This window comes from Mirounga angustirostris, unplaced genomic scaffold (assembly GCF_029215605.1).
Source record: "Mirounga angustirostris isolate CCGP_5_RB_7025 unplaced genomic scaffold, mMirAng1.0.hap1 SCAF_15, whole genome shotgun sequence".
NCBI classification, from domain to species: domain Eukaryota; kingdom Metazoa; phylum Chordata; class Mammalia; order Carnivora; family Phocidae; genus Mirounga; species Mirounga angustirostris.
This window is the reverse complement of record NW_026991723.1, coordinates 72,410,016-72,482,104: the sequence shown is the minus strand read 5'-3', so window position 1 is coordinate 72,482,104 and position 72,089 is coordinate 72,410,016. Positions and strand designations below refer to the sequence as shown.

Genomic DNA, 72,089 nt, shown 5'->3' with positions numbered 1-72,089 from the left:
ATAATCTTTTAAAAAAATAATTCTGGGGGTGTCTGGGTGGCTCAGTCAGTTAAGCGTCTGCCTTCGACTCAGGTCATGATCCCAGAGTCCTCGGATTGAGCCCCACGTCAGGCTCCCTGGTCAGTGGGGACCTGCTTCTCCCTCCACCCCTCCCCCCTCTTGTGCTCTCTCTCCCACTCTCTCACTCTCAAATAAATAAAATCTTAAATTAAAAAAATTTTTTAATAAATTTTTTTTTAATTCTGAATCTGAATGACAATTCTCTTAGGTTCAGTACATTCAAAATATTTTTTTTAAGGTTTTATTTATTTATTTTAGAGAGACAGAGAGAGAGAGCATAAGCAGGGGGAGCGGCAGGCAGAGGGAGAGGGAGAAGCAGGCTCCCCGCCAAGCAGGGAGCCCGATGCAGGGCTCAATCCCAGGACCCTGAGATCATGACCTGAGCCGAAGGCAGATGCTTAACCAACTGAGCCACCCAGGCGCCCCCATTCAAAATATTTTTTACCTCTGGCTAGAATTTGAAACTAGATAAACTAGTATCTAGTAGAATTAAATGTAAATATATTTAAAGTCTATTCCACAGCACTATTTAGAGGGCCAGTATGAGAACTGTCTGTTATATAAGGAGGGCTGAGCTCAGGCTGTTAATCATTTTCAAATTCACACCTTGAATGTTCCTTTCTGTCAAAAAAGATTTTCTGTATCAACTGCCACATACCTCAATTGTCAATCTATTATTCTTCCTATAAGCCATTATCATACTTTGGAGCTTCTAACCTAAAGAGGGTAAAACTTTATAGGACATACAGAAACTTTATAGGTCACAGATAGCTCTGAAGACGACAGCCTACAACTCTTGATGTATCTCATTTTGAGTACTTCAAGACATCTTTTAAGAATTTTTGATTCTCCCTCCAGTTTTTGTTTTTTGGACTAATTTTATAGAAATGTTCTGCTTTTGGCCTGAGATCTTTGACTTTCATTTCAGCCTCCCAATCTTGGCAGATGCCTTTTGAAATGTATTTCTTCAAATACGATTCTTCTCCTTGCTCCAACTAGATTACATGTAGTTTTGAAACTAACTGCCACACTGAGATCAGATTCTGACAGATCTCCAGCATCATTACCTATACAGAGCCCTTTGCCCAGGCTGACTGTACTCCTCCTGGTTAAAGTATACAGCCAGATCTTTGAGTGTCATTGAAATCTACTATTTGAATGTCATGGGTCCAATAACTATCCTTCCTTATCTTAGTGAAGGTCACACTCCATAGAATGCAGATATCCCTATTCAAACATTTCACCCAGATCATCCACCAGGGTCACCATCTTCTCACTGGTCCCTAAATGTGTGACTTACTTCATTGAGTCTTGAGCTCCTCTAATAGGATAGTCAACTAATGCTCCAGCAACCAGCCACTCCAAAATCTATACCTTGTGTCTGACCTCTCTACTGCAACCAGGGCCCTCTAATAAGTCCTCAAATTAATTCCTGCAGAAGGTTTCAGGATCAAGTCTGACTTCTCTTAAGATGGTTTTCTTTTCCTTGAGGTCACCATAAATTTATGACCCTGTTTTTAAAGACAAGAAAGGTTGGCCACCTCCTTGTTACAGCATTTAATCAGCCAGAATCTTTACTCTTGGGTTTATAGCTTTCTCTCCAGAATGAAGAAAATTATTTTAGGTTGAGACATGAATACACTTTGGAAGGTGTTCAAGGTTGGCACAAATTGGAGAGTTAGTTCTCAATAGTCTAAATCAAAATCCTACTCTCCAGTAACCTACAAAGTTTAGAATCAACCTAGTAAGAACACAAGGATACGAGGACTATTAGCAAAAAAGGAAAGACAAGAGACTGGGACCCAATTGAGAGCTACAGGTACATACTTATTTTAAAACCATTATACTTATTTTTTCTTCTACCCATCTTGGAACTCAGGTAGTCCCACAGTTTTTTTTCATCTTCAGTGCTTCCCCATGGCTAATAAGTAAGTTAAAATTTCCTTAGCATGCAACAAGACCTCCATAACTAGTCCACTCTCACCTAGCAACATCTCATCACGTGCCCCCCTTCTGCCCCATAGCGAACATCAGATAGTAATTTCTGCAATTTGGTGTGTTCTTCCAATACAGCACACTCTTTCATACCTATGTCTTTAAACATATAATTCTCTCTACCTCAAATGCCCATCCCTTTCTTCCAACCTCATGAGCTTCCATTAATCCTTTAGGACACAAACATTACTGCTTCAGATTTAGACCACTCTTATTACACGTGACCTATTTATTATAGCACTTATCACATTGCAAATATCAGTTTTTTCTTTTCCTTGAATGAGAACTACTGGAAGATAGGTAGGGTGACTGACACATTAATCTCTGTATATCCAAGGCCTACCACAGTGCCTGGCATTCAGTAAATGTCAATTTAAAAATGAGTACAATTTTGTAAAGGCTCTCCCTCACTATAAACAGCCCTTGAGCAATACAGATCTCTCTCTCACCAGGAATGCTGGATGGGTGATTATTTCACAACAACTTTGGCTTAGCAGAAATGACTGCTTGATTTCACAGCTTATGAAGACATGCTACTGTGGCTAAAACGGCTTAAACCTTAAAACAGTTTAATGTCTTACCTTTCAATAAGGTAGTACTTTTTCTTTCAGCAATTTTGTGGATCTTAAGGTCCCAGGGTCAGGAGATTCCAACTTCTTTCCAAAACCAAAACCTTTATACTTGTTTCTTCCTCCTCTCTGTCCTGAGCCTTGACAAGCAGGGCAATAAGCTCCTTGTTTCTAATGTCTACAGGAAAAAATGGTGCTTCTGCTGGTGTCCACTCCACTCCCAATCCTCTTGGGCACATGCAGGAGGACTGGAACATAACCACCAATATCTAGATCAAAAGTGAACAAGAGGAAACCCACAAACAAAGAAAGCACTGAATCCTTCCTTCTCTTATGAAAATGATCATTCTCCCCCCTCCCCAGAGGCAAAAATATATTACATTCTTGCCCTTGAAAGAAATAATGAATTGTTTGATCTCAATATACATAATTGCAATAATTTGATATTGCAGCCACGTTTACATTAAAGATTTTCAGTTACACAGCTTGATAGGAGAAACCATTTTAGGATGTTAAAGGCCAGGAATCAATAATATATGAAAATGTAATAATATTTTGTTCACTTTTTTTCTTTTTTAAAATTCTTTAAATTCAATTTAGTTAGCATATACTGTATTATTAGTTTCAGGGTAGAATTTAGTGATTCATCAGTTGCATATAACACCCAGTGCTCATTACATCGAGTGCCCTCCTTAATGCCCATCACCCAGTTACCCCTTACCCCCACCCACCTCTCCTCTAGCAACCCTCAGTTTGTTTCCTATCGTTAAGAGTCTCTTATAATTTGCCTCCCTTTGTTTTTATCTTATTTTCCCTTCCCTTCCCCTATGTTCATGTTTTGTTTCTTAAATTCCACATATAAGTGAAATCATACAGTATTTGTCTTTCTCTGACTGACTTATTTTGCTTAGCATAATACCCTCTAGTTCCATCCACGTCGTTGCAAATGGCAAGATTTCATTCTTTTTGATGGCTGAGTAATATTCCAGTGGATATATAGACCACATCTTCTTTATCCAGTCATCAGCTGATGGACATTTGGGCTCTTTCCATAATTTGGCTATTGTTGATAATGCTGCTATAAACATTGGGGCGCATGTGCCCCTTTGAATCACTATGTTTGTATCCTTTGGATAGATACCTAGTACTGTAATCACTAAGTCATAGGGTAGCTCTATTTTTAACTTGTCACAGAACCTCCATGCTGTTTTCCAGAGTCGCTGCACCAGTTTGCATTCCCACCAGCAGTATAAAAGGGTTCCCCTTTCTCCACATCCTTGCCAACATCTGTTGTTTCCTGAGTTGTTGTGGAAGATGGTACCTCATTGTGGTTTTGATTTGTATTTCCCTGATGCCAAGTGATGTTGAGTATTTTTTCATGTGTCTATTGGTCATTTGTATGTGTTCTTTGGAGAAATGTCTGTTCATGTCTTCTGCTCATTTCTCGACTGGATTTTTTATTCTTTGGGTATTGAGTTTGGTAAGTTCTTTATAGATTTTGGATATTGGCCCTTTACCTGATAAGACATTTGCAAGTGTCTTCTCCCATTCCATAGGTTGACTATTTCTTTTGCTGTGCAAAAGCTTTTTATCTTGATGAAGTCCCAATAGTTCATTTTTTGCTTTGTTTCTCTTGCCTTTGGAGATTTGTCTAGTAAGAAGTTGCCATGGCCAAGGTCAAAGAGGTTGCTGCCTGCGTTCTCCTCTAGGATTTTGATGGATTACTGTCTCATATTTAGGTCTTTCATCCATTTCGAGTTTATTTTTCTGTATGGTGTAAGAAAATGGTCCAGTTTCATTCTTTTGCATGTGGCTGTCCAATTTTCCCAGCACCATTTGTTGAAGAAACTTTTTTCCATTGGATATTCTTTCCTGCTTTGTTGAAAATTAGTTGACCATAGAGTTGAGGGTACATTTCTCGGTTCTCTATTCTGTTCTACTGATCTATGTGTCTGTTTTTGTGTCAGTACCATGCTGTCTTGATGATTATAGCTTTGTAATACAGCTTGAAGTCTGGAATGTGATGCCACCAGCTTTAGTTTTCTTTTTCAACATTCCTTTGTCTATTCGGAGTCTTTTTTGGTTCCATACAAATTTAGGATTATTTGTTCCAGCTCTGTGAAAAAAGTTGGTGGTATTTTGATAGGGATTGCATTGAATGTATAGATTGCTCTAGGTAGCATAGATATTTTAACAATATTTGTTCTTCCAATCCATGAGCATGGAACATTTTTCCATTTCTTTGTGTCTTCCTCAATTTCTTTCATGAGTATTCTCTAGTTGTCTGAGTACAGATCCTTTGCCCTTTTGGTTAGGTTTATTCCTAGGTATCTTACGGTTTTTGGTGCAATTGTAAATGGGATCGATTCCTTGATCTTTCTTCTGTCTCATTGTTAGTGTATAGAAATGCAACCCGATTTCTGTGCACTGATTTTATATCCTGCCACATTGCTGAATTCCTGTATGAGTTCTAGCAATTTTGGGGTGGAGTCTTTTGGGTTTTCCACATAGAGTATCATGTCATCTGGGAAAAGTGAGAGTTTGACTTCTTTGCTGATTTGGATGCCTTCTATTTCTTTTTGTTGCCTGATTGCTGAGGCTAGGACTTCTAGTACTATGTTGGACAACAGAAGTGATAGTGGATATCCCTGCCGTGTTCCTGACCTTAAGGGAAAAGCTCTGTTTTTCCGCATTGAGAATGATATTCGCTGTGGGCTTTTTGTAGATAGCTTTTATGATATTGAGGTATGTTCCCTCTAACCCTACACTGTTAAGTTTTAATCAAGAAAGGATGCTATACTTTGTCAAATGCTCTTTCTACATCTATTGAGAGGATCATATGGTTCTTGTTCTTTCTTTTATTAATGTAGTGTATCACACTGATTGATTTGCAGATGTTGAACCACCCTTGGAGCCCAGGAATAAATCCCACTTGGTCATGATGAATCATACTTTTAATGTACTGTTGGATCCTAATGGCTAGTATCTTGGTGAGAAATTTTGCATCCATGTTCCTCAGGGATATTGGTCTGTAGTTCTCCTTTTTGGTGGGGTCTTTGTCTAGTTTGGGGATCAAGGTAATACTGGCCTCACAGAAAGAGTTTAGAAGTTTTCCTTCCATGTCTATTTTTTGAAACAGCTTCAGAAGAATAGGTTATTATTTCTTCTTTAAATGTTTGGTAGAGGGGCGCCTGGGTGGCTCAGTCGTTAAGCGTCTGCCTTCGGCTCAGGTTGTGATCCCAGGGTCCTGGGATCGAGCCCCACATCGGGCTCCCTGCTCTGCGAGGAAGCCTGCTTCTCCCTCTCCTACTCCCCCTGCTTGTGTTCCCTCTCTCGTTATGTCTCTCTCTGTCAAATAAATAAAAAAAAATCTTTAAAAAAAAAAAAATGTTTGGTAGAATTCCCCTGGGAAGACATCTGGCTCTGAACTCTTGTTTGTTGGGAGATTTTTTATTATTGCTTCAATTTTCTTGGTGGTTATGGTTCTGTTCAGGTTTTCTATTTCTGTTTCAGTTTTGGTAGTTTATATGTTTCTAGGAAAGCAATAATTTCTTCCAGATCACCGAATTTGTTGGCATATAGTCGCTCATATACATGTTCTTATAATTGTTTGTATTTCTTTGGTGTTGGTTGTGATCTCTCCTCCTTTCTTTTTTCTTTTTGATTAAGTCTGGCTACTGGTTTATCAATCTTATTCTTTCAGAGAACCAGCTCCTAGTTTCATTGGTCTGTTCTACAGGTTTTGATTTCTATATCATTGATTTCTGCTCTAATCTTTATTATTTCTCTTCTGCTAGATTTAGGCTTTATTTGCTGCTTGTTTTTTGGTTTTTTGTTTGTTTGTTTGTTTGTTTAAGATTTTAGAGAGAAAGTAGGTAGTAGGAGAAGGGGCAGAGGAAGAGGGAGAGAAGCAGACTCCCTGCTGAGTGGTAGCCCTGATGCTGTGCTTGATCCCAGGACTCTGGGATCACAACCTGAGCTGAAATCAAGAGTCAGTTGCTTAACTGACTTAGCCACCCAGGCACCCTATTTGCTGTTCTTTTTCTAGCTCCTTTAGGTGTAAGGTTAGGTTGTGTATTTGAGACTTTTCTTGTTTCTTGAGAAAGGCCTGTGTTGCTATATACTGCCCTCTTAGGACCACCTTTGCTGCATCCCAAAGGTTCTGAACTGTTGTGTTTTCACTTTCATTTGCTTCCACGTATTTTTAAAAATTCTTCTTTAATTTCCTGGTTGACAAATTCACTCCTTTTTTTTTTTTTCTTTAAGATTTTATTTATTTATTTGAGGGACAGACAGAGATAGAGCATGAGCGGGGAGCAGAGGGAGAAGCAGGCTCCCTGCAGGGAGCCTGATGCAGGGCTCGATCCCAGGACCTCAGGATCATGACCTGAGCCGAAGGCAGACACTTAACCAACTGAGCCATGCAGGCGCCACCGCCCCCCCATTCATTCTTTAGTAGGATGCTCTTTAACCTCCATGTATTTGTGGTCCTTCCAAATTTGTTCTTGTGCTTGACTTCAAGTTTTAAAGCATGGTGGTCTGAAAATATGCATGGTACAATCTTAATCTTTTTGTACTGGTTGAGACCTGATTTGTGGCCCAGTATGTGATCTATTCTGGAAGATGTTCCATGTGCACTCAAGAAGAATGTGTATTCTGTTGCTTTAGGATGAAATGCTCTGAATATATCTGTTAAATACATCTGGTCATTCAAAACTCTTGTTTCCTTGTTGATCTTCTGCTTAATTGATCTGTCAGTTGCTGTGAGTGGGGTATTAAAGTCCTCTATTATTACTGTATTATCAATGAGTTTCTTTAATTTTGTTATTAATTGGTTTATATATTTGGCTGCTTCCAAGTTAGGGGCATAAATATGTACAACTGTTAATTTCTTGTTGGATAGACCCTTTTATTATGATATAGTGCCCTTATTCATCTCTCATTATAGTCTTTGGTTTAAAATCTAGTTTGTCTGACATAAGGATGGCTACTCCAGCTTTCTTTTGATGTCCACTGGCATGATAAATGGTTCTCTACCCCTTCACTTTCACTCTGGAGGTCTTTTGGTTTAAATTGAGTCTCTTGTAAACAGCACCTTTTTTTTTTTTTTATCCATTCTGATACCCTATGTCTTTTGATTGGAGCATTTAGTCCATTTACATTATTGAAAGATATGAATTTAGTACCGTTGTATTACCTGTAAAGTCATTTTCCTGTAGATTGTCTCTGTTCCTTTCTAATCTTTGTTACTTTTGGGCTCTCTCTTCACTCAAAGGATCCCCTTTAATATTTCTTGCAGGGCTGGTTTACTATTCACAATTCCTTTAGTTTTTGTTTGTCCTGGAAACTCTTTACCTCTCCTTCTAATCTGAATGTCAGCCTTACAGGATAAAGTATTCTTAGCTGCATATTTTTCCCATTTAGCACATTGAGTATATCATGCCAGTCTTTCTGGCCTGCCAGGTCTCTGTGGACAGGTCTGTTGCCAGCCTTGTTTCTACCCTTGCAGATTAAGGACCTCTTGCCCCAAGCTACTTTCAGAATTTTCTCTTTATCTTTGAAATTTGCAACGTTCACTATTATATGTTGAGGTGCTGACCTATTTTTATTGCTTGGGGGGGGTTCCTCTGTGCCTCCTGGACTTAAATGCCTGTTTCCTTCCCCAGGTTAGGGAAGTTCTCAGCTATAATTTGTTCAAATAAACCTTCTGCCCCTCTCTCCCACTCTTCATCTTCTGAGACCCCTACTATCTGGATATTATTTCACTTTATGGAATCTCTGGGTTCTCTAAGTCTCCCTGTATGATCCAGTAGTTTTCTTTCTTTTCAGCTTATTTTCCATCATTTTATCTTCTATATCACTGACTCTTTCTTCTGCCTCATTCATCCTTGTTTTTATAGACTCCATTTGGGACTGCATCTTGGTAATAGCATTTTTAATTTCAGCCTGACTAGATTTTAGTTCTTTTATTTCTACAGTAAAGGATTCTCTAGTGTCTTCTATGCTTTTTTCAAGCCCACTAGTATCTTCATAATCATTGTTTTAAATTTTAGTTCAGATATCTTACTTTTATTCATACTGATTAAATCCCTGGCAGTGAGTACTACCTCCTGTTCTTTGTTTTGGGGTGAATTTCTCAGTCTCATCATTTTGTCCAGAAAAGAATAGAAGAAAGAAAGAAAAACAACAATAACAACAACAACAACAGGAAAGAACACAAAACATATCAGAAATAAAAACAAAAAAACAAGAAACAAACAAACAAAAACCACAAAACACTAGATCCTGAGTGTGTTTTGGTCTGCTTGTTAAAGGAAACTAGATCCCAAAATAAGAAAGAAAATTTATATATATATATGTATACACATATATATATACAAAAATAAAATAAAATACAATGAAAAGAATAATATATATAATGTATATATAAAAATAAAAATTAAAAAAATTGAAATAAGAAAATAACTGAAAAAATAATACTGAAAGACTAAAGAATAAAAAACCCCCACAAATGCTATATACTGTTTTCCTCAAGAGCATAAGCTCTGTAGCCGTCTATGATCAGTAAATTTGGTGCGAGCCAGTTGTTCCTACTCGCCTTCTGGGGGAGGGGCCTGTTGCACTGATTCTCAAGTGCCCTCACCCTAATGGAAATGTGCCTCCCTTGCCAGGGGGCTGCACTCAGTGTAAGCCACTCTGGGTTCCACCATGTGGCACTGTTTTGCTCCGTGGCTTACAGCACTGACAGGTGGGAAGAAAATGGCTGCACCCTGCTCTCTAGTCCTGGAGCTGAAAGTTCACACCAGTGAGCCCTCACAGAAAAGCAGTCAGTCACTTTTGTCTCCCCAGTTTCTGTCTGAACTCTGTTCACCTGGCCTGTGGCCAAGCATTTTTATCCCAGGCACGCAACTGAGTTTCAAAACTCCAAATTTTATTGTTTCCTGCTGAATAGACCTGTGCTGTTCCTCTCACCATGCTTCTGCCTTTTGCTTGACACCTGCCAGAAGAGCAGTCGCACAACCGTGCAGCAGTTCCCGGGTTTATGGCAACCCAGAGCAGAAAGTCAGCACCTAAACTGGCTGTTTTCAGCTGGGTTCCCCACTCTTGTACCTGAGAAATCTGCCACACTCAGGCACCCCCATTCTTCTTGTGACCGTGGGGATCCTGAGACCAAGGTGTCCCACCTGGGATTCTGCCCTGCTTTGCCACCTGAGCACCTTTAAGCCAGGGGCTACCACACTGTAGCAGACTTCTAAAAGTTCCGATTTTGTGTTCCACTGCTTATAATACTTTGCAGTAGCTTTCTTAAGCAAGCTCCCTTCCCTCCATCATATCCTCTGATATATCACCCCAGATTCAAGTTTCCCCACTTTCTACCTTGCAAAAAGTGATTGCTTTTCTATTTGTAGAACTGCAGCATTTCTTTTCTCAGATTTCCAATTGATTTTGCAGGTGTTCAGAATGATTTGATAACTATCTAGCTGTATTTGAGGCACCAAACTTAGGGTTCCCTACTCCTCCACTATCTTAATTCTATTTTGTTCATTCTTAAAAATATGTATTAATCCCATTGGGGCGCCTGAGTGGCACAGTCAGTTGAGCAGCCAGCTCTTGATTTTGGCTCAGGTCATGATCTCGGGATCATGGGACTTGTCCCCCTGTTGGGCTCCACACTCAGCGTGGAGTCTGCTTGGGACTCTTCCTCACTCTCCCTCTCTCAAAAAAAAAAAAAAAAAAAAAATATATATATATATATATATATATAATATATGTGTGTGTGTATATATATATTATTGTGTGTGTATATATTTACATATATATATATATAAACCCCATTTTAAAAGAAATACACATATACAAATGATCCTTTAAAAAAAAATAACATCTGTTTCCCTAAATTTTTTTCCAGGCCATTACATCCTATTAAAGAGGAATAAAATTAACTGCTATCAGTTTTATTTCTCTTGTTCCCTGCCCCTAGTCACTAGTGCATATGAGAATATGTTTTCTCTTCTGTCTACATGTGGCCTCAACAACTTCCTTGATTTGCAGTATCACCTAATTACTAGTGACACTCAGATCTGCTTTTCCTGTGTCCTATTTTCAAATATCTCCTAAGTATTTCCTAAATGTAACATAAATATCTCAAAGTAAACATGCTCAAAACCCAAATCTGTCCCTCCATGTTTCAGTTAATAGTAGAGTATCATCATCTACTTGGTTACTTGAGCTTTTAGAAACCTTAGTTATTTCCAATTCTAGCAAATAATTATGCAGAGCATTAAGCCTTGTGCTGGACTCAACGGAGGATAAAAAGAAAAGATAATATCCTGGTCTCAAAAACTCTCCCATCTAGAAGAATCTAGCAAGCAAGAAAAATGCAATTTGATGTGCTAGGTAAGAAAGGACTGACTAACTCTGCCTGAGATCACTGGTAATGGGATCCACAGCAGAGAAGAAATGAGTACTGGATCTTGAAAAGCAAGTACGATGTAGTAAAACTTGTTTCAGACAAAGGTTAACAGCAAGTGTTAAGGTACAGAAGCATCAGTGAATAGGACGGATTCATTGAAGCTTGAGCACTAGGGTAATTTAGGAAGAAAGGTATAGTAAATGTGGCTAGGAAGACTGATTTGGATAAGAACTGTAGAGGGACCTTATATGCCATGCTAAAGTGCTAGAGTGTTATTGTCCGTGCTATTCAAAAATGAAATGTTTTAAAGCATGAGAACAATAGCACTGAGTAGGTGTGTTTATTTTTGAAAGTTAACTCTGACAATATTGTAAAGAATAGAATGAGGGAGGAGCGCCTGGGTGGCTCAGTAGTTAAGCAGCGCCTTTGGCTCAGGTCATGATTCCCGAGCCCTGCATCGGGCTCCCTGCTCCGCGGGAGGTCTGCTGCTCCCTCTCCCACTCCCCATGCTTGTGTTCCCTCTCTCGCTGTGTCTCTCTCTGTCAAATAAATAAATAAAATCTTTAAAAAAAAAAAAAAAGAATAGAATGAGGGAGAAAGAGATTTTAGAGACTAAAAAGTAGAATAAATAAGATTTAATGATCAAGGGAGTTTAAGAACCAATCATGTTGAGGATTAATAGTGAAGTTTCTAATTATAGTTACTGTGTGGACCATGTTACTCTGTGCCCCAAAGCACATGTATATAATCTCTTAAGATTCTCATGAGAGGGGTGCCTGGGTGGCACAGTCAGGTAAGTGTCCAACTCTTGGTTTTGGCTCAGGTCACGATCTCAGGGTGGTGAGATCAGCCCCACGTCACGCTCTGTGCTCAGCGCGGAGGCTGCTTCTCTCCTCTGTTATGCTTTTTTTTTTTTAATTTTTTTTTTTTTTTTAAAGATTTTATTTATTTATTTGACACAGAGAGACACAGGGAGAGAGGGAACACAAGCAGGGGGAGTGGGAGAGGGAGAAGCAGGCTTCCCACCCAGCAGAGAGCCCGATGTGGGGCTCAATCCCAGGATCCTGGGATCATGAGCTGAGCCAAAGGTAGACACTTAACAACTGAGCCACCCAGGCACCCCACTCCTCTGTTATGCTTTAACAAACATAACAAGATTGATTTCCGAAATGTTTAATTTTGGGTAACTGTACTACAAATGAGACACAACTGAAAATACGAACTTAGAGACCACACAGATTTTAGAATTGTCACAGATGTGGTTGAGTTTCATCAGGAAGAGCTTAGAAAACAAAAAGAAAAGAGTACCCAAGGGACAGAACTCTAAGGAAAAGCAATGTTTAAGGTGTAGGCAGAAGAAGATTATAAAGACTGAAAAGACATGACTAGAAAGATAGGGAGAAACAGGAGAGAATAACACTGAAGGAGTCAAGGGAGAGCAGCTTAAAGAGCTACATGATCAACAATATCAAATGCCACAGATAGTGCCAGGAGGGAGAAATGAAGAGCAGTATTCAAATCTGACACTTAGAACACCATTGTTCACGTTAAGAACAATTCCATTACGTGTGCTGATGCACGTCAGTCTACAACAGCTTGAAAGAAAAGGAGATGAAGTGAAGATAGCAAACAGTAAAAAAAGAAGATAAATGTGACCTTAGCTTTAAAAGAAGCAAAATTAAGCAAAAGGAATGTGAAATACATCAACTAAGAAGTTTTCAAGTTACCAAAGAGGGAATTGAGATTCCAGAAAATGGTGGAAATGAATTCAGACAAGAACCTTCCAGCCTTCCCCAACCCATTCTCAATATTGTTCCCAGAGTTTTCTTTCTGAAAGAAACATCAGATTGTTATTTCTCCACTTTAAAACCTCTGGTCACTATTCAATACATAAAGTTCAAATTCCTGAACACAGATTAAAGGGTTGTTCATCACCCGATCCCAACTGTGTTCCAGTCTCCTGAAACATTCTCCCCACCATGCACCTGACAGGCTTCTAACCTAGAAGCAGTAGATCCTCTAATATCTGTGAAAAATGCAGTAACGGTCTTTGTGCTGTGAATATCTCAAAATGTTCTTTTATCTATGATAAATCCACACAGGCTAAATTAAAATCTCAAGCGCTCAGTTTCTGGCCAGAATTGTATCAACTCAGTAGTTTTTATGTTAATCAGAAGCTCTGACTGGTTATTGATGACATCATGTGTCATCACAGAACTAAAACTGAACATATTTGGTGTACAGTCAACCTTTGCCCTAAGTAGGGAATAACAGCTGAAATTACGGTATCAGTAAAAAATAAAGAGCACTTATGGGTTCACAGCAGAAATAGCAGCTGTGGTAAAGTACCACACCTTTCTTCTAGGCCCATGGGAGAAATCACTATCAAACATCTTATCTTTCCGACTAAACCCAGACAAGTCCTCAAAACCTTGGCAAGTGTTTCAGGGAGTCATGACCAATCAGAGTTGACATGTGAAAGGAAAACTATCTGCCATCAAGCTTACTTAATTTCGCTGTTTATCAGCATCACAACTGTAATAGAAATTTACATGTTTTTTATTATTTTTATGGATACCCAATTATTATGATGACTGATCAATCTGGATAGATGCTGAAAAAGAAAAACAATAGTACTAAGAAGTGCAGTTAATTGTTTTTTCCCCAAAACAAAGAGTCATTGGGAGAAATATAACAAAAATGATCACTGGTGGAGAAAACACTATAATACCTCACGAAACTACATCTCGTTCCTGGACAAGTCTTGCACATTCATGACTCCATGTTTTTGTTGATCAAGTTTTCCCTCTACCAGAAATGTCCCTTCACTGTCAACCTTTGGTGACTGTTATAGATCCAGACCAAAGAGTACATTCTTCTCCAATCCCTGAAGAAGAAATAATTGTACCCTCTCAGTGCTGTAATATAATCTACACATATCTTTATTATATAACTTAAATAAATAATAACCGAACAATAAGTACCTGTCTTCTTGTTATGGTAAAAGCTTACAGGCAAGAACTGTGCCTTCTTCATTGGTTTCCTCCCCCAACGCCCACCTCAGTACAGGTTACAGAAAGGATTGAGTAGAATAAACTAGGAAAGAACAATGAACAGTAACATAAAAGGGCAGGGCATTCAGAATCCCCCCTTATGCCAAATTCTTCATAAGTGCTAAAGCCCTGCTACATCAATCAGGCTGATAAAAAGAAACTGAAGTGTTGTGTGACTTCCCTGCCAAGACAAGGCTAGAATAGTAAAAGGCTCTCACTACCTATTACCTTATCAGATACCCTTCATGCCAGTAGCACTGCCAAGACCTTTTCTGTTCTTCTTTTGTGATTTTTGCAAAATACTGTCAAAGTCTATTTTCCCATGTTCTAAGTGCATTCTTTCCACCTGGTCCATCATCTGTTTATTTCTAGGCCATCCTTATTTCATCTACTTCATCCAACTCAATCTATATTCAAAAAGGATTAATGTTCTCACTTTAAAAAACAGAATTTCTCCTTAAAAATAGAAGTGCAATTTTTCTCTCGTGGGAATTTTTCATTCATAGTCATCCAATCTACTTTATCTGTACCACTTTTTAAAACTACATTTAGGGTAAAATGCCAAAGCAGGCTTCACATAACAATGTCAAAATGTCAGAAATCCACTGAATCTATCTCCAGATACCAGTTTTTCATTTAACAAACATTCATTATCTGATGTGCCAGACACTGGGCTAGGTGCCATGGATATACAAACAAAAAGGCAAGGAGATGGTTTAGTGGAGAGGGGAGGGCTACTCAGTATTTACAGTTCAGTGTGATAAGTGCTATATCCACGTAAAAAGATCCAATGTTGACACAGCAAGTAGAGTCCATTGACTTACTTGACTTCCAAAGTCCATGAATTCCCTGAATCCCCAGTAGTCAAATACACTAAATACGATTTCATTGTCTTGACTTTGCTTATATTATGAAACAAAAATAAAGCAGTGTGTGAAATCATAATGGTTTGAAGTCCTGCTGAGAACTGCAATTTTAAGTTATTTGAAACTATGAACTAAGCACGACTTGATGAAAGCATCTGACCAGTGCCTTTACCTTCCATTATTACCCATCCTTCTTTTTCTGGTTTTCCTCAATCTCTCTATGCACAGGTAGAATCTGTGTTGCTAAAATAACAATGATCAAGTGTGATAGTATCTTCTTCTCTTACCAACTGTATTTAAATCATGTTAGTGTACTTTTTAACAACCACCATAGAAAAAAAAACCCTCTCTCTCAAAGAGGCATGTATTTGACCAATACAACCTCAGAGTCATAAATCCACTATATTTCTCGAATATAAATTCCCATTTTGGTAATGTACATATTATCAACATTCAGAGATCCTTGGTTATTAGGAGTTTTGATGAGTACCACTATAAGGTTATAATGAAGATATAATATAGCTTCTTATATAACATACATTAAAAATATTAAGAGACCTTGAACAAACTAATAAGAGAAATAAAAAGGTTATCAAAAAATTATGGGGGGAGGGGGTGCCAGGGTGGTGCAGTTGGTTGAGCCTCATACTCTTTGGCTCAGGTTGTGATCTCAGGGTGGCGAAATTGAGCCCTTCGTTGGGCTATGCGCTTAGTGTGCAGTCTGCTTGAGATTCTCGCTCTCTCTCTTTTTGCCCCTCCCCCATCACTCGTGTGCGTGCGAGTGTGATCTCACTCTCTAAAATAAATAAATAAATCTTCTAAAAAATTACGGGGGGAGAAAAAACTCCTACTCCAGTGAATTTACAACTAAATTATTTCAGATTTCAAGAAAGGAACAATTTCTGTTAGATACACTGTTCCAGAAATGGAATCTACCTGCGTATTTTACAAAACAAATGTAAAATCAGCTGCTTCTTCCATATGCCAGCAATAATTGCATGTGGCTGTGAAGGATGACATAGTCTTCCTGAGTCCCTCCCTCCTTTTTTGCTGGCTCTGTAAATAAGTACACCTTTCACAGGGTTTACTATTATTCTTTATGGAGAAAGATATAACATATAACAAAAATAGCAAACAGAAATGAAGTGGTCCCAGGTAGGCATCTGCTACCTCCATGAGATGATTTGTGGAATTCTATATAGGCTTCTGTATCTCCTCTTTATTCCAGAGCCATTGGAACTCATCAACTTCTCCCACTATAATATCTGACTAGCCACATGGACCTCTTGCCCTCATTCTAGCCTGCAGATATAATTCGAGTAAAGTAGTGGTTAAAACCTCATTGCCTCAAGGGGATAATTTGGAAGGCTGAGGCTGTCCAAACTGGATGACTCCAGTTCATTAGATCTCTGCATTACCCAGATATGATACTCTCTGGCAGCTTACTCAGTTTTCCATTATAACAGAAATAAAATCTGACCATCCTGTTTGTTTTTAATAATTTCCACATACAGCAAATCAAAGTCCTTTTCCTTATTTCAGGAGAGAGCATCTGCAATGAAGTCTGAAAAAGAAAGTTTCTGGAGGTGTTCCACTTAGAAGTCCATTTCTATAATTTTAAAACAGCTCTCATGGAGCTCAGTTAGGTCTGGTTTTCAAGGGCCCAAACCATCCCCAGACATCCCTTTCCTCTGACAGTAACACTGAATGAGGCTGAGGAAACTACAGCACATTCTCTTACTCCCTCATCCATCGGTGTAACTCCAATTTTTGTTTCCTACTTGGGAGACATTTGTAGTACCGCAAACCTCTTGTTGGAATCAAGATTAAAAGTGTTACTTTCTCCAGACATACCAGTTTTTAACAGCCCAAAAGTGGACAAATTATTTTATCAAGCTTTTTTCGCTAACAAATCAGCACTAAATTTTAGGGGCAGAAACTTTTAGAGTCAACCATTACAGATTCATCAAATCAGCCTCCAAATTTGTCTCTTCAAGAAAATGGCAAGAATAGAGTCTTGCGCTTCCTCCCAGCAAGAATTTCTCTACTGTCTCTCTTCGTTCATGTCTTACTAACATGTTCACCACTCTCATGCCAAACCTACCCATCTCTAACCCCAACAGAAGGCAGCAATTGCCAGTGTTTCTGCTGCCCTCTCTTCTGGAAGTTCTCCATCCTCCCAGTGCTTCCTTATGTGTCACCAGAGCCTTCTGGCTGCTTGTCTGGAGCACTATCTTTCTTCACTGCAGAAAAACAAAGATTGGGACTTTAGATGCTGGGTTGCCCTGGATGGAGAAGTTCTTTCCCATTTTTCTGAAGTCTTTCCTCAATCACTCTATATCCTAAATAATAAGCAACTAACCCTCTGGTGTCTGCACTTTCCCCAGCCCCCACCCACTCTTCAGCCAACTGCCAATAAGAATTACAGTCTCACCAATGCTAGGGAGAATACAGTGGACTTGTCATATTCATTAATAGGACTGCATATTATATATACTGCTCTGGAAAGCATGAACGAAGAGCCTTTAGCTCCTTGATTCAGTATTTTCAGTTCTGGAAAGCTATTCTGAACAAATAATCCATGGTTAAATTATGGCATACCCACTCAAAGTAGTCATTAAAAACACTACATAGCAACATGGAAAACTTCGCCTCCAAAGGGGGGGGGGGAGGCCATAAAGAAACACCTTACAACTACAACTGCTGTTACATTAGCGTGATGGGGCCCTTGAAGCAGTTAACACTTCCGTCAAATATGATTTATACTCTGTGATTCCTTACATGGTTTGATTTTTTGCAGTAGCAGAAGAAAACAGGAACAGGAACAGGCTAAATCTCCCCATCCCCAAAGGACTCAATAAAACCTTTGTCAAATGACTACATCCATATTCACAAAATTTTTCCTGACAGAACTTCTGAATCTTGAACCCCAAGTCATTAAGCATGTATTTGCAGGTCCTGTATAGGGGATTTCTCACATTTATTCAATTCTCATTGAGGACTGAACCCTGTGAGGAGGTATCATGGCTTTAATTTTGCATATGAAGAAACAGCTACTGTGACATATTAAGTCACTATCCAAGGTCATACTGGGGTGTAGGAGCCAAGAGTCAAATATCCGGTCTTCTGACTGGCTTGTTCATTGTTCTTCTTAGTGTTTTTCTAAGTCCTTAAACCCAAGCTAAATGTCAAATTTATTTTTATTTTTTTTAAGATTTTATTTATTTATTTAGAGAGAGAGAGCAGGGTGAGGGCAGAGGGAGAGAGAGAATCCCAAGTAGACTCCCCACTGAGAAAGAGCCGGATCTCACGACCCTGAGATCAGGCATGACCCAAGCCAAAATCAAGAGTCCGACGCTCAACCCACTGAGCCACCCAGACGCCCCTAAATGTCACATTTAATACCATCCCCAGAAATCTAGTTTTTGTCATGTCAAATTGGCGCCATCACAGTCATTCAATATTGGAGACCTTTCCTGTGTTCTATCACAGATCTTGGTAATAATAATCACCCTGCTTTCCAAGTGTGAGCTGCACGTTTTTAAAGTGCTTTCTCTAAATTGTAAGATGCCCAAAGCTTTGCATAACAAAAACTGTCACAAGAAGGAGAGGGCTAGCTGTCCTCCAAGACCCGAGGGGGTTCCCATCTTTGTCAATGAGCCGCGTGCGGGTTCTTGAGCAAGGCCACGTAGGAAATCACGAACATCCTAGGGGTCGTGACGGTGGCCGCGCTCGGAGCCGGGGTCACCGAGAACCCTCTCCGCCGGCCAGGAGTCCTCGCTGCCCATCCGCGTCCCCAGACCTCACCTTAAGAGTCTCGTAGGCGGTCGCCACTAGCAGGAAGGCCTCTTCGGCGCTCTGCGGCGTCCGTCCGGAGCCCTCGTCGCCAGGCTCAGGCCGGTAGCGGTCGGGGTGGTAGCGCCGGGCCAGCTGGCGGTAGGCCCGCGCGATCTCCGCCTTGCCCGCCGTGCGGCTCACGCCCAGCACCTCGTAGCAGTCGCGCGTGCCGCAGTAGAGCCCCTCCACCAGGGCCGCCGCGGACCGCGCTAGCAGCAGCGCCAGCAGCAGGGGCGGCAGCAGCACCAAGCAGCACCGGCCGGCAACGCCGGCTCCCCAGCGCCGAGCGAGCGGCGCAGCCATCCCGGCCTCGGCCGCTGCTCCACCACCCCGGCCACTCTCCCGCACTCCGCCGTGAGCGGGGCTCGGCCTCCGGGACCTAGCTCCACGTCAGCAGGCGGCGCCTCCGCGCAGGCGCACAGGGCGCGACGGCAACAACCACTTCCTTCACGATCGTTGCTAGGGGAGAAGGACGCCTCAGCCGCCTGGCCGCTTCCGGTGTGTCACTGCCTTCCTAGCCCCAGCTGCTGGAGGATTTGTTCTTAGTCGGATCTAAAGGATGTCCCAGTGTCTGAGGCACACGTAACCAGTGTGTGCAGAGCGCGTTACCGCCCACCGTGGCCGTCACGCGCGACCATTACTTTTGCCGTCTGGTTCTCTTGCCGTCTGGTTATCCATGTGAAGAAGATGTGTGCACAGAATTTTAAAGCCGAGTCCTCAGCCCCGGACGCCTTCCTTTCACTAACCCCATGCTGTCTTTCCAAAAGGAAGATGAATTTAGAGGTTCTAGGCGCTGTCTTCTGCCTGTTAGGGACCCTCACAGTTCATGACCATCTGGTTCGGGGTTTCTCAACCTCCACACTGTTAACATTTTGGACCTTATAATTATTTGCTAAATAAGAGCTGGACTATGCATTGTAAGATGTTTAGCAGCATTCCTCCACACACTAGGTACCAGTAGTACCACCACTCCAGTCGTGACAGTCAAAAATGTCTCCAGATTTTGCTAAATGTGTGTGGGGTGCAGGGTTGCCAGAACAAACAGTTCACTCACTTAAATTCGAATTTCTGACAGCAACAAATAATTTTTTGGTATAATTATGTCCCAAATATTGCATGGGACTCTACAACAGCATGAAGAATTTTGCCTCAAAAAAATGTGCTTCTATCATTCATTCAGTACGTATTTATTGAGTCTCTAATATAAGCTAGCACTGTTGGAGGCTCTGAGGACATAGTGGTGAGTAAGGTAGACAAGATTCTTTTTTTTTTTTTTTAAGATTTTATTCATCCATTTATTTGACAGAGAGCACAAGCAGGCGGAGGGGCAGGCAGAGGGAGAGGGAGAAGCAGACCCCCCGCTGAGCAGGGAGCGGGATGCAGGGCTCCATCCCAGGACCCCAGGATCGTGACCCAAGCCGAAGGCAGACGCTCAATCAGTTGAGCGTCCGTATTTGAAACATTTGATGATTCTCATTGAACCTTGCTTCCCATGAGGCTCTTCAGATATACAGGCTTCCCGGTCCATGCAGAGCCCCCATAGACAAGATGTTGATTTCAGGGAATATATATTCTTTTTTTTTTTTTTAAGATTTTTATTTATTTATTTGACAGAGAGAGACACAGCAAGAGAGGGAACACAAGCAGGGGGAGTGGGAGAGGGAGAAGCAGGCCTCCCGCAGAGCAGGGAGCCCGATGCTGGGCTTGATCCCAGGACCCTGGGATCATGACCTGAGCCGAAGGCAGACACTCAATGACTGAGCCACCCAGGCGCCCCTCAGGGAATATATATTCTAGTGCAGGATGACAGACAATAAATAAGCAAATAAACTTTAAGATATAATAAATTCCTTTAAGAAAATGAAACAAGGGAAAGATATATATGACATATAGTTTACATATATAGATATAGACAGAGCAAGAGAATTAATGCAAACACATAGGAGAGTCACCAAGCTGAAATTATTAGAGTCAGGGTCAATCGTTAGAGTCAATTCCAGGACATCTAAACTGACTCAAAGGACAAATAGAAGATGACTTGAGGGGTGTGAGGGAGTTTTGGGATAAGAGAGTTGTGAAGTAAGTACCAAGAAGGGAAAAGAGGCAGAGGCAAGAAAAGAACATGAAGCTTTTCAAGAAATAAAAGTCTATGTGCCTGGGAGTGGGGATGAGTGGAGGGTATGAAACTGGAAGAAGCCAGATTGTGAGAGGTCATTTTCTTTCATGTTGAAGAAGTTGCTCTGTATCCTAAGAGCAATGGAGAGCCAGTGTGGAAATTTAAGTAGTAAAGTGATACCTTCAAATTTGCACATCAGAACAATTCTCTACTAAGAGAATGAGTTGGGAGATGTCAGGACCACCATTATGAGACAGTTTTAAGAGTCCAAGTAAGAGATGCTACCTGTTTCAAGGTAGTAGCACTGAGAATGGAGAAAGCATAGTGAAAAGTTGAGACACATTTGTGAAGCAAAATGAGAAGTTTGGGGTCATCAGTTCGGAGGAGTGAAGGAGAGGAATAAATCATGATAATGCCCAGGTTTCTGGATTGAGCAACCAGGTGCCATCTCTAAAATAAGGATCACAGAAGGAAAGTAGGCTTATGGTATAAGAAGATGCACCCATTTGAGACATGTTGTGTTTGAGATCACAGCTACGTCCACATCAGAGTGTGTCATATCCATATTTGAAACATTTGATGATTCTCATTGAACCTTGCCTCTCATGAGGTTCTTCAGATATACAGACTTCCCAGCCACTTCCTCCACGCAAGCTCTTCTTATAGAAGCTCACTGATACTTGTTCAGGGCTCAGCTTCCCAGGTGGAATAAGTTCCCATGCTACCTTGAGTTAAAGGAAATTTTCTACACTACAAATTTGATCATGTTGCTCTCACCCAACTTTACCCTTAGATTAGAGTTCAAATACTTTAACAGGCTTTCAGGATTCTGTGTCAGTCTAGGGTCTCACATGCTCTGCTTTTGCTCATACTGATCTCTCTGCCTAAAATACCATTCCTCCCCTGCTGCAGTATCCTTCAACCCCTATATCCTGTAGGACCTAGCCCAAGTTCTCTCCTATTGGGACACTTCCCTTGTCAGGTCATAGTCCCACAGCTGATTTAGAGCTTTGTAGTCAAGATAAAACTAGCAACGGGAAGGCTCACTTCAAAGCAGACGGGACTTTAATCTGTGGCCATTATTAATGTACTGCCTCTGAGCTGCAAATTCACCATTCTTTGCCCTGGGGAACAGTACTCTGCAGACTGCATTTCCCCCCTTGCCCGGGGGCTGAATGTTAAACTCTGCCTGTAGAGGGTGCTTGAGACACACTGCAAGGCTGGGAAAGAAAAGGGACTTTTTTTCTTTTCCCCCTCAAACAGATCAATGTGCAGTGTTCCCTGTTCGGTGCTGGTTTCTTTGTCGCCACATTGGTGATGGCTCCTATTTTAGGTTGAATTGTCTCCCCAAAAAGACATGTTCAAGTCCTAACCTCTGGTACCTGTGAATGTGGCCTTTTTTGGAAATAGAGGCTTTGCAGATGTAATTACTTAAAATGAAGTCACACTGGATACAGTGGGTTCTAATCCAATGACTCATGCCCTTATAAGAGAAAACAGGGCGCCTGGGTGGCTCAGTCAGTTAAGCGTCTGCCTTTGGCTCAGGTCATGATCCCAGGGTCCTGGGATTGAGGCCCGCATCGGGCTCTCTGCCGGGCGGGAAGCCTGCTTCTTCCTCTCCCACTCCCCCTGCTTGTGTTCCCTCTCTCACTGTCTCTCTGTCAAATAAATAAATAAATAATTTAAAAAATTAAAAAATAATAATAAATTAAAAAAAAAAAGAGGAGTAAACAGCCGTACATACAGGGAAAATGACTGTGCGAAGACAGAGGCAGAAATTGGAGGTGTGCTACCGCAAGCCTGGGAATGCCAAGGATTGCCAGCAACTGCCAGAAGCTAAGAGAAAGGCCTGGAAAGATTCTCTCCTCAGAGGCCCCAGAAGGAACCAACCTGCCAATACCTTGCTTTCAGAATCATAACCTTGATGACAACTGTATTTAGGATTCTGGTAATTGAGATTGATCTCTACAGCATTTCTAAGTTTTAAAGATTTTTTTTTTATTTGACAGACACAGCAAGAGAAGGAACACAAGCAGGGGAAGTGGGAGAGGGAGAGCAGGCTTCCTGATGAGCAGGGAGCCCAATGTGGGGCTCGATCCTAGAACCCTGGGATCACGACCTGAGCTGAAGGCAGAAGCTCAACAACTGAGCCACCTAGGTGCCCGAGCATTTCTAAGTTTTGATAAACAATATCGGAAGGTCATATGGAACACAATTGATTTTATAGTGTCAACACGATCTTGAGACTTCCATAAACTTAGCTTTATTTCATTTGATGTTAACTTGTTACATTTGGAATAAGTATACAAACTTATTCTAAAATATAAGTCTCTATTAATAGTAACATTTGAAATTTTGCAAGTACAAGCACAATTAATTCACACACATGGCAGGAAGTCCCAAAATTAAAATCTTTCTCTTCAAAGTGAACGAAGAGGGGCGCCTGGGTGGCTCAGTTGGTTAAGCGACTGCCTTCGGCTCAGGTCATTATCCTGGAGTCCCTGGATCGAGTCCCGCATCAGGCTCCCTGCTCGGCAGGGAGTCTGCTTCTCCCTCTGACCCTCCTCCCTCTCATGCTCTCTGTCTCTCATTCTCTCTGTCTCAAAAAAAAACAAAAAAAAAAAACAAAAAAAAACAGTGAACGAAGAAATGCCTTAATTCACATATATTTAAAAAATGAGGGACGCCTGGGTGGCTCAGTTGTTGGGTGTCTGCCTTTGGCTCAGGTCATGATCCCAGAGTCCTGGGATCGAGCCAATCGGGCTCCCTGCTCGGCGGGAAGCCTGCTTCTCCCTCTCCCACTCCCCCTGCTTGTGTTCCCTCTCTCCCCGTGTCTCTCTCTGTCAAATAAATAAATGGAATCTTAAAAAAAAAAAAAAAAGAAATTACAGTTTAATGGGGCACTTGGGTGGCTCAGTTGGTTAAGCATCAACTCTTTATGTCAGCTCAGGTCTTGATCTCAGGGTCATGAGTTCAAGCCCTGCCTTAATTCACATATATTTTAAAAATGAAATTATAGTTTAAAAAGCTTATTCAACTGGAGTACGGTGGTGACTTTAAAGATAAACACCAGAGGAGGGATCCATGAAAGAAATAATTGATAAGCTAGACTTCATTAAAATTAAAAATTTCTGGGGCACCTGGCTGGCTCAGTCAGTAGAGCATGTGACTCTTAGTCTTGGGGTTGTGAGTTCGAGCCCCACGTTGGGTATAAAGATTACTTTTAAAAAATTAAAACTCTGTGGTGCCTGGATGGCTCAGTAGGTTAAGTGTCTGCCTTCGGCTCAGGTCATGATCCCAGGGTCCTGGGATTGAGCCCTGCATCGGGCTCCCTGCTCAGCGGGGAGCCTGCTTCTCCCTCTGCCTCTGCTGCTCCCCCTGCTTGTGCTCTCTCACTCTGTTGCTCTCTCTCAAATAAATGAATAAATAAAATCTTTTTTTTTTAAGATTTTATTTATTTATTTGAGAGAGGCAGAGACAGCGACGAGAGCACAAGCAGGGAAGCTGCATGCTATATGGCTCCGACTATGTAACATTCTGGAAAAGGCAAAACTATGGAGACAATAAAAAGATTAGTGGTTGCCAGGGGTTAGAGGGAGGGAAGAAAAGGCAGAACACAGAGAATTTTTAAGGCAGTAAAAATACTCTATATGACACTATAATGACAGATCCATGTCATTATACATTTGTCCAAACAAATAAAACGTACAACACCAAGAATGAACACTAATATAAACTATGGATTTGGAGTGATTGTGATGTGTCAGTGTAGGTTCATTAATTATAGCAAATGTACCTGTCACCCTGGTGGGGCATGTTGATAATAGGGGAAGCTGTACATGTGTGGGGCAAGGGGTATATGGGAAATCTCTGTACCTTCCCCGCAGTCTTGCTGTGAACCTAAAACTGTTATAAAAAAAAAAAGTCTGTAAAAAAACCACTAAGGCCATGCCTTGTAATTCTTTGTATTCTTATAGTATCTTTATGTAACTAGCATTCAATAAATATTTTCCAACTGATGAACAAATTGACTCACCTACCAGGTGAATAATCTGGGTAAAATAATTTGGAGTTGATTGGCTTTTTCTATGTATCCAGTGGTGAGACAGTAAAGATAAGAAACTACTCCAACCGTGGATTTTAGCCTAGTGGGTCTACACTGTCCAACTAGAGCAGTGGGTGTCATGATTCATACTCTGAGCTGACATTTGTACCGCTGTGCTGGGTGACTACTGATCCGTCTAACCAAAAGTCAGGCCAGTGAGAATGTATCTACAAGGAAACAACAGATGTTGGCGGGGATGCGGACAAAGGGGAACCCTCCTACACTGCTGGTGGCAATGCAAGCTGGTGCAACCACTCTGGAAAACAGTATGGAGGTTCCACAAAAAGTTGATAATAGAGCTACCCTATGACCCAGCAATTGTACTACTGGGTATTTACCCCAAAAATACAAATGATCTGAAGGGGCACGTGCACCCCAATGTTTATAGCAACAATGTCCACAATAGCCAAACTATGGAAAGAGCCCAGATGTCCATTGACAGATGAATGGATAAAGAAGATGTGGTGTGTGTGTGTGTGTGTATATATATATATATATATATATATATATATATATATATATAAAATATTCCATTGGTGTGTATATATATATATAATATTCCATTCCATATATATAATATTCCATTCCATATATATGTATATAATATTCCATTCCATATATATATAATATTCCATTCCATATATATATATAATATTCCATTCCATATATACATATATATATACACACCACATCTTCTTTATCCATTCATCTGTCAGTGGACATCTGGGCTCTTTCCATAGTTTGGCAATTGTAGACATTGTTGCTATAAATATATATATATGGAATGGAATATTATGGAATGGAATGGAATATTATGCAGCCATAAAAAATGAAATCTTGCCATTTACAACGACATGGATGGAACTAGAGGGTATTATGCTAAGCGAAATAAGTCAATCAGAGAAAGACAAGTATCATATGATCTCACTGATACGTGGAATTTGAGAAACAAGACAGAGGATCATAGGTGAAGAGAGGAAAAAATGAAACAAGATTAAACCAGAGAGGGAGACAAACCATAAGAGACTCTTAATCTCAATAAACAAACTGAGGGTTGCTGGAGTGGAGGGGGATGGGAGGAATGGGGTGGCTGGGTGATGGACATTAGGGAGGGTATGTGCTATGGTGAGAGCTGTGAATTGTGTAAGACTGATGAATCACAGACCTGTGCTCCTGAAACAAATAATACATTATATGTTAATAAAAAGAGAAAAAAAGGAAATGTTGATAAATTTCCAAAAAAAAAAAAAGAATGTATCTACAATCTCCATTTACCTGAAATCAGAGAAAATCTGACTATAACTTCTGGCTATAAGACTTTTAAAAGGTCTTTCCATTCAAATCAAGCATACTTTTTTCATACTTACTTTGACTTGCTTGGTTCAAAAGTTGATTTGAATTACGTAAATAAAAGTTACACCTACATACCCACAAATCAATAAATGGTTGAAAAACAACCATTCCATATACAACTTGGGATATTATACTATTTTAAAGTTCTCCATACTTATAAGGCAAGGAATAGGTACTACAAGATCTTTTTTAAAAAATTAAAGAATATTATAAAACTAGGAAGGAAAAAAAAAGCTAATTCAAAACCAGCATTGCTTTTGATCTTCTTTAAGTCATATCTACTAACCCAGAGTCTGGTGGTGTGAACAAGGTGGTTTATGGAGTTGGAACACCACCAATTTCATTGCCAAACTCATTTTATTAGGAGGGGGGCGGAGGGAGAGGGAGAGAGAGAATCTTAAGCGGGCTCCACGCCCAGCACAGAGCCCAACCTGGGGCTCAATCTCACAACCCTGAGATCATGACCTGGGCCCAAATCAAGAGTTGGATGCTTAACTGAGTGAACCACCCAGGCACCCCTGCCAAACTCATTTTTAAATTTTGTCAGAATTCTATGAATATAACCTCTCGTCTGCTTTCTTGATATATGCCTACTTTTTAAAAAGAGGTAATATGTTTCTTCCCATCTCTTCTATCAGCCATCCACTTGAAGGATGGGAGAGGGGAAGTTTCTGACTGTATTAGTTCTTGTTGTTTCTCACATCCATTTGCCTTTTAACTGTTCAGCCCACTCAGTCACTTCTGTGGAGAAATTCATTTTGCAATTCTCCCCTCATCCAGCATTCTTATTTAAGACAAGAAGAAAAATCACACAACTCGCACAACTCTCATACCCCACTCCTACTGGGTTTATATCCTGGACCCGCTAGGTCATCAGGTACACAGAAGTCAGTTTTTTATTTGTTGACCACCAGAGAGCCACAGATAAAATCTTGTTGAGCAGAAATTCTGGAGAGAACTCCTCCTGGCCCTATACCTCTGATTGCTTCCAATGGGTAGACAGAGACTATGCCAGTTCCAAATTGTCCACCAGAGGTTGCTACCCATTTCTGCACAGTCTATTATAGATGTCTGATGGCTGAATTCCACAATTTACAATGGCTTCAATTTTTCTTAGCCTTCCCTCAGAATTCTTGAATGAAGCACTTTTTAAAACCAAAGGTCTAAGAAGGGAAAATAAACCTGATTGGTTGCATAGACAAAAGAGGAGAGCTAAACATAGCTCCAGTGCCCACTCCCCTGGCGTGCTCCATAACGGGATGGCAGTTACAAGGATTTTGCACCAACCATGTAATTTAAACACTGGCATTTGGCTCTGTTTTCAAAAGAAGGAAAAACATTTGCAAAGAAAGATCTCCGATATGTAAACGTATATCTATTTACTTTTTGCCTAAATAATGTGTGAAATTAGGTAAAGAGTCATTTCAGAAATATTCTCTATGATCCGGTTTTACACGGGAAGTTTAAGGACATACGCATCTACTAATTAGCATAATACCCATTCAGATCTGTCTGGCTCCTGAGTGTGGGCAGGTGATATAAATTTGAGAGCCTTTTGTCTACAAATGGTTTTTGTCTTTTTATTTGTTATGGAAAGCATTCTAGTTGATACAGAAGAGGTTGATTATGCAGGAGAAAAGAAATAATCCAAGTAGCCTAAGAAAGTTAGAAGAGATACAGTCCATGTTCATTAACCTTTAGTAGGAGGAGAGAGCTTCCCCCATCATCAGAGGAAGAAAAGGGAAGATGAGTACAGATGCAGAGAAGTTTGTAACTTTGACCATGAAAAGACAAGGTCTCTGATCTAATGGTTTCTATTTTCTCAGTGAAGCCTAAGGTAAGATTATCTCTTGAGAGCTGAGGTTTGAGAACAGAAGTAAAAGTGTAAAACTGTTATCACACTGTGTGAGAAAGCAGGTTTATTGGGGAATGACTGGGATTACAGGGTGGGGTTGAGTGTGCCAATATGTTGTTTGTGATCATTCAAGTAAAACCAGTCAGTCTGGTTGTACAGTTTTCTCCATTAATGTTCAGCTGCTCATGAGAAGGCGTGGAAAAGGCAAGCGTTGATTTTATTCAGGGTTAGTATTATGCCAAGGTGACTGATAAAGGAAGAGAGAAGCAAGAAACTGAAGGCATTTGCCAGGCAGTAATTATAATGAAGCACCTTGGAATCTTATGTGAACTGAATTGGACTAAAATTCATACCCACTATGATAATGGTAATGAAAGGCCAGCAAGTCAAAAGCAGGGAAAGAAGAGCACAGCAATAAAAGATCTATAGGCTATGAAAATTGAGTCTCCTAGATGTCCTGCTTGGTGGCCTGCATTTCGTTTAGGAATGGGTCAGCCATCAGGATGTCAGTAGTACTGAGTGGGCTGAGGAAGTGACAGGGACAAAACTCTATTGTTGCTATGAAATTGGGTGTTTGGGAGGAAGATGCTGGGAATTGTGCATCACATGCTAGGATGCTGAGGAAGGGGTCAATTGAGATATTGGAGGGAGTTCAGAAATGCCAATCTCTTAAAACACTGCAGCTTTATCACTTGGTCACTGATCAGTGGTTTGGATAATGGCCAAATAGATTTAGATTCCATGGCTCATTAATAGTATCCTTCAAACCAGGAGATAAGATGGGGACCATAATTGTATGTGGGAGAGGCTAGATGGTGCCATGGTTGTGCAATAAGGTAATTATGAATTGAATCCTTTAAATATTCATTTAGGGGCGCCTGGGTGGCTCACTTGTTAAGCGTCTGCCTTCGGCTCAGGTCATGATCCCGGGGTCCTGGGATCGAGCCCCACATCGGGCTCCCTGCTCGGTGGGAAGCCTGCTTCTCCCTCTCCCACTCCCCCTGCTTGTGTTCCCTCTCTCGCTGTGTCTCTCTCTGTCAAATAAATAAATAAAATCTTAAAAAATATATATTCATTTAGAGATTGGAGTGAAAAATGAAATTACTTCTTAATCACTTTTGGTTGCCAAATTGTGCTTCTTTATACATGACTGCATGCTTTTGTACTTTATAATTGTCAAGAACTGTGAAGGGGCGGAGATTTTTACCTTTCTTTGCAAAGTACCAAGTTAGCCTGCCACAGTTTCACAGATGCTGGCAGAAAACAGACTCCTGGGTCAGAAACACAGGACTTTATCATTCATGACACAGCAGGCAGCACAAGGTTCATGTCCACATTGGCTCCCCACCTGTACCCCCCAGCCCACAGTGGGTAACATAGGGGAGCCCAGGTGAATGCTGTGCATGAAGTGGATTTGCATCACAGCTGAGGAACTCTGAGCTTAGGGAACCCAAATCTTTTATAATAGACACTCGCACCAAGGGGAGACATTATACTAGACAGAAAACAAACTTGCCCTCTGTTCTGGAGGGAGACCTTATGTCTTCCCAGGCTGTTTGCCGTACAAATACCCTGGAGAAAATAGTCCAGAACACAAGTGGTCAGTGCCCCTGCTCACAAGCATGAAGAAACAAGGAGAATTGTCTCCTGACAAAAATAATAGTAGTTACATTTATATAGTGCTTACTGTGCGTTAGGAACCCTTCTAAGCACTTTAGTGCTTTATATACATTATGTCACTTAATCCTCACAACAATTTTATGAGGTTATCCCTCCTTTCACAAATGAGAAAATGGAATTTTGTAATAATACAGAAGGTAGAGAGTCTGTAATGATTTAGATCACCAGAGACTCTGACCTCCTAAGGCCTGAAAGGGGCATGATGTTTGATGTTTGTTTGTTTGCTTGTTTGTTTGTTTGTTTGTTTGTTTTTAAAGTAGGCTCCACCCCCAGCATGGAGTCCAAGGCAGCACCTGAACTCACTACCCTCGGATCGGAACCTGAGCTGAGATCAAGAGTCAGCCACCTAACCTCCTGATCCACCCAGGTGCCCCAACATGATGTTTACTTTTAATAAGCCCACAGGTGATTCTGATAGACACCAAAGCTTGAGAATCAAGGATAAGCATCATGCCTGGCTGGCTGGAGTATGAGACTCTTGATCTCAGGGTTGTGAGTTCAAGGCCCAGGTTGGGTGTAGAGATTACTTAAAAATAAAATAAAGATAAGCATCATCTTTCTTTTTTTATAAATATTTTATTTATTTGACACAGAGGGAGAGAGAAAGAGAGGAAGAGAGAGGGCACAAGCAGGGGGAATGGCAGGCAGGGGAGAAGCAGACTCCCCACTGAGCAGGGAGCCCAATGTGGGGCTTGATTCCAGGACCCTGGGATCATGACCTGAGCCGAAGGCAGCCGCTTAACAACTGAGCCACCTGGGCGCCCCAAGCATCATCTAATTCCCTTAAATATTTAGCAAAACTTTCTATTCCTTTCTAAATTTATGCCTACTTAATAAAGCCAACAGTTTTTTTCCTTTTACTTAAAATACAGGATTTTTGAGTTCTTGCTGTATAAGGAAGACTTAGAACCAAAAGAAATGAAACCAATTTCTTTCCAATGAAGATGTTTAGAGAAAGTACAGACTTTAAAAGGACTGGCTCATTAAATTTAAAATACAACATGTATTTAAAAGAAAAGAAAAGGAAAAAATTGCCAACATTTCCAAGTTCTTGGTGGAAAAACATACTTTCTCCCATGATTACGATAGCCACAAATGTCGCAAATCCATAAAAGATCAGTATTGAAAATGTCAGGGATGGAATTATGTTAGTAAGTAAATGACTTACAGGAAAAATTCAAGTTTCATTCATTTTGGGGACTAGAAGTATGCAGGGTAAAAAAAAAAGTATGTAGGGTGATGACCCTGTTTTTCTTTTTGTTTACATTTCGGAGTGCGAAGCTTTCTCTACAGGACTGAGAGATGTGATATGCATATTTACCAGGAGAGGGTGTCATTTGCTTCCATATACCTTTGGGAGTGTGCATGTCCTTTTTCCAATTTTTATTAATTTAAACCATTTGTCTAAAATTCCTTTGAAATTTACTTTCTCTTTCAAAGTCCATGTACTTTCATATCTGTTTTTTTAAAACAATAATTATATATGTTAATTAGACTGAGCAGTCTTCTATCAGGAGACAGAGGGCACACCCACCCAAAGGGCAGTATGCAGGGGAAAGGGAAAAACCAATGGTGCCTGTGAAGACACCCTCCTACTTTAGCCTGAAGGGGTCAGGGGACAGAGGTATGCCCAGAGGCTGCCTGAAGGAGGTATGCTTTTTTTTTTTTTTAATGTTTTTATTTTTATTTATTCATGAAAGTCAGAGAGAGAGAGAGAGGCAGAGGCAGAGGGAGAAGCAGGCTCCCCGCCTAGCAGGGAGCCCGATGCGGGACTCGATCCCAGGACCCTGGGATCATGACCTGAGCCGAAGGCAGACGCTCAACCATCTGAGCCACCCAGGCGCCCCCAGGAGGTATGCTTTTTAACAAGGCCAATCCAAAGTAACCTGACAGGGAGAATCAACACCAGACCCACCAAAACCAAGCAGAAGTTTGAGGGAAGGGGGTATGATTTGTGAAAAACAGGGTGGAGAGTGGATCTGGAAGGCAAATGGAGAAAATCAAATAGAGTTGCACCTGTCTCTCCTTGAACGTTAGTGTTTTCAATTGCTTGTTCCTATCGCAGAGCACTTTGGTCCCTATATTAATAATTATAACCCTTACTTGTATAGTCCTTTGAGGTTGGAAATTGTTTTCAAGTACACTATGTCACAGTTCTGTCAGGTACATAAACATGTATCATCCTGTGATACAAATGAAGCAATTTAAAAGAAGCAAATTAAGAAGGTAGGGGTGGTTAAAAAAAAAACCTTTTGGTTAGGGTTAACCAAATAATAACCAATGAATTCCTTATTCATTCCCCTAAATGAGTTTCTTTCACAGAAAATTGCCAAGTCAGAGAGGCTGCTAACTTGACCAGAACGGCAGGGTGGCAGTAAATTTACCTTCCTTTCATTCCGCAAATGCCTAGTCACAAAAATACTACACCTACTTGTATTATTTTTAATGTTATAATAAGAAAAAACCAAATTGTTACTGTATAATTCATGAGTTCTATATCACCAGTAACTTTGACTTGAATAGCAACAACATTGTAAAAATAATTTGCCCTCACCCAAAATTCTTTTGGTTTAAAGCAAACAAAAGAAGCTTTGAGTCAGATTTTATTCTATGATAATGAGAACCTAAAACAGATTTGAAATGTCTCTGAATCCAGGGGAGCCTGGGTGGCTCAGTCAGTTAAGCATCTGCCTTCGGCTCAGGTCATGATCCCAGGGTCCTGGGATTGGGTCCCACAGGGGCCTGCTTCTCCCTCGGCCCCTCCCCCCGCTCATGCTCTCTCTCTCTCTCCCCTCCCTCTCAAATAAATAAATAAAAATATTTTTTTAAATCTCAAAATAAATAAATAGATATCCCCCAGTGCACACTGTGCAAGAACATTTACAAAAAAGATAAACTATACATTAAACACATCACAACAGTTGTCTATAGTAGCAGGAAGAGAAGAGTAGGGAATGGGGCTTTTTTTTAAGCACATAAATTATTGACGGAGAATTTTTGGCAGACCAGTGGTGATAATACACCATAAATTATGAGTTTGAAGAACTCAACCCTCTGGCCCTGAGATCCAAAATCAAATATGAACAATGAAGAAACCATGACACCTTTCTTAGCAGGGTGACAGAAAGCTTTTGCCACAGTCCAGCTCCATGGACACAAGACAACCTATGTCCCTCTTTTGTCCCTCTTTTTTTTTTTAAATATTTTATTTATTTATTTGACAGAGAGAGAGAGAGATAGTGAGATCAGGAACACAAGCAGGGGGAATACGAGAAGGAGAACCAGGCTTCCCGCTGAACAGGGAGCCCAATGCGGGACTCGATCCCATGACCCTGGGATCATGACCTGAGTCGAAGGCAGACGCTTAACGACTGAGCCACCCAGGTGCCCCTTATATCCCTCTTTTTAATCTGAGATATTTGGCCCACATGATGACATCCAATTGCAACATTTCCTTTTCTATTTGGGGCACAGAGAATTTGTGGTTTTCTCTACTATCTAATGGAAATACTGCAAAGTAACCAAAGTAACAAGCAGGTACAATTAATGGCAGAGAGCCAGATATAAAGACTTTGAAAAAGATTTCATGCTTGGTATATCTAGAGGCAGACCGTGCTGATTGCCTGTCCAATATCCACTTTCCCCTTCATCTTTCCTACATACATATCCCAATTTTGTTCACGGTAGCAGGGTGCCCAGTTAAAGAACTCTGCTTTCTAGACCCCTCTGCAGATGGAGACACAATTCTGGTCAATAAGATATAGGCAGAAATCTAATGGGTCGGGCTTTTAGGAAAGTTATTGTTTTCCTGGTTAAAATGAAGAGGGACAGGGGCACCTGGGTGGCTCAGTCGTTAAGCGTCTGCCTTCGGCTCAGGTCATGATCCCAGGGTCCTGGGATCGAGCCCCACATTGGGCTCCCTGCTCGGCGGGAAGCCTGCTTCTCCCTCTCCCACTCCCCCTGCTTGTGTTCCCTCTCTCGCTGTCTCTCTCTGTGAAATAAATAAATAAAATCTTTAAAAAAATAAAATAAAAAAATAAAATGAAGAGGAACAAACTTAATAGACATGCATCTTTTTTTTGTAAGCTTTAAGCCCAGTGTGGGGCTTAAACTCACAACCCCAAGATCAAGAGTCACGTGCTCTACCAACTGAGCCAGCCGGGCACCCCTAGACATGTATCTTTTGTCCTTTGTCTTTCTTCCTGCCTGGAAAGTGGAGATGCTACCCAGTGGTACAATAAACATTTTGTAACCGTGGAAGAAAGCCTTTCACTACAGATGGCAGCAGAAGAGAAAAGGTGTCTGGTTTCTTCCTGAGCAGTGTCCTGAGATGGAGCTCTGTGTTGAGTCCTGCATCAGGCTCTATGCTCAGTGGGGAGCCTGCTTCTCCCTCTCCCTCTGCCCCTCCCTCCTGCTCATGCTCTCTCTCCCACGAGCTCTCTCTCTCTCAAATAAATAAATAAAATCTTAAAAAAAAAAGATGTGACCATGCCGGGTCACTCAGGATCTCTTTCCCAGGCAGTCATTGTGACTCAGGCTTAATGACTGAAAGGAACTGTCATGATGATAAAGCTCAATCTTGGCTGTTGCATCATCACACAGAGTCAGTTAGAATATGGATTAGAGGATCAAGGAAGAAGATTTTTCCTTTACTTAGCTCTAAGCCAAAATCTTATTCAATTCAGTGCTCTGACCTTAGGTTTCAAAGAGCTCTGATCTAGCAAGTTGAGGGAACACTTCACTTAAAACAATACAATCATGCAAGTAATAAGATAATGTATCTCGTCAAATAATTCAGATAATACAGATGTGTACAGCGTTAAAAGCAAGTCATTGTTATCTGTTTGGTGGAAATTACTTCTGATGCTTTTCTATGGCAATGTACTTTAAAAATAGACCTTCTTTCCTTTCTTTTCTACAACTTCCATTGCATTGATCTGGTGAGATAATGCTTGTGAAATAATTATAGAACTGGATAGAATATTATTCTCATAATTGAAAGAATCCTTTAGGGGCGCCTGGGTGGCTCAGTCGTTAAGCGTCTGCCTTCGGCTCAGGTCATGATCCCAGGGTCCTGGGATCAAGCCCCGCATCGGGCTCCCTGCTCAGCAGGAAGCCTGCTTCTCCCTCTCCCACTTCTCTGCTTGTGTTCCCTCTCTCACTGTCTCTCTCTCTGTCAAATAAATAAATAAAATCTTTAAAAAAAAAAAAGAAAGAAAGAAAGAATCCTTTAATACATGTAAGATACTACATTTGGAGAGAGAATGATTATGCCTCTTCCCACAGCACAGTGAAATGTGGCCGGTGCAGCACCAACTAGGAGTCCTTAGTACCTAATTTCTAAGCCTCACAACAGTCCAGGGAAGCAAATATTACTATTATCTTCCTCAGAGCCTAAGGGATCTGAAGTTCAAGAGGTGAAATCAATTAGACAAGATCACAGAGTTGTCAGTAGGAGGGTTGAGATTTGAATCCAAGTTAACATTCTCCAAAGCCCTGCACTTTTCACTGTTCCATTTTATCTCCCAATATAGGTGAGATGGGTTCCTCTTGTAGGTAAGAACAAATTTAGGAAAGGTCACACTTATGGGACCTCTGTAAACAACTATTAGTAATGTTATTTTGGACAAATATACTGTATGTCTTGGAATGTCACTCTCTCATCCTGGTTTCCCCTCTTAGTCCCTCTTCCTACCCTCCTATGCACTTGGTTAGTGTCTGATATAATTCTTTTTTAAAAAAATATTTTATTTATTTGAGAGAGAGAGCATAAGCAGAGGGAAGAGGCAGAGGGAGAAGGAGAAGCAGGCTCCCTGCTGAGCAGGGACCGATGTAGGGCTGGATCCCAGGACCCTGGGATCATGACCTGAGCTGAAGGCAGTTGGCTTAACCAACTGAGCCATCCAGATGCCCAGAGAAATGACCTTTAAAGAGGTAATTGAAGTTAAATGAGGTCATGAATAGGTGAGCTCTAATCGACATGATTGTATTTGGAGACAGTCTTCAAAAAGATGACTAATTCAATGGAGACTGTTAGGTGGGGCTTAAAGAAGAGAGATAATACCAGGGATGTGCGTGCACAAAGAAAACCACGTGAGGACACAGAAAGAAGGTGGCCATCAGCAAGCCAAGAAGCTTGGGCTCAGGAGAAGCCAAACTTGCCAACACTTTAATCTGGACTTCCAGCCTCCATAACCATGAGAAACTTAAAATTTCTGTTGTTTAAGCTACCCAACCTATGGTATTTTGTTATGGCAGCTATAACAATCCAATATACGTTCTCAGAGACACCCAGATTTTTTTCAACTCTTCTGTTGAAAGCTTTTCAAGCCACCAAACAAACCAGCTTTCCTGCAAAACTGACAATACTATACAGCTTACATCTGATTATTACTTAATGCTATTTTATGTTGAAAGCTGAGAAGTCTGTCTCTTGGAGTTCTGAATCTTTCACTCAGTGCCTTGTAAATTGAAAGCCTAGCAAAGAGAAGACCGGAATCCTACCCCTGATGACACATGATTGGTTTAGGTAACCCAGGCCCAAGCTTTTCAGTCTTTAATTGGCCACTGATTGGTTTAGAGACATTTCAACCAATGAGAGGTAGAGGAGTCTTGCTAGGAATTTTGTGACATGGATATTTTTCTTTGCTTTAGGTTAGTAGAGCTACGGCTGCCATTGTGTCAGCATGAGGGAAGCAAGCCTTGTATGTAAGGATGAAATATGCCAGATCTTGATTCAGACCAACCCTGAAGCCCATCCTACTTCTGGACTTTCCAGTCACATGAACCAGTAAATGTCTTATTTTTTAAGCCAATATGAGTCTTATGTAACTTGGAAAAAAAAAAACAACATTCTAAATGATACAGGTAGGTACAAGCGTATAAATCTTAATAAAGTCAGATCTCATCCCTTGGGGGGCATAAATTCATATTTGCACTGATCAGATTGGCAAAAAGTGAATACAACAATAATAATACCAGTTTTGATGTTGTCTTTAGGTAACAAAAAACTCAACTACATTGATGGTAGGAATGTAAATTGCTGCTATATTTTTAGATATTTTTAGAAATTACTGGTAATATATTAGGCTTATTAGTGCCAGGCTGGATCAGAACTCAGTGGGGAGTCTGCTTGAGATTCTGTCTCTCCCTCCTTCAGCCCCTGCCCCGTGCGCGTGCACGCTCGCGCGCTTTCTCTCTCTCAAATAAATAAATAAAAAGTAGAAAACTCTGAGCTCTGCTCAGGGACCTTGCATTTGTCTCCTTCCTGCCTGAGCGGCTGGTTCTCCCAAACACCATCTTTGCACCCAGTTCCTAGTTAGGAAGCTGGTGCAGGTATAGTTACGCGCACGCGCGCCCGCGCCCGCGCCCGCGCAGCTCCGCCCCTGGGAGGAGGGGGAACTCCACCCTCTCCTGGACGGCCTTAAATGCAGGCGGTGGGAACTGCCGCACAGCCCCAACCACAATCTCTGTCTAGGTAGTGGAACCTGCGGGTTGGGGTAAGTAAACATCTCCGTCCCACTCTTTTTTCCTGTTGAGTCCCTAGAATTCCCTATTGTAGAACGTTTGCGCGTTGCTCCCCCGTCTCCTCTTGCTTAATAACTTCTGAGTCTTGCACTACGAGGAAAGTGAAAGCCAGATGTCCCGATCGATGCCTACCGGACCCTGCTTGTTCTTGGAGAGTTCGGGGATATGCTGGAAGGAAGGGCATGGCCTGTCTGCCTTCGGGTGCACGGCATAGCTGCATTAGCCGGGGCGGCGGCTGGCCAGGAAACTTTCAGGACTGCAAAACTGGAACAAGTGTGGTAGGAGATGAAAGACAGGGGTCGGAATTCGGTTAGACACGGGTGTGTGCAGGGAGAGGAGATGGGAGCCAGGGGCAAGTGTGCCTGGGGGCACTGCACCCGGACATCTTTTGGTGGGTGGGACTCTCCCTGAACTTCGGTTGCCCGAGGCCATGTCCTTTGGTGGGGTGGGGAGCTTCTGGACTTCCAGCGAGGTCGAAATTCGCACTTGGCTGCCTTTTTGGGAAAAGAGACAAGTAGAAAAACCGGGCTGCGGATCCGACCGTCGGGAACGCTCCATTTGCAATGCAAAAGTGTCCAGGGCACTGCTGTTACCCCCAACTGGGGTCGCCTCTCGATGGGTGTCCAGTCAAAAGACACAACCAAGCCAAAGCATAAGAAAAGGAAGGGTTTTACTTGCAAGAGTAAAGGAGAACACCAGGGATATTTCCCAACGTAGTGTCACCCCGAAAAACAAAATTGGGGAAGTTTTAAGCTAAGGGTACGTGCATATTCATGAGGGGGTTCGCAAAAGAAAGTTCAGTATGGAACTGGGGCAAAGGTCATCCGAAATCAACAGAGTCCAGGTCCTAGTTGATTGAAGTCTTGAGAGCCAGCAAGGGTCGGCATCATCAGCTCCCTGACCAGTTCCCCCGGGGTTTGAGTGCTCAAACAGCCCAAGAACGTTCGTGAGATCAGTCTTTGCTTTTGAAACAGCGCTGGGAGTTTTACCATTGATTTATTGCCTCTGATTTGGTTGGGCTATTATCGGCCCCGTCAAAGCGATTAGTTTTTGCATTCCCTTTGTTTCCTTAAAATCCTGAACTGCGGAGGTTCTTGCATTCCTTTGTAATTTTAACACCTCCTAGAGGAAGTTCTGCAGGAAGGGAGCGAGGGCAAGTCGAGTCAGTAGGGCATAGGTCACAAGAATAGCTGACGGCCTAAAATGACTTCTCCTGTGGCCGGAAAGCTATGTGTCCGTTTTCTTTTTCGGGGGACCCCTAACTCTTTTCTGCTTACACTGCTGTGGGACCGTTGAAATTGCCAGCGACTGCAGACCCGTCCGCTGGAGGTACACACGTGGGGAAGGAGCGGCTCCCTCGTGATGCAGGGGAGATCTGTCCAAGAAAATGTCCTGATCCCAAAGCTCAGGGCTGTCTGAATCATCTATTTTGGTTTCCTGGGGAGGCAAGTTTAAACCCTGGATTTCCCATTTAGTGCCAAAGTCAACTCGCCACTGAGCTGAGCAGTAGCGCCACGCCGGGGCGTTCAGGAGGCTGAGACTGTTTGCCTTAGAAAGTTGTTAAATCCGTCTGAAAGGTGTGCGTGCACTTCTATGCGGTTCTTTATGTTTGACGCTCTCTCAGGATTCGCTTTATGTGAGATGAGGAACGGAATATTCACACACCACGGAGCTGTCCAGTGCCCTTGTGAAACCCCAGCGGTGGCTGGGAAGAATTTCGATGTCGGTTTTAATATTTTTCCTTGTCTTAGAGATTTCTGAGGAAGCCTCAGTTTCCTCATTTGTACCCTGTACACTGGCGATGATAATAATGCCTATCTTAAAATTTATGAGGGTAAAATGAGATAGTGCATATGAAGTGCTTAGCACAGGAATAGAAAGGTAGTAAATATCCAATAAATGTGTTGGCGTTAAATGATCATGAAGAGAAGTAGATGGTGAGTGGACCCTGCTGCCTGGCTTCCTCGCGGGGGCTAGGAAGTCATAATAATCCAGTCACGTCATGGCAGTTGACTACATGTTTACTGTGTTCCAGAAACTTCAGGATGGTTCATGCTAAGAGCTGGACCCTGAAGAAGCACTTTGAAGGCAGCCCTACTCATAGTAACTTTGAGTTAAAGACAGTTGAACTCCCATCCTTAAAAAATGGAGGTAAGTCTGTTGGTGGGAATGCAAGCTGGTGCAGCCACTCTGGAAAACAGTATGGAGGTTCCTCAAAACGTTGAAAATAGAGCTACCATATGATCCAGCAATTGCACTACTGGGTATTTACCCCAAAGATACAAAAGTAGGGATCCGAAGGGGTACGTGCACCCCGATGTTCATAGCAGCAATGTCCACAACAGCCAAACTGTGGAAAGAGCCAAGATGTCCATCGACAGATGAATGGATAAAGAAGGTGTGGTATATATATACAATGGAATATTATGCAGCCATCAAAAGGAATGAGATCTTGCCATTTGCAATGACGTGGATGGAACTGGCGGGTATTATGTTGAGCGAAATAAGTCAAACAGAGAAAGACATGTATCATATGATCTCACTGATATGAGGAATTCTTTTTTTTTTAATTAAAGATTTTTATTTATTTATTTGACAGAGAGAGACACAGCGAGAGAGGGAACACAAGCAGGGGGAGTGGGAGAGGGAGAAGCAGGCTCCCTGCAGAGCAGGGAGCCCGATGCGGGACTCGATCCCAGGACCCTGGGATCATAACCTGAGCTGAAGGCAGTCGCTTAACCAACTGAGCCACCCAGGCGCCCGATATGAGGAATTCTTAATCGCAGGAAACAAACTGAGGGTTGCTGGAGTGGGGGGTGGGGTGGGAGGGATGGGGTGACTGGGTGATAGACACTGGGGAGGGTATGTGCTCTGGTAAGCGCTGTGAATTGTGCAAGATTGTTGAATCTCAGATCTGTACCTCTGAAACAAATAATGCAATATATGTTAAGAAAAAAAAAAGAAGAAGAAGAAGAATGTAGCAGGAGGGGAAGAATGAAGCGGGGGAAATCGGAGGGGTAGATGAACCCTGAGAGACGATGGACTCTGAAAAACAAACTGAGGGTTCTAGAGGGGAGGGGGGTGGGAGGATGGGTTAGCCTGGTGGTGGGTATTGAGGAGGGCACATTCTGCATGGAGCACTGGGTGTTATGCACAAACAATGAATCATGGAACACTACATCTAAAACTAATGATGTAATGTATGGGGATTAACATAAGAATAAAAAAAATATGTTGAATAAAAGTGATGAGAGTGAAAAAAAAATGGAGGTAAGTCATAAGATTTCAGCTGGAAAAGACTATCAGTTAGCCTTTGCTGCAAAATAAACTACCTCAAACAACAATCAAACTACAGTGACATCTAACAGCAATCATTTATTGGCTTACAGTTCTGTGGGTTAGCAATTTGGGCTGGGTTAAGTTGGTGGTAACTCTATAGGTTTCATCTGGGCTGACCGTTTAATCTAGGTTGGACCTCACTCATTTGTCTGGTGGTTAGCAAGCTCTCTGCAGAGGTGCATGTCTCAGTCCTCTGGGTGGCCTTTCTAGCAGGCTGTGAGCTCTGTCTTTGCAGTGGTCCCACTGATCTAGAACAGTAGGTGTTGGCAAGTACTTTTCAAGCCTCTACTTATATCATGTTTGCTAATATGCAAAGCAAGTCACATAGCCAAGTCCGGATTCAAGGAGTGAGAACATAGACTTCTTTTTTTTTTTTTTTTTAAGGTTTTATTTATTTATTTGACAGAGAGACACACAGCGAGAACAGGAACACAAGCAGGGGGAATGGGAGAGGGAGAAGCAGCCTTCCTGCTAAGCAGGGAGCCCGATGGAGGGCTCGATCCCAGGACTCTGGGATCATGACCTGAGCTGAAGGCAGATGCTTAATGACTGAGCCACCCAGGCGCCCCGGAGACATAGACTTCTTGATGGGAGGAGTAGCAAGGAGGCCCCACACAGCGATGGGAGGTATTTGTGACAATTTTGCAATCTTCCACAGAGACTTTTTCAAGGTTTTCTGTTTGAAGCCTTGATGTCATGTGAGAGGAGGATCCCTCTGATTTCTTTCATAATTGAAATGGTCCATTGTTCCTGACTTTGACAAATGCTGGGGAGGATTTCCTCTCTGTCCTGGCAAGCCTGGTGATGGGGTAAGCAAGGGGGTAAGCAGGGCCTAGCAGCTGTGTGCAGATTTCAGATTATCCTGTGCACAGACAGGAGGGAAAAAGTCTCCTCCTTTGTTGAGGAGTCTCCCATCCCATGGGGGGAAGTGGAAGGACAAGGCAACCCTAAGGAAATCTAGGGGAGAGAAACAGCGGCACCGCTGTAACGTGTTTGGAGATTAGCTTTGTAGAGCAGACCATATGGGGTATTTTCAGGTAGGAAGGCAGGATTTGAGAAAGGGGCATGCAGTCAGAGCTTGGCCAAGTTCAGTCCCATCTAAGTTGGGATTGACAGCCAGGAGTCCGGTTCAAAATTCCAGAGAATGTGTGCATGAGGATCACTGCAGCAAAATATATATTCTTTAATACTAATGGGGGCTGTCAGTGAAATCTTATATGAGCACTGTAACATAGTGATTACAAATGTGGCCCTGAGCAAGTTCCTTAACCTAAGCCTAAGTAAAATGGAAACAATAGTTGTTGGGAATATCATGTGAAATAATCCATGTAAAGCATGGAGTGAGTTCTAAGTACATAACATGATGATGATGGTGATGGTGAGGATGATGATAATCGGGGCTGGACCCCTCTTGTTGTCTGTCTCTTTAATAGCAAGCGCAGAAGGGCAACCGTGAAGCAGAAAGATAATCTTACTTAGAATGTTAATTTTGAGTGCTTATTTAGAATGCCAAAGTCAAGGAAGGCATCAAGCCTTGAGTTTCTAATTGCCTATGGAATGCTTTATTTTATAGAGGTCCTGCTGGAAGCTCTGTTCCTTACCGTGGATCCTTATATGAGGTATGATTTTCCTCCTAAAAATTCATGTGTTGTGCTTTGGATCCTGTTTTGAAATAGTCCATCTTTTAAAATATCCAACTGATTGTCTCTTCCCCCAGTTGTCCCAGTATAATATCAGCATTAAGATTCATGGTTGCTCATCTTTGCCAGCAAAGGTTTGAGAAGTTTGATGAGGGATTACCTTGGCTCCGTTAATGTGCACAATTTGCCTCTCATTGCTCCCCCAAAATTAAAAGACTAAAGAAGCCCAAATCCAATTTGTCCATTTCACTACTGACAACTAATTTGGGTAGAGGAAGATGGTAAGACTAAAATAAGCTTTTCTTGCCTTCCATTTACCTGTATTCTTTTAATTTAATCAAATATTTGTACTCAGTAAATAATCCAGGGAAGGGAGTGCCCTTTATGGGGCACTAACTTCTCAGTAATTTTTGCCTATTGATAAATAATGTAGTCATCATTATTTAAAATAATTGTTTTCAGAACTGATCAATAGAAATTCAAATCTAAGGTAAAAAAATGTTTCCAAATGTTAACTAGCATCCCTTTTTGTGTGGCTGGTATGATTCTGTGACAATAATTCTAATTTGTAAATTTTTCTTTTCCCCCTACAATACCAACCAATTCTCTAATACCAGCTGGTTGTCCTACAATTCAGTTCTGACACTATCTAACTGTAGATCCCACAAGTGAAGGTGTCAGTCTTACAAGACTGCCCCTCCCCACACTTCTGATGCCAATCCCAAGTCCACATTGTTACCTCTACTTCTGACCAACAGGCTATAGATCCGAGGCTCCAAAGACCCCCTCCTTGGGTTCAATTAATTTGCTAGAGCAGCACATAGAACTCAGGAAACCAGTTTACTCACTAGCTTACTGGCTTATTATAAAAGGGTATGATTTGGAAACAGTCACATGGAAGAGATGCGTAGGGCAAAGTATGTGGGAAGGGGCAAGGAGTGTCCATGCCCTCCCCAAGAACACCACTCTCCCCACCTCTCCTCATGTTCACCAACCCAGAACCTGTCCTTTTAGGGTTTTATGGAGGCTCATTACATAGGCATGATCGATTAAATCATTGACTATTGGCAATTGATTCAACCTCTAGCCCCTCCCCACTTCCTGGAGGTCTGGGGAGGGGGCAATGAAAGTTAGAGCCCTCTAATCATGTGGCTGGTTCTGGCAACCAGCCCCCAACCTTAGGTGCTTTCCAAAAATCACCTCATTAATATAACAAAAGATGCCTTTATCACTCTCATCACTTCGGAAATCCCAGGAGTTTAGGAGCTCTATGCCAGAAACGGGATGTAGACAGAATACATTAGTTCTTACTCTAAATCACAATATCACAGCTAGTGATTTGAGAAACAAGTACCCAGTGGTGTCGGGTTATGTTTTAAAAGTTACTGGTAGAAACTCATCCACAATGGAGCATGATGGTAAGATTCTCATATTCATTTCACAGAAAAATGCTATCAGAATGCTTCTCTGGGGTCACAGCAGAACTACCTCTAACATCTCTCCTCTTGCATTTCACCCAATTATTTTGCCTTTATGTATCAGCACACACTTTTCCCATTGATTTTCCATGTGGCCTGAAACTCAAGATGGTTTTTTCCCAGATGCTCTTTTTTTTCTTTTTAAGAGAGTGCATGCATGCAAGCAAGAGAAAGGGGTGGGGATGGGGGCAGAAGGAGAGGGAGAGAGAGAATCCAAAGGCAGGGTTTGATGACCCAGTCAAAATCAAGAGTCAGATGCACAACCAACTGGGCCACCCAGGGGCCCCTCCCCAGATGTCCTTATTTATTAAGAATGGATTTTTTTTTTCAGAGTGGCGGCCAAAAGATTGAAGGAGGGTGATATGATGATGGGACAGCAAGTGGCCAGGTATTTCTGTGTGTCTCAGTGCTTGAAAAATATGTCTCTCCTTTACCTCCTTCTGGGTCCACCTCTGTCTATCACCCCTACAATTTCTTCAGTCCGTGTGATTCACTCACTGATCTTAGAAGCAACTTGGGAAATCTTGCCCCTTTCTTGACTAATTGGAAAGGAGGGAAGCCTGTGAAATTGACATCATTGCAACTCTTAAACTTAAAAAATTGTAATTGTCCAGTTTATGACTATGGCAGAAATTCAAATAAATCAAAAATTTGTATCTTGGAAACTGAAAGTTCCCTTATCTTAATCTGAACCTTAGAGGTGACTGTTGTTAATGTATTATTCTTTCAAAAATTGCGTAGTACACAAATTAATATTTATAATTTTTCTTAAATAATGGGATTATATGCCCTTCAACAAATTGCTTTTTCTCACTTAATATGTTATGGATACCTTTTGTTGATAAAATGTAAATATACTACCTACCTTTTAGTGGCTGCAGATTTTTTTAAATCAGTCCTTTTTTTTCTCCCAAAGATTTTATTTACTTATTTGAGAGAGACAGAGAGAGCACAAGTGGAGGGGGGAGGTACAGAGGGAGAAGCAGACTCCCCACTGAATCAGGGAGCCTGACACAGGGCTCGATCCCAGGACTCCAGAATCACAACCTGAGCTGAAGTCAGATGCTCAACCAACTGAGCCACCCAGGTACCCCTTAATGGCTGCCAATTTATCCCATTGTTACCTGCCATGTAACTAATCTACTCCTGGTAGCAACTGTTTCCAGTTTTTTCTATCACAAATAGTTCTGCAAGGAACATGTATGCCTCTTTTTGTGCATGTCTGTGTATTTGCCTACTTAGATGAATATTGCTTCACATTAAATTCCCAAACGTATAAATTCTAGGTCAAAGGAGATGCATATTTTACTAACTTATTTATTTATTTATAAAGATTTATTTATTTATTTTAGAAAGAGAGAGAGCACAGGGTTGGGAAGGGGCAGAGGGAGAGGGATAGATTCTTAAGCAGACTCTACGCTGAGCACAGAGCCCAACACGGGGTTCGATCTCAGCACCATGAGGTCATGACTTGAGCCTAAACTGAGTCAGATGCTTTTTTTTTTTTAAGATTTTTAAAATTTTTATTTATTTGACAGAGAGACAGCGAGAGAGGAAACACAAGCAGGGGGAGTGGGAGAGGGAGAAGCAGGCCTCCTGCTGAGCAGGGAGCCCGATGTGGGGCTCGATCCCAGGACGCCAGGATCAAGACCTGAGCCGAAAGCAGACGCTTAATGACTGAGCCACCCAGGCGCCCCTCGAGTCGGATGCTTAACCAACTGTGCCACCCAGGTGCCCGAGAGATGCACATTTTTTTAAAATGAGCAATCATCTGATTTATAAAAAGATGCAACAATATTTAAAATGATACAAAATATCAATTTCAAAACAACTTCAAAAAGTGAGTGTATTTAACCATACTCAGCTTGTAACAGAGCAAATGGGTAAGAATAATTCACGCTTATAGCATATTGCTAATATGAACTGGCAACAGAGAAAGTTGGTAAAGGAAGGTAGAGGAACTCTTATCTTTTAAGAATTAGGGGCGCCTGGGTGGCTTGGTCGTTAGATGTCTGCCTTCAGCTCAGGTTGTGGTCCCAGGGTCCTGGGATCGAGCCCTGTATCCTGCTCAGTGGGAAGCCTGCTTCTCCCTCTCCCAATCCCCCTGCTTGTGTTCCCTCTCTCGCTGTCTCTCTCTGTCAAATAAAAAAAAGAAAAAAAGAACCGAGGGGCTCCATTATCATCTGGCATCCACTCAATGTTGTACCTATGGTTAGAAATGTACATAATGGGAACTCTAGGGATCTTCCGGATTCGTCCTTTAAGGTCTTGGTCAACTTGGCCACAGTGTAACACTTCTGCTGAGTTACTCTCTGTACTAAGCAGTCATCTGCATAGGCTCCTTTGTGTGTGCATGGTAATAGTTCAGATCTTGGCTCCTTGGCAATCCTTAGAGCCACTCAATACTTTTGCTGCAGTTTCTCAGTTTGAGCCATTCACACAGTCAGTTCTACAAGAGATACACTTGGCATACAGACAGTCCATCATTGACTGTACTAAGTCAAGTTTGGCTTGAATGGAAAAGTTGATAAAGTTGGTATCAACCAGGATGTGGTAAGGTGGGCCCAGCTCTGTGTTATATTGGAAGAATAAGCAGGGAGGATGTTGGGGGACTTTTCTTTCCTTGAGTGCATTGGGATCTTCCTTTTCTTTCTTTTTAGGTTTTAATCTATCCTCTTTAAGCCTCTGATCTCGAAGACTAAGCATTCGCTTCATGGTAGCATACTTTCTTGCTTTCTTTTGCTTCCCTATGTTCATGCTGTACTCTTGTTTCTTCTGGAATCACCAACCCAATAGATGCACATTTTTTTTTTTTAAGATTTTATTTATTTATTTGAGAGAAAGAGACAGAGAGCATGAGAGGGAAGAGGGTCAGAGGGAGAAGCAGACCCCCCGCTGAGCAGGGAGCCCGATGCGGGACTCGATCCCGGGACTCCAGGATCATGACCTGAGCCGAAGGCAGTCGCTTAACCAACTGAGCCACCCAGGCGCCCCTTTTTTTTTTTTTTTTAAGATTTTATTTATTTATTTGAGAGAGAGAATGAGAGACAGAGAGCACGAGAGGGAAGAGGGTCAGATGCACATTTTTAATTTGAAGTTTTGATGTCAAATTTCTCTTCAAAAAGATTGTATGAATATCCACTCCTACCAATAGCATATTAAAGAACTTGTTTCCTTATACCTATATGCCCATTGCTTATCATCTTGGCAATCTGAGATGAATTCACATTGATATTTCCATTTAACTTCCATTTCTTTCATTATTAGTGATGTTGACATTTTTTTCGTAAATTAATCATCAGTTTTCTTCTGTGAATTATGTTTATGTCTTTTCCTTTGTTCCTTTAGGTCTTTTTATCTTTTATAGTGATTTGTAAGATCTTCTTATATGTTAGGAATATTAGTGTTGCAAATATTTGGATCTTTGTTTATCTTTATCTTTCTCCCATGTCCAATCATAGTTTAAAATTTTTATGTGGGGGCACCTGGGTGGCCCAGTTGGTGGAGCGTCTGACTCTTGGTTTTGGCTCAGGTTGTGATCTGAGGATCATGGGATTGAGCCCCGCATCTGGCTCTGCCCTCAGCGTGGAGTCTGCTTGAGAGAATATTAAGCAGGCTCTGCACCCAGCACAGAGCCCGGTGCAGGGCTTGATCTTACAACACTAAGATCATGACCTGAGCTGAAATCAAGAGTCAGATGCTTCACAAACTGAACCACCCAGGCACCCCTAAATTCATTTCAGTTTTAAAGGATTCTTACTAACATGGGAAAAAGTATAAGTCATATATACTAGTATAATGTTGAGAGAGAAAAACTGGGTTACAAAACAAAGTGATTTCAATTATGTAAATACATATATATTTTTAAAAATGCATTTGTTTTTTTAATTCCAGTATAATTAACATACAGTGTTATTAGTTTCAGGTATACAATATAGTGATTCAAAAATTTTATACATTATTCAGTGCTCATTACAATAAGTGTACTCTTGGGGTGCCTGGGTGGCTCAGTTGGTTAAGTGTTTGCCTTCAGCTCAGGTCATGATCCCAGGGTCCTAGGATCAAGCCCCACATCTGGCTCCCTGCTCAGTGGGGATCCTGCTTCTCCCTCTCCCTCTGCCTGCCAATCCCCCCGCTTATGCTCTCTCTCTCTCTGTCAAATAAATAAATAAAATCTAAAAAAGACAAAAAAACAAAAACCAGTAAGTGTACTCTTAATCCCCATCACCTATTTCACCCATCCCCCTAGGGCCCACCTTCCCTCTGGCAACCACCAGTTTGTTCACTTCATTTAAGGGTCTGTTTTTTTGTTTGTCTCTTTTTTTCTTTGTTTGTTTGTTTTGTTTCTTAAATTCCACATATGAGGGCGTCTGGGTGGCTCAGTCAGTTAAGTGTCTGCCTTCGGCTCAGGTCATGATCTCAGGGTCCTCAGATCAAACCCCACATTGGGCTCCCTGCTCAGCAGGGAGCTTGCTTCTCCTCCTCCCTCTGCCCCTGCTCCTGCTCTCCCTCGCACACATGCTCTCTCTCTAATAAATAAATTAAAATCTTTTTTTTTTTAAAGGGGAGCGGCAGACAGAGGGAGAGGGAAAAGCAGGCTCCCTGCCAAGCAGGGAGCCCAATGCAGGGCTCGATCCCAGGACTCTGGGATCATGACCTGAGCCAAAGGCAGACACTTAACTGACTAAGCCACCCAGGCGCCCCTAAGTTAAAATCTTTTAAAAAATTCCACGTATGAGTAAGATCATACGGTATTTGTCTTTCTCTGACTGACTTATTTCACTTAATATTATGCCCTCTAGATCCAGTCTTGCATATGGCAAGATTTCATTCTTTTTGATAGCTGAGTAATATTCCATTGTCTATATACCACATCTTCTTTATCCATTCATCTATAGGTGGACACTTGGGTTGCTTCCATAGTTTGTCTGTTGTAAATAGTGCAGGTAAACAATGGGATGCACATATCTTTTTGAATTCAGGGGTGAACACAGGGGTGCATATATCTTTTTGAACTAGTGTTTTCATATTCTTTGGGTAAATACCCACTAGTGGAATTAACTGGATCATATGGTAGTTCTTTTTTTAATTTTTTGAGGAATCTCCATACTGTTGTCCATAGTGGCTGCACCAGTTTGCCTTCTTATAATATGCCTTTTTTGAATATATCATTAAGATTGCCATAACACACCCCAAAATATTAGCAGTTATCTTTGTATTGTGGGATTAGAACTAGTATTTTTATTTCATACATCAAATTTTCTAAAATAAATGTGTTATATAACTTCATGATCAGGGGGAAGACAGTATAAAATGGTAACGGTGGGAGAAGGTGGGAGAAAGAAAATCAGCAAATGAGACTGAAAAGGAGCAACTCAGAGGAAGAGACAAAAATCCCAGTGAAGTCAGTATTATGGAAACCAATGAGGAAGTTTGGGTAGCTCAGAGTGTTGAATACAGTAGAAAGGTAAAATCAGATAATGAATGAAGAGTGTCCACTGGATTTTGCAATCAGAAGTTGTTGTGACCTTAGTGGAGTAGAAGGCACGTTGCACTGGAGAGAAGTGGGTGAGGACAGGGACAGATGTGGAACCAGTTCAGAGAGTTCTTCTCTAATGGCCCATATTTTCTCTCAAGGAGGAGGAGAAACCAGCAGCGAGGGATGGAGAGATGTGGTGGGGTATTTAATCATGGAATATTAACTTCAGTGCCCTTTTAGGAAACTACCCATGCAGCATCCCAACTCCCTTGAAAGAGGTTTCCCATGTCTTAATGTGCTTTATCTTTCAGAGTTGTGGAAAGTAAAAATTCAGCCTTTCCAGCAGGAACTGTGGTAGTGGCTTTTTCAGGCTGGACAACACACTCTATTTCTGATGGGAAAGATCTGGAAAAGCTACCCGCAGAGTGGCCAGACACGGTACCGGTGTCTTTGGCTCTGGGAACAGTGGGCATGACAGGGTGAGTTTCATGGGTATATTTCATTTGTTTAAATACCTGACATTCTGGTTTTCCAAAATAGTTTGTTCAGAATGTGGTCAACAAGAAGAAACTTAGGACAGTCTAGGCTCAGGGGCTGGTTAGAGTAGATGGTAGGACTAAGAAGGGAAGAAGATGGACTAGAGTTAGCCTCGGACTGAAGGAAAGAGGGAAAATGAGGCCAGAGACCCTCCAGTCCAGAGAGCAACAGAGCAGAGAAGCATGGGGCATGACCCCTCCCTAGCAGCGGGCAAATGGTAACACGACAGACCCAGCTCCCTCCATCTCTGGAAGTGTCTTGGCTTCACTCCTTACTCATCTCTACCTCCATTTCAGAGTTTAAAAGGGGGAAAAGAATTCAGTCTACCTTGACTTTTCTGTACTGTCTCTCATTCCCCACCTTTCCCTATGCACATCTGAATTTCCTGAGGTATAAAGGGATCTGAGATTATTTAAATTGAGATGAATCATAAGTATGGTTGTACAGTCACTCAGCTTGACACAGACTTGAACTACTCAGGAGTTCCTTGGCCTTATCCCTCAGGAAGACTCCTGGGTCAGTTCATCCTGTCTCAGCTGAACTTGGGACCTCAAGTTTCCTTTTATGGTCTGGAGAAGCAAGGTCAATTGAATTCCTTTTTTTTTCTTTTTTTTTTTTTTTTTAAAGATTTTATTTATTTATTTGAGAGAGAGAGAATGACAGACAGAGAGCATGAGAGGGAGGAGGGTCAGAGGGAGAAGCAGACTCCCCGCCGAGCAGGGAGCCCGATGCGGGACTCGATCCAGGGACTCCAGGATCATGACCTGAGCCGAAGGCAGTCGCTTAACCGACTGAGCCACCCAGGCGCCCCAATTGAATTCCTTTTGTTGGAGTCCCCCCAAAACATTTTTAGTCTGGAATTCATGAATTTCCTTTCTCTCTCCAAGTTGTATGATCTTTCATTTCTTCCTTCCTTCCTTCCTTCCTTCCTTCCTTCCTTCCTTCCTTCCTTCCTTCCTTCCTTCCTTCCTTCCCCCCTCCCTCCCTTCCTCTTTCTTTTTCACACCTCAAAGGACTTCTAAAGAATGAAATGGAAATATATACCTCAAACAATCAGCCTCTAGCAAAAACCAGTCCCCTATACCCCAAGTTCATATTGCACTCAGAATATGAACTCCTCAGAATTGCCATGGCCAAGAGACAATATTGGCATTTAGAGGATGCTTAATACCTTACTTTCAATAAGTGGGCACTAAAAAGAATTATAGCACTTCCGAGTCCTGCCTGCTTGCCCTAGACCCTCTGCTAGTGAGAGCTCTTCCTCCCACCTTGTTATTCCACCTGTCTTTCTCTCTAAATTGTGAGCCAGGTGGAAGAAGGCAGGGGTGAAGGGAGACATGAGGAAACCTTGAAGCAAGTCTCCCATGACTTAGTTGGGGAGAGAGTAATCTATAAAATAGTAGGAGATTTGAATCCTAAAATAGAAGGTAATTTATTCATTTGTGTAGACTTCTCATTCCCCTGTTCCAAGCCCCTGAGGAGTGCACTTTTACTCCAAACAATCAACTTTTTTTTTTAAAGATTTTATTTATTTATTTGAGAGAGAGAGACACAGTGAGAGAGGGAACACAAGCAGGGGGAGTGGGAGAGGGAGAAGTGGACTTCCCGCCGAGCAGGGAGCCCGATGCGGGGCTCGATCCCAGGACCCTGGGATCATGACCTGAGCCGAAGGCAGACGCTTAACGACTGAGCCACCCAGGCGCCCCAATGATGTTGCCTTTAACTAGAAAACAGTAGAGTCTTTGGAAGAAACTTTGAAAAAAGCCTCTCCTGATGGTTATGATTGTTACTTCGACAATGTGAGTACAAATTGGACTTAATATCTTATTTTCTAACAAAGTACTATACAAGAGAATATGCTTCTAAAGTTTCCGCCTAAAATATGGAAAGAAAGTACATATGCCTTTAAAAAAAACAGGCTTATTGAGATACAATTTACCCATTTTAAAGTGTTGAACCTAGTGGTTTTTAGTATATTCCCAGAATTCTACAACCATCACCACAATCAATTTTAGAACATTTCATTATCCCAAAAAGAACTGCTGTACTCATTATAGTCACTCCCCATTTACCCCCAAAAGTGGTCTTTTGTGACTAGCTTCTTACACTATACATTAGCATGTTTTCAAGTTTCATCCATGTTGTAATGTGTCTCAGTGCTTCATTCCTTTTTTATGGCCAAGTAATATTCCATTGTATGGGTATACTACATTTTATTTATCCATCCATCAATTGATGAGCATCTGAGTAATTTTCACTTTTTGGCTATTATGCTTAATGTTGCTATAAACATTCATGATCAAGTTTTTGTGTGGACATATGTTTTCATTTTTCTTGGGTATATACCTCTACATGGAATTGTTGGGTCATGTGGAAACTCCATATTTAACATTTTGAGGAACCAACAAATAATTTTGCAAAATGGCTGCACTATTTTACATTCTCACCAGCAATGTATGAGGGTTCCAATTTCCCTACATCCTCACCAACACTTACGGTCTATTATTTTTATTATGACTATCCTTGTGGGTTTGAAGTAGAATTTCACTGTGGTTTTGATTTGAGTTTCCCTAATTACTAATGATACTGAGCATCTTTTCATTTGTATATCTTTGGAGATATGTCTGTTCAAATCTTTTGCCCATTTTTCAATTGGGTTATTTGTTGAGTTTTAAGAGTTCTTCATAAAAGTTCTGATAAGCCCCTTATCGGATGTAGCCAATCCTCAATATTCCTGGTAGTTATGTTCTATCAAGTCACACATATGTACATGTTTCACCTTGATTACAGTCTTAAATCCTAAAAACAACTCTTCCTACAGCTTCTATTTATTTTTCAAAAGAGAAAAGGAGGTTCAGAAGTGGTAAGAAGCTTGCCTGAGGCTGCCCCACAAACTCATTCTCCCAGATTTGGGGTTCACATCCCATCCAACCAGCCCCGGAGCTGGAGCTTTTTGAACTACTCTGCACTGCCCCCTACTGCCTTCCCTCCCGGGTAATCTCTGGGAGAGCTGAAAAAGGAACACAGACCCTCGGCCTTTGCTGACCTTAGCTGGGAAATTTGTGTCTCTTTTGCAGCTCTAGGCATGTCTCCAAATGAGCAGGCAAGCTCTGTGAGTGTTGATTTGGGGGTTATAAATAAATGTTAACAAGTAGTCCCATTCTCAAATATGGAATACACTAATAAAGAGGATTGACTATATGGTTTGCAGTTCTTTTCTTCTGTTCTGTGAGTTGTCTTTCACTTTCTTTTTTGCTTTTTTCTTTCACTTTCTTGATGGTGCCCTGTGAAGCACAAAAGTTTTAAATTTTGATGAAGGCCGATTTATTTCTCCTTCTGTTGCTTGAGCGCTTGGTGTCATGTCTAAGAAGGCCTTGCCTTATCCAAGGTCACAAAGATTTACTCCTATGTTTCTTCCTTTTTTTAAAAAGATTTTATTTATTTTTGACAGAGTATACAAGTAGGGGAAGCAGCAGGCAGAGGGAGAGGGAGAATGTGGGGCTCCATCCCAGGACCCTGGGATCATGACCTGAGCTGAAGGCAGACGCTTAACTGACTGAGGCACCCAGGCGCCCCTCCTATGTTTTTTCTAAGAGTTTTATGGTGTTAGCCAATACATTTAATTAAGTTAATTTTTGTGTATTGCCTAAGAAGGGGTCCATACCCCTCCTTTTCCATACCCAGTTATTCTACACCATTTATTGAAAAGACTATTTTTTCCTCCTATTGCATTGTTTTGTCTTGTTGAAAATCAATGTACCATAAAATAAGGGTTTATTTTATTTTATTTTATTTTAGAGTTAGTTCAAGTTAGTTCTATTGATCTATATTTCTGTTCCCACACTGTCTTGATTAATACAGTTTTGTAGTAAGTTTTGAAATTGGAAAATGTGAGTCCTCCAACTTTGTTCTTGATGTGGCTTTTGAGTATTTTTTCCATGCTCTTGGATAGGGACAATGAAAATGGAACTGATCAGAGAACTCCAAAATAAAGTAAAAGGTATAAGTTATATATGGTATGTTCCTACAAATAGAAATTCCCAACCTCTCCTACCTTTTTCCAACTGCAATTTTCTGCACTGCTGTGCTAATTCAATCAGGTTTTTTTTTTTACTTCTAGAATAAATTTTGTGAAATGATGGTTGTGACTTACTGATTCTCCTGAATCTTCTAGTGTTTAGATTATTTAAAGTGGGTTTTGTTTTCTTCCTGTCTGTATAGGTAGATGGAGAGTTTTCAAACATTGTTATCCCCCAGATGAAGAAATTTGGAAGAATTGCTATATGTGGGGCCATCTCTACATATAATAGTACTTGCCCTCTTCCCCCAGGTAATGAGCTCATGCACATGATCACAGATGTAGAAAGACTGGACAAGAAGAATATTCACGGATATGGTATAGGCCAGTGACTATCAAAATGTTAAAAAGACTTCCTGATATTCTTTTTAAAAAAAAATTTTTTTTTTAAGATTTTATTTATTTGTGAGAGAGAGAATGAGAGACAGAGAGCATGAGAGGGAGGAGGGTCAGAGGGAGAAGCAGACTCCCTGCCGAGCAGGGAGCCTGATGCGGGACTCGATCCCGGGACTCCGGGATCATGACCCGAGCCGAAGGCAGTCACCCAACCAACTGAGCCACCCAGGCGCCCCAGGCTTCCTGATATTCTTGATGAAATAGTGTTTATTAAACTAAAAATATGTAATTTCATATATTTGTACTAAATAGCTTACTTTACACTTTGATACTGAGAAATAACAGAATCTGAAAATATAGAAGAATGTTGATAATTTTTTAAAGTTTTAGTTTTTTACCTATTGTTTTGGGCAAAGTTGTAAAAAGGCAGCCATGATTTGATTTAGAAACAGAACACCTTCGTCTGGCTGGTGCAATGTGAGGGTTCTTTAGGATATTCGAGATGTTGCTGGAGGTATGGGGTTGGGGAGAGGATGGCTTGGGTGGGTGAAGGGAACAGCGGGCTGCCACGTCCTTTCATGGTAGTGGGCAGTGCTGAGAGCAGCAGAACACACTGGCTCCCCCAAACTGACAATTTCCATGGAAAGGGAAAGGAGTGTGCACTTCCCCTCTGTTCTGGATTGTCCTTATTTTGATTCTCCTGTGCCTCTGTCCCCCACCTCTCCACTCTCCTGTGCAGAGACCACCCCCTCCCCTATCCATACCACAGAGGTCCAAAAGCAGTATCACCTAGAGAACCATATTCCTGAAGTCCTACTTCTCTGAGAGACATTGTACAGGCCTCTTATTTTATGGATGGGGAGATGAATGGCAAGAGGACCAGAGGCTCTTTAAATCCTATTAGCAAGACACTCAAAGGATGGGTCTTCTGAACTCCTCATACAGAGTCCTTCTCTACTACAACAATTGTTTTTTTTTTAAGATTTTTTTTTTTAAAGATTTTATTTATTTATTTGACAGAGAGAGAGTTAGCGAGAACAGGAACACAAGCAGGGGGAGTGGGAAAGGGAGAAGCAGGCTTCCCACTGAGCAGGGAGCCCGATCCGGGGCTCGATCCCAAGACCCTGGGATCATGACCTGAGCCGAAGGCAGACGCTTAACGACTGAGCCACCCAGGTGCCCCTTTTTTAAGATTCTTATTTTATTTTATTTTTTATTTTATTTTATTTTATTTTATTTATTTTATTTATTTTATTTATTTTATTTTATTTTATTTTATTTTATTTTCGTTTCGTTTCGTTTATTTTATTTTATTTTATTTTATTTTATTGTATTGTATTTTATTTTATTTTATTTTATTTTATTTTATTTTATTTTATTTTATTTATTTTGAGAGAGGAAGCTGGTGGTGGGGAGGGGCAGAGGCTGAGGGAGAGAATCACAAGCAGACTCTGAGCTAAGTGCAGAGCCTAACACAGGGCCCGATCCCACAACCCTGAGATCAAGACCCAAGTGGAAACCAAGAGTCAGTCACTAAACCGACTGAGCCACGCAGGAGCCCCTCAAGACTACAATTCTGTGCTGTTGGTGAGATTATAGATTTACCTGTGGTCCAAAAAAATGAGAAAAAAGAGCAAAAAGGAATCTTGGAGAGTGTCATCGGGATCTGGGATGATAACTGTAAATAAATTGGGTATTCATTCTGTGATGTCTTCACTCATGGGAATGAAACCCTACAGCCCTGCTAGTTAACAACCCCACAACTGCACTGAGACAAGTGAGCGAGAGTGGAAGGGGCTGAGAAAGGAGAGCTTGTAGATTCCCTCTTGGTTCTGAAAAACCAAAGACACTATCTTCTCTAAGAAAACTGCAGGTGCACTTGGCAGTCTTATTGTTCGGGACTTTTTTCTCCTATATTTTCCTAACTGATGCTAAGCTAGAATCATGGGAAATCTTCTGTCTGCGCATTGAGCAAAGCTCCAGGATGCATTTTCTTGACCATAGTCCAATTAGGTACAGCCAAATATTTTGGATCCAGTAACTTGATCTAGCCTTTTTAGCAATTAGAGTTTGGAAGTTCAGCTGCTCAGATAGGTCTTTGAGGACATCAGCTGGCTTTGTCCATCCATTTTAGATGAGATTCTGCCCTGCCTCGGATCTCCAGAAATTCTGACATATTTCATTGTTAGGATAGGTCAGGGGTAATTAATTATTTCCCCGGCTTTAATGCCACATTAAAATGCCACATTTTTTTTTCTTTGATGGGTTTTAACTATATTTTATTTTATTTTTTTAAGATTTTATTTATTTATTTATTTACTTCAGAGACAGAGCATGTGAAGGGGGAATGAGGCAGAGGGAGAGGGAGAAGCAGACTCCCCGCTGAGCAGGGAGCCCGACATGGGGCTCAATCCCAGGACCCTGAGATCATGACCTGAGCTGAAGGCAGACACTTAACCAACTGAGCCAAACAGGCGCCCCAGCTTTTCTAAAATATAAATTCAATTAATTAACATATAGTGTATTATTAGTTTCAGAGGTAGAGTTCAGTAATTCATCAGTTGTATACAACACCCAGTGCTCATTCCATCAAGAGCCCTCCTTAATGCCCATCACCCAGTTACCGCATCTCCAGCAACCCTCAGTTTGTTTCCTATGATTAAGAGTCTCTTATGGTTTGTCTCCCTCTCTGGTTTTGTCTTGTTTTATTTTTCCCTCCCTTCCTCTATGCTAAAATGCCACATTCTTATTGCTCCCAATAAAGAAACTGTATTCCCATCAGAGTAGATAAGCCCAGAAATAGTATTTCATCCTTTTCCAGGATGAGGATATGAGGATTCCAGTCCTTAACCTAAAAAGAAAGATGGTTGGTGTGGATCTTCTGAAGAAGCAGTCTTTCTGCAAGAGCAGCCCCGCATCTGGATGTGCCACTCTCCTGTGTCACCCTCACATCTCACTCATCTTGCATTAGTTTGTTTTGGTTTAGGACAAAGCCCTATTTTTCTGACTGCTCCTGTGACTTTCTTCAAAGTAGTGAGTGGGAACTTTCAGCTTAAATGATGCCAGTCACCAAGGATGTCGCAAATAAATTCTGCCAGTCACCTTGCTCTTCTTCCTGAGCATTTTCACCTGACTTCCTGGAATTTTTTTTTTTTTAATTCTTATTTATTTATTTGACAGAGAGAGAGAGAGAGAGAGACAGCAAGAGAGGGAACACAAGCAGGTGGAGTGGGAGAGGGAGAAGCAGGCTCCTGGCCAAGCAGGGAGCCCAATGCGGGGCTCGACCCCAGGACCCTGTGACCATGACCCGAGCCGAAGGCAGACGCCCAACAACCAAGCCACCCAGGCGCCCCTTCCTGGAACTTTTCACACTATGCTCATGGGTCATTCCCTCAGTTTCTGGTCCCTTAGGATGCTTGAGGAAACAAGCCAGGCAACCAACACAACCTTTTCTCTCTCACACAGTAGATAGAGTACCATCTTCTTAATAGGCCGCAGGGTAGCCTGGGGCTTTTTCTAGGCTGGTGGTTCTCCAAGTGTGGGCCCAGGACCAGCAGCATCATCATCTCCTGAGAACTTGTTAGAAGTACAGATTCTTGGGACCCAGTCCATATCCACAGTCAGGAATTGGGGGAGGGGCCAACGTCCTCTTTCCACAAGCCCTTTGTGTGATTCTCATCCACACTGAGTTGTGAGACCACTGTTTGGGCCAACTCCTGGTACCCCGAAATGGTGAGGTGGAGTTGCTGAGCCTCTTGATCATTCTCTCTTAGCTCTTGGGCCAGAGGTGGACACTAGCTTTTTTTATATCTGCTTTGAGAAGAGAACAGGAGATAGGGCTATGCCATAGAATGACTGCCATAAAAAAAGAACAAAACATGTGAAGTAAGACATAAAAAAAGAATAAAACATGCGAAGTATCAGGAATATCAGGGTATTTAAGCCTGAGTAGCCCAGAAACACTTTCACAGGTTATCTTCAGGACCTCTTTCTGTTCCATAGAACTGTTTGGGACGTTTTTGGTGGGTCTTGTTCCTGGCATGTGAAGGCTGAACATTCCCTGGCTGCCTGGCCTGGATAAGGGCTCTGAGGGTGGGTCAGTCCGATTGCTGCTGTGACAAATTATCTCAAGTTCAGTGGCTACAACAACACAGATTCATTGTCTAATAGTTCCGGAGATCAAAAGTCTACAGGGGGTGAGCAGGGCTTAATTCTTGCTGAAGGCTCAAGAGGAGAAGCTGTTAACTTGCCTTTTTCAGCTTCTAGAGGCTGCCTGCATCCCCTGGCTCGTGTCTCTTCCTCCATCCACAAAGCCAGCAGCAGGGTCTTCCAGTGTCTCTCTCTCTCTCACTCTGATCTGTGCTTCCATCATCACACATTTTTTCCTGCCTCTGACTTTTCTGCCTCCTTACAAGGGCCCTTGTCATTATATTGGGCCCACCTGAATAATACACAATAATCTCTTCAGCTAAAGGCTCTTAACTTGATCATACCTGAAAAGTCCCTTTTGCCACGTAAGGAAAGACATTCACAGGTTCTGGGAGTTCAGATACGGCCATCTTTGGGGACCAAGATTCTGCCTACCACAGAGGCCATGTTGATTTGTGGACAGCCCTATGGATCAGAAACGAGTGGAGAAATCTAGAACAGTGACGTGACTTGTACTGCTTGTGTTTTCACCACGGCCACCTCCCTGGACCCTGTCACCTAAATGTGTCCTCCTGTTCACAGGCCCACCCCCAGAGAATATTATCTATCAGCAGCTCCGCATGGAAGGGTTCATCGTCACCCACTGGCAAGGAGAGGTCTGCCAGAAGGCTCTGAAAGACTTGCTGAAATGGGTCGTAGAGGTAATAGGCTCCAGAGCCCCTGTCCCCGTTGCACACGAGATCGCATTCCCTCTCCACACTATAGGTTTCACCTGCACTGCAAATACAGGTGCATCTCACAGCTCCCCCTTCTAGAACAAAATCCCAGAGTTGTTTACACGCACCGTCTGCAGTTCCTCTTTTTCCATTCTTTCTCAAACCCACATATCAGGCTTTTACACTCTTGCCATTCTACCAAATTGCCTTTGTCAAGGTTGACGATGTCCTCCTGCTGTGAACTGCAGGGGTCAGTTCTTGGCTTTGATTGGCTGTGGCGAGTATCGGATAGAGGTGATCACGCTCTCCTCGGTACACTTTCTTCCCGTGGCTCTTGGTTTTCCTCGCAGATTTGTCCTCCTCAGAGAATCTCCTCTGCCAGCTTCTTTTCTGCTCTCTAAATTAATAATAGAGTGTCCCAAGGGACAGGAGTGGGCTCACTGGGCTTCCTTTCTTCTCTACCCAAGTCTGCCTATCCCTTACTTAGCTCAGTCAGGCTCTTGGCTTTAAATATCCTCCACATGCTGACAGCTCCTAAATGTCTGTCTCCAGCCTGGGTCTCTCCCCTGGGCATTCGGCCGCTCAACAGCTGCACTTGGATGTGTAATACACATCTTTGACTCAACACGTCAAAAACTAAATATGTCTTGATCTTTCCTGCCAAACCCATTCCATATACAGACCTCACCATCTCAGTTACGGCAATTCTATCCTCTAGTTGCTCAATCCAAAAACCTTGAAATCATCTTTGATTCCTTTCTTTCTCTCCTACCCACATCTCATCTGTTGGGAAATTCTGGTATCTCAACCTTCAAACTACCCACAGAATCTGAGCAGCTCTCCCACCTCCGCTGCTACCACCCTGGTCCAGACTGCCATCTGGTCTAGCCTGGATGTTGCAGGAGACCCTGTCTGACCTCCTGACTTTATGCCCCAACAGACCATTCCCAAAACAGCTGCCAGAGTGATCTTTTAAAGCATAAATCAAACCATGTAATTCTTCAGCTCAAATCCCTGCAAAACTCCCCCATTTCACATAGAATAAAACTTATAAGGCTGGGGTGCCTGGGTGGCTCAGATGGTTAAGCGTCTGCCTTCAGCTCAGGTCATGATCCCAGGGTCCTGGGATCGAGTCCCGCATCAGGCTCCTGGCTCAGCGGGGAGTCTGCTTCTCCCTCTCTCTCTGCCTCTCCCACTGCTCATGCTCTCTCTCTCTCTGTATCTCTGTGTCTCAAATGAATAAATAAAATCTTTAAAAAAAAAAAACAACTTATAAGGCTGTACATGATCTGACCTCCATTACCTCTCTAATTTCATTTCTTAGTGTTCACCCCCTTGCTCTGCCCAGTCCCTCCCCACTTCCCTCTGTCCCTCTGTAACTGCTTCCTTAATTCACTCATTCCCTGTAAGACTTTGTTAAAAACTACCTTTTGAATGAAGCAACTTTTAAAATGGCCCTATTTTATTTTATTTTATTTTATTTTAATTTTTTTTTTTTAAGATTTTATTTATTTGAGAGAGAGAGAATGAGAGACAGCATGAGAGAGAGGAGGGTCAGAGGGAGAAGCAGACTCCCTCCTGAGCAGGGAGCCCGATGTGGGACTCGATCCCGGGACTCCAGGATCATGACCTGAGCCGAAGGCAGTTGCTTAACCAACTGAGCCACCCAAGTGCCCCCAAATGGCCCTATTTTAAATTGCAATCCCTCTTCATTCTTTTTTTTTTTTTCATCTTTTTTTTTTTTTTTTTTTTAAAGATTTTATTTATTTATTTGAGAGAGAGCACATGAGAGGGGGGAGGGTCAGAGGGAGAAGCAGACTCCCTGCCGAGCAGGGAGCCCGATGCGGGACTCGATCCAGGGACTCCAGGATCATGACCTGAGCCGAAGGCAGTCGCTTAACCAACTGAGCCACCCAGGCGCCCTTCATTCTTTTTTTTAAAGATTTTATTTATTTATTTTGGGAGAGAGAGAACATGCATGTGAGTGCGTGTGCATGCAAGCCAGGGGAAGGTGGGGAGCGGACAAGCAGCCTCTACACTCAGTGTGGAGCCCGTTGAGGGACTCGATCCCATGACCCTGAGATCACAACCCCAAGCTCACGACCTGAGCAGAAACCAAGAGTCTGATGCTTAACCGACTGAGCCACACAGGCATGCCTGCAATCCCCCTTCATTCTTGGTCCTCCTTATCTTACTTTTATCCTCAGCAGTTATCACCTTTTAACATAATTCACTTATATTTATTGCCCATCTCCCTCCTGTGAGAATGTAACCTCCATGAAGGCAGTAACATTCCGTGCGTTTTGTTTTCTGATGTACCCTCAGCATCTAGAATAGTGTCTGAGCCAACATAAACACTAGATGAGTATCATTGAGTACATGCTGGAGGGGCATATATTCGTGCCATGGCTCTTCCAGGCCCTAGGTTGGTGTCTTCTTAGAGCCATGGCCTTAGATCCACGGGAAGAAGCCCATCCCCTTGTCCTGTGCTGTGATACTTTCCCACCTTACACCACGTGGTTATTCAGGGTTACCCAGGGGCATTATTTTAGTTTTAGAGGGAAAAAGTGGTATCACACTTCTAAACTCCTGGCTTTATCATCATTTCCCAATTCAAAGAAATAAATTGCTCCTCTGGCAGCCGTTGGAGCTTGGTGTTTTTCCCAGTCCAACTCTTGGAGTGCTGAGCTGGGCTCTTTCCAGGAAGCTGAGAAGAGCTGAATGATTTTAAGTTCCCACTGTGGAGCCTCTTTGTCCCTGTTGTTGAAATTGGATCTAGCCCTCCCACAATCACAGCTGACGACAAGAAGCCACTGTGCTGGGGTCCCGAATGCCTCCTTCTAACAGAGTGGACCTAATGACAGTTTTGTTTTCAGTAACTAGTGAATTGGCCTAGTTTCTCTCTCGTCTACTTATTTTTTTTTCTCATCTCTTCCCCTTCTGAAAAATACACTTTTCTTTTAGAATATTTTTTGATTTACAGAAAATTCACAAAGTTAGTACAAAGAGTTTCCATATGACCTGTATGCTGTACCTTAATTTACCATATTATCAACATTTTTATGTTAGTATTCATCTTCAACTTTGAACTTTTAAACTTTGGGTTACAGCTTTTAACCCCTTTCCAGGTTCTTTGCCTCTTTAAGAACAGGAAAGAGCTGGGGCTTTCTAGTCAAGAGTTCAAATCCCAGCTCCTATGCATACTAATTTGTTGAGTGACCCCCACCCCCAGGCAAATAGTCCCTCCATAAATCTATACCGGGTGCTAAGCCATCACTGGAATACATTAAGAAAGTAAGTGGTATCAGGTAACTCCTGTCTCCACATAAGACCCCTTTTAAAAAACCTTGAAAATGTAAATTAGTTCCACTTAGTAGACTGCCTTGAAGTAGAAAGAAAAATGAAAAACCCTCACTAAATGAACCCTTCCCTCCCGCACTCCTAAGTGAATGTTCAACATATATTGAAAGAACCTGGACTTGATTCGAGGACAAACTATTAGACTGCCATTGTATTTACATTTGCTGAACAGGCTCTGCCTCTTCAGGGGTCAAAGAGGTAATGATGCTACGTCATGAAGCTACTGGAAGGATTAAAACAGATAATACCCTGCAAGGGGGCCCCTTTCTCCATCTTCTTCCATCTCTTCTGAGATCATTACATTACTAAACTTTTCCATATAATTTACTTAGAAATTGCTTGATCGCTTCCTGTGACATTTCTCCTATTATTATACTGTGATCTAACACCTATTATCAACATTCTATCTGTACTTTGTGGACCATGCCCCGAGGTTGACTATAAGTTCACGGAGGACAGGGCCTCCATCTTAGATTTCCAGGTTTCCCATAGTGTACCTGATAAATTTGTTGCTATGATGAGAAGAGTATATCATTTAGAATATGAAATTAATCTGTTATATTTGTTGTCATTCTGATACAGGGTAAAATCCAGTACCATGAATACATCACTGAAGGATTTGAAAACATGCCAGCTGCATTCATGGGAATGCTGAAAGGAGATAATTTGGGAAAAACAATAGTGAAAGTATGAAAAAAATGACACATGGAATCTAGAAATCATTTGGATAATTACTTAATTTCTTCTTAACCATTTAGTAAAAATGTATACTACTTTCATCATCTAAGAAATAGTCATTGTGATGAGTTTGATCTCCCTAATAAAACACATCTAAGTGGTATGTAATTAGAACAGAGAGTGAAAATTTCATAGTGAACAATGGCCAGTCACCTCACTCCCTACTACAGCTCCTGGGTTGTGGTGCAAAATAATGGTTTGGAGTCCAAAAGTTTACTGCTTCTGTGACTTTGGAGTTCTGATTTTTTTTTTTTTTTCCTGATCTGTAAAGTGAGGAGAGTACCATCTGCTTTATATACATATTATAAATTTATTTAAAACACCAGCATAGGGGCACCTGGGTGGCTCAGCTGGCTAAGCATCTGACTTGATTTCGGCTCAAGTCGTGATCTCAGGGTTGTAGTATCCAGCCCGGCATCAGGCTCCGTGCTCAGCGGGGAGTCCACTTGGGACTCCCTCCCTCTCCCTCTCTCCTTTTCCTCTCACCACACATGTGCTCTCTCTCTCCAAAATAAAAAATCATTAAATCTTCAAAACGAAACAAAAACGCCAGCATAAGGCCTGGTCTATATTAGGTACACAGTATTAGCTACCTTCTTGCAGAAATCAGTGAATTTGAAGTCATAAGGTTACCACCCTTATTGCTTATGATTACATGAGAAGAAATAATCATTGCTAATGTACAGGGGTCTCGGGCAGCCCACACTGCTCCTCCACAGCAGCCTTCTAACATCCCAGTCCATGGAAGGGATTTATTGTTCACAACAGCTGCAAATAGATAACACATGGGAATATGAGCCTACAAAAATGTGTGAGATTATATGAGGAACACTTTCAAGCTTTATTTATTTATTTATTTTTTAGTAATCTCTGCACCCAGCATGGGGCTTGAACTCATGACCCCTAGATCGAGTCAGATGCTCCACCAACTGAGGCAACCAGGTGCCTCATGAACACTTTCTAGCTTTAAGGCACTACTCAGGAACGCAAAAGACTGGAACATTTAGAAAGGTACCATGATTTTGGACAGGAAGATTTAGAATTATGAAGATGTCAAATCTGTTGATCAATTCTGCCTCCAAATAGAGTAGGGATTAAATCAGACCACCGTGAAAATATGGGAGAAGAAAGTGTATGTGTGAGAAACCTCTGGAGGAATGTAATAAACATATGATTTGTCTCCAGGCCAGAGAACTGAGGAGTGCCTGAAGGGCAGGAATAAGAAAGAAACTTTACACTGCATAACCTTTTGTACTTTTGTACTTTTTGAATTCTAAGTTCTAAATCTTATAAGTTATCCACTATTAAAAATGCAATTAAAAAAATAAAAGTCCCTGCCCTTCTGGGTCCCCATTCCGTATGGGGAATGTAAAACATATGTATGGGAGAAAACTCAGGAAAGTGTGGGGGTATCCTCACCCAAGGTGGGCGCCTCTGGTGTTTTTAACTCAAAGACATCCAGAGTGAGCCTCCAGCAATTCATCGCTTACAGTTTGTTTTCCTACCATGGATGCTACTGGTGCCCATGGAGATTTCAGCTCTTGGGCTCTTGGGCTTCAACTTCAATAGCACGAGTCTCTGTATCTGCCTGTCTGACTCTTCAACTTTGGGGGCAGCCGTTTGTGATCTCAGTTCTCTGCTGTATCTAAAAAGAGTTATCTTTCAGTTTCCTCAACTTATTTCTTGTTGGGACAGAGTGATGACTTCCAAATGCAACACATGCTTGTCCAGAAACTGATAGTCAAGAGCATTTATTTTATTTTTATTTTAAGATTTATTTGAGAGAGGCCTCGAGTGCACGTGAGCACGAGTGGGGGGAGGGGCAGAGGGAGAGACTCTTCAGGCAGACTCCCTGCTGAGCACAGAGCCCCGGGCTAGATCCTACAACCCTGAGATCATGACCTGAGCCAAAATCAAGAGTTGGATGCTTAACCGACTGAGCCACCCAGGCACCTCAAGAGCATTTATTTTTAATTTTGATAATACTTATCTTTTTTTCTTTTACAGTTACTGATTTTAGTGTCTCACCTAATAAATCTTTGCCTAGTTCAAGGTCATGAAATTTTTCTCCCATATTTTATTATGTAAGTTTTACAGTTTTAGCCGTTACATTAGATCTGTATCAGAGCAGAGAATAGGGGATTGAGATTGACTGCAAAGGAGCAAGAGAGAATTTTCCGGGGTAATTTCAGTGTTCTGTTGGGGTGAGGTCAGGGGAGACATTGTCAGAACTCATAAAGCGGTACATTTAAATGTGCATCTTATTATATGTAAATTCTATCTCAATACAGTTAATTTTTAAAAGAAGAAAAAGTATGTCCAGTACAAAAGTAGGCCACAAGACAGGAGCTTGCTGGCTACCAAATTCCTATAGACTCCTGACTTACTCAGAGGGAGAAAGACAGATAATAAACAGCCAAGGTAAGGCCAAAGTCTGTGAGATCCACAACCACACGGTACATACTTGGTACATACCAAGTGGGCAATAATATTTTCAAATTCAGAGGAGACAGGAAGAACACAGGTCTTCATGTTTCCCCCACTCCCCTCTATATCTCTTTCTCAAATTTATTTTGGTCCCAATAGTAAGATAGGTATCGGTCTTTGTTTTTTCCAAGTTACGAGCCAGTTTTTCCTACATCATTTATGGAATCCATCTTTCCTTTATTGACTTGAAATACATCTTTTACTATGTTTTCTATTCATAGGTACTTGGTTCCATATCTAGACGTACCCACTCAAAACACAAAGATTTGTGTTTTGTTAATTTGCCACTAATGTCAAGAGGGTTTTTTAAAAGATTTTATTTATTTATTTGAGAGAGACAGAGAGAGTGCTCACAAGCGGGGGGAGGGGCAGAGGGACGGGGAGAAGCAGACTCCCTGCTGAGCAGGGAGCCTGATGTGGGGCTTGATCCCAGGACCCCTGAGATCATGGCCTGAGCCAAAGGCAATGGCATAACCGACTGAGCCACCCAGACATACCAAGGATTTTTTTCCATTACAGTTTTTAGTTATTGCTAGAGCTTGGGAAAGTTTTTAAATACATCTATCAATCTAGCACAATTATGCATTTTGTAATAAAGTATTAAAGAGTGCTCTTTTTAATACAGTATTTCAGATTAATTCATTTATTTTTTTAATTTTATTTAAATTCAGTTCATTAACATATAGTGTATTATTAGTTTCAGAAGATTAACTCATTAAAATACTTGCCACAGGGTTTTAGCCTGATGCTAACAGCATAATCCAGAACTACTGCCAACTGGCTAAGTGGACTTGATATGATATAATTCATTGCATCAAAAAAAGTCATTTTTGCCAGCATGTAATATTCCACAATTCAAGTATTCTGAGTTTATGTTCTGTGAACTTGTGTATGTTCCAAGAATATAATTTTTTCAGTGCAATTTCAATAGTAAAGTGACAGGGGCGCCTGGGTGGCTCAAATCGCTCAGGTCATGATCCCAGGGTCTGGGATCGAGCCCCACATCGGGCTCCTGGCTCAGCGAGGAGCCTGCTTCTCCCTCTCCCTCTGCCTCTCTCCCTGCTCATGCTTTCTCTCTCTCTCTCTATCTCTGTGTCTCAAATGAATAAATAAAATCTTCAAAAAAAAAAAAAATAGTAAAGTGACAGTCAACATCCTGTGGACATTTCCAGATGAACCGGGCAGGACATCACCACTGATAGCATATTATCAGCCCGACTGAAAAAATTTAACAAGATTTACAGAGCTTCTAATTTTAAGGGGGTGAGAATTCTGCCTTCTCATTTAGAAAATCATCCAAAACAACATAGGGCATAAGAAGCAAAAAAACAAACTCCATTTAAGAAAAATTAAGAGGAACCAGTAGGATTTTTGTAACCAGTTGTTATAAAAAAGATAGGCAATAACAAGTGATGACAAAGAGGTGAAAAATCAATTTGACCAGTTTACTCTCACACATTGCCAGTGGGGATGTAAAGTGGTGGGGCCACTTCAGGAAACAGTTCAGCAGTTCTTTAAGATGATAAACAGAGTTGCCATGTCACTCACCTGTCACTCACAGGTATACCAAAAAGAACTGAAAACATACATCCACACAAAACCTTGTACACAAAATGTTCATAGCAGCATTATTCATAATAGCCCAAAGAAGAAACAATCCAATGTCCATCAAACAATGAATGGCTATGATGTGGTATATCCATACAATGGAATATTATTCAGCCATAAAAAGGAATGAACTACTGATACATGCTACAACATAAATACAGATCTTGAAAACATTAGGCTAACTGAAAGAAAACAGACACAAAAGACCATTCATTGTATGATTCTTTTTTTTTTTAAGATTATATTTATTTGGGAGACAGCACAAGTGGGGTGAGGGGCAGAGGGAGAAGCAGATGCCCTGACACAGGACTCCATCCCGGAACTCAGGATCATGACCTGAGCCCAAGACAGACACTTAACTGACTGAGCCACCTAGGGGCGCTCTATTTATATGAAATGTCCAGAGACAGAAAATAGATTAGTGGCTATATGGATGGGGAAGGGAGGAGTCGGAAGTGATGGCTAATAGGTATGGAATTTATTTTGGGGGAGATGAAAAATATTCTTAAATTATATTGTGGTGATAGTTGCACATCTTTGTGACTATACTAAAACCACTAAATTGTACACTTCAAAAAAATGAAGTTTTGCAGCATTATTCATGATAGCCAAGGTATTATCATCATTATTCATCAACAGATGAACGGATAAAGAAAACAAATACGCGCGCATGTAAGTATCTTTCAGCCTTAGAAAAGGAAATTGCCATTTGCAACAACATGGATGAAACAAGGGCATTATGTTAAGTGAAATCAGCTGGTCAGAAAAGGACAAATACTGTGTGGCACCATATATGGAATCTAAAAAAAGAAAAGTTGGGTGACTTGGTGGCTCAGTCTGTTAAGCATCTGCCTTCGGCTCGGGTCATGACCCCAAGGTCCTGGTATCAAGTCCCGCATCTGGCTCCCTGCTCAGCGGGAAGCCCACTTTTCCCTCTGCTCGTGCTCTCTCTCAAAAATAAATAAAATCTTAAAAAGAAAAGGAAAAAAAAAAAAAAAGACTCCTAGAAGCAGAGTAGAAAAGTGGTTGCCAGGGGTTGGGGGTGGGGAGAAATAGGGAGAGGTAGGTAAAGGGTACAAACTCAGTTATAAGATAAGTTCTGAGGACCCAATGTATAACATGATGAGTATAGTTGATAACATCATATTGTATAATGGACATTTTCTAAGAGAACTTAAATTTCCCATCAAAAAAAGGTAAATATATAAAGGGACGGATGTGTGAATTAACTCAGTGGCAGGGGGATCATTTCACAATGTATATGCATAACAAATCATCACTTTGTATGCTTTAAATATCTTACAATTTTGTCGATTTTACCTCTACAAAGCTGAAAAAAGAGGTGAAATTTTGTGATGTGCATTTTATCTTTTATAAAAAATTAAGAAACACATGTAACCCCAAACAATATTGTATGAAGACACATACTGTTTAGAGGAACTTTTATTGACAGCACAGAAAAAAAAAAAGGCATGACTGCCTTCTTTCAAAGGGTACTGATGAAACCTACAAAAATTTGGGAGGTGGAGGCATCAGATACTCTGGAAGTGGGAAGGAAATTGGGGGGGCTAAAAAAATAGTGCTTGAAAATATGCGTAAAGAGCAGCTCAAGCCCACAATGCCACTCCTACTTTGAGTGGTGATTATCTATCCCTCCATAACCCCCACAGAAAACTGAAGTATAATCTTTCACCAAGTGGAACCTGAGAGGCTTTTAAATTGGGTCCCTGGCCCTGGAAGAGAGTGATGAGATAAGATGTCAGGCTGCAAACAGATTAAGTGGCAGTCTGTCTAAGTGGGGGTGAACTCCAACTCCCATCCCACCGTGCTTTCTCCCACCTAGTCCACAGAGACAGCTGTATAGCCCCTGGCAGATTAGCTCCCTCTCTGGAAAACTATAGATCCTTCTGGAGAAATTACACTGCTCCAAGGATGACGGACAGACACTGACATTTGGGGTCCCCAAGGCAAAAACTAAGTGAACACCCAATCATCCTTCTGTGAAGCCCACAAATTGACCTGCTGCTCCCATGTACTCAAGCTTCTAACCCAGAGACCCTGGACTTGCAGGTGGAAACACTGATCAACAGGCTTTGGATTGCCTCCCTTAGGAAAAGAAGGTATGCACTGTGTGGGGGAGAATGAAAGGACATAGTGATCTGGACAGGTTGTGGCTGAAGCAATGCATGTGCTCACAATGAGAGGAAGACAATTTCCCAGCCTCCTCTGCAGTTAGGTGTCATGTAACTGTTTTCTGGCCAACGGAAGAGAGTGGAAGTGATTTGTAAGCCACATGTTCCCAGTTTCTTGGTTAGAGCATCCGAAGCACCACGATCAGCTTTTCACAGTGCCCCTAAGCACAATTGGGTAAGAAATACCTAACTGTCCCATTTGCTAAATAGGTCCAAACAATAGTAGTTGGTGCTATGCCCAATAGTGATATCTGTGTTTCCCTAAAATTTAAAATATCCTGGGAAACCCCAGTGAGTTCTCTACAGTGACCTGGGACACCTTGGCACCCAGCTGGGACCCATGGTTCTTTTTTTCTTTTTTTTTAAGATTTTATTCATTTGAGAGAGTGCACAAGCAAGAGAGCAGCAGAGCGAGGGAGAAGCAGACTCCACTGAGCAGGGAGCTCAACAAGGGGACTTGATCCCAGGACCCTGAGATCATGACCTGGGCTGAAGGCAGCCGTTTAACCAACTGAGCCACCTAGGCGCCCCAGACCCATGGTTCTAAGCTGCTTCCAGGTTAGTGTTTAAATATATATGTATAAATGTATAATGCTCCCGTTCTTGCTTTCTTTGCCTCTGGGGCCTCCAGATGGCATAGCTACAAAATGTTGGAAGGCAACAAAATGCAGGAAGCCTGCCTGGGCAATGAACTGTTACTCAGTTAAGCCACTTTGATCTGTTGGGCTCCCTCATTAGCGCTGCTTACTCCGACTCTGTATTGTCCAATATGGTAGCCACATAAAGCTACGGAGAACTGCAAGGATGAACAGTGCCACATTCTGAGATTTAAAAAACCAAAGCAGAGTCAATGTTTTACCATTAAACACAACTTTATTGTTTTCGTAGAACTACAATTCACTTTAATTGTTGTATCACATAGGATGTTGTTGTACTGTAATGCTTGTAAAGGAACGTGCATTAGTTCTAGGATTACGGATAAACACCAATCTAGGCAGTATTGACAGATTTTTTCGGTTCAGATGATTTTCTTCTATGCACTGAAATAACCTCACGATGTGTTTACTTGGATATTTTATGTGGCTAGCACAAGTTCAAGTATACTTAGGTAGAAAGCACAAGTTACAGTGATATCTATGCAAATCATAATCATCAACTGAGATACACACTATTTTAATTGTAATTATTTTCTAGATTAAAAAAATACGGGAGAATATTTAAATTTTAAATGAAGGCATATTACTGAGGCAGAATTCAGTGCCCTACAGAAGCGAGTACTACAACTAGTAAAGAGAAAATGGGAAGAGGGTATAGTGCACATTCAATGATGAATGGCGGTTGTAATTTACTGCAGGCACAGTGAAATGAAAAAGCTGTTTGCTGTATACAAAAGTGTTAAATACCGTAGACAGTATTTAAGACAAGAGCTAATATTTGTCATTTCCAGCAACAATCTAGTGAGTTCAATAAATATTCTAACAGTCAAAAAAAAAATCCATGAAATTAGTCACATGAAATGAGCAATTTCCATCAAAAAAATTTAAACAGTTTTTAACAAGATTTTTGAGCTTGTAAACTTGGCCAGCTATACAATACTTGAATTCTTGAACACACACACACACAAAAAAAATCTTCGGTGGAAAGATGATAAAAAGAAATTATCATTTCAGTTATGGTAATTTAGTTAGAAAATTATGAGAAAGGCTTAAAAAGACATTTACAAAAGTTGAAATTTTCAATTAACCCTTGAAGCAATGTTGTTCATAGAATACAAGAAGTTTCTAATACTATCAAAGATCAATTAATTCACAATTTTAAAAGTTACAAGTATTAACTCTTAGCTTTAGATAAGTCATGTTAAGACTGCCCGTTGAAAATTTTGGTACATTCTATCTCAAAGAACATCCAAATTTACAAAGAAATGTCAATTCATTGCCTAAAAACTCAAACTCATGACAGGTATTTTTGACATTTTTTTCATCTGTCAAAGAATTTCAGCTAGACATAGAAAAATTAGTTTCTATCATAAGAATGAGACTCCAGCCATGTTAAGTCAAAAGAACAAAAGTATTGGAATTTTAAAGCAAGAGAATGATGTTTCCCTCATTGCTTTGTTCCACTGTCTGATAACTACTGAAAATGTTTGTTTTCTAAGCAGACTCTAAAGAGTCACGAATACGGATGTTAAAATTCTTCAATATATACATGCAAATGCTATAAAATAATCATTGCCAGGTTATGGAATTGGTGAAGATGATGTTTTTAACGATCTTGTGTTTATTAATGTTCCTTGGTTGAGTCATAAAAGGATTTTACAAGGATATCCTGTACTAGGAATTCCAATTCAAGGTTTTCTTAAAATGAAAGGAATGCCTGCCATATAATCAAGGACAAAAAGTGGCACTATGATAATTCCCCTTAACATAACACTGTGCAAGAATAGGCTAAATTTGAAGCTCCTTAAAACAGGAAAAACTTCTACTTACTTAGGTGAAAAAATTTAGTAAAAATAATTTAGCTAAA

At 41.4% G+C, this 72,089-nt stretch overlaps 2 protein-coding genes and 1 pseudogene across 2 annotated transcripts in view; 1 reads left to right on the top strand and 2 right to left on the bottom strand.

The window, feature by feature from the left end:
• The window catches only part of DNAJC25 (DnaJ heat shock protein family (Hsp40) member C25), a 25,615-nt gene extending 6,420 nt beyond the window's left edge, over window positions 1-19,195 (bottom strand). The window contains exon 1 of the mRNA XM_045882924.3: window positions 18,764-19,195. Within this exon, the coding sequence (XP_045738880.1) occupies window positions 18,764-19,096 (333 nt within the window). The 5' untranslated portion in view covers window positions 19,097-19,195. The remainder of the gene's footprint in view (window positions 1-18,763) is intronic.
• Window positions 19,196-37,126: 17,931 nt separating this feature from the next.
• On the top strand, window positions 37,127-63,826 carry PTGR1 (prostaglandin reductase 1). Its single transcript, XM_064579150.1, is given in 9 exon segments — window positions 37,127-37,401; window positions 39,465-39,580; window positions 42,342-42,387; window positions 44,218-44,274; window positions 49,677-49,844; window positions 51,578-51,705; window positions 54,128-54,232; window positions 59,048-59,166; window positions 63,124-63,826. Coding segments are annotated over 8 exon segments (840 nt in total). The 5' UTR covers window positions 37,127-37,401; window positions 39,465-39,474; the 3' UTR covers window positions 63,235-63,826.
• On the bottom strand, window positions 45,027-46,631 carry LOC123850207 (rRNA-processing protein FCF1 homolog; annotated as a pseudogene).
• Window positions 63,827-72,089: the final 8,263 nt, after the last annotated feature.